This window comes from Sciurus carolinensis, chromosome X, assembly GCF_902686445.1.
Source record: "Sciurus carolinensis chromosome X, mSciCar1.2, whole genome shotgun sequence".
Taxonomy (NCBI): Eukaryota; Metazoa; Chordata; class Mammalia; order Rodentia; family Sciuridae; genus Sciurus; species Sciurus carolinensis.
The window spans coordinates 63,698,568-63,770,656 of NC_062232.1; positions in this window are offsets into that span (position 1 = coordinate 63,698,568).

Genomic DNA, 72,089 nt, shown 5'->3' on the forward strand with positions numbered 1-72,089 from the left:
TCACTTTTAGCTTTTAAAATTATTTGTTTGTTCTGGATTTTTGGAATCCTAGCTACAATAGCCATGAAAAAATTCTCTACTTTTCCTCCTTTTTTGGAGTTATAAATATCTCCAGTACCTATATGTATATATCCTTCTAAAAATTAGGAAATTTTCTATCGTTTCATTGAATACATTTTCTATGCTATTAATCTGTATCTCTCCTCATATCTCATATCAATGAGTCTTCTTTTTTTCTTTTCTAATGTTTTCGTAGATTTCTTTGTAATTTGTTCATAATTTATTTTTTTTTCTTTATTACTATGTGAGTGTTCTACTTCCTGTGCTTTGTCTTCCACCCCTGACAGTCCTTCTCTGCTTAATCCTGTCTTTAGTGGGACACACCAGATTTTTCATTTAATTGAGTTTTTCTTTCCAAGATTTCTATTTGGTCCTTTTGCAGAATCTCTGCCATTTTATTGAAATACTACTTCATATCCTGTATTTTTTACTTAATTTATTCCATATGTATTCTTTTAATGTAGTGGATATTTTAGCATTCAACTTTTTAAATTATTTGTCCAATATTTCTTCCACTTCAATTATATACAGGTTCATAATTGGAGGTTTCTGTACTTTTGGAGGTATATTATTACCTTGTTTTCTGTATTTCTGTGTTAAGATGTAGGCATATACTGAGATGTATACCACACCATATGGGAGTCTTTCTAGTAAGTTGCTTTCTATACTGTATATCACAGGCATGGGGGTTATCTCTTCTTTGAAACACCAAATCAACTCTTCCACAATGCTATAATAAATTCCTAGATCCACTTTGAAAGGAAATAATAATCATCAATAACTCACCATTTGAGAGCAAATCATGTATCAGCAAACTGAAAAAGTTCTCTACAATTCCACTTGTCAAAAAGTGGAAAAGGGGGATAGTACTGTATGACAGGTTGAAAAATTAGACAATAAAGGATATAAAAATAATATTTAACTTTGAATATTAGAAGAATTGAATGAAGAAATAAATGAATTAATACAATTTGAAAAATAAAGAGAGGAAGGGAGAGACAGAAGGAGAAAAACAAAATGAGATAAAGAAAATGATTAGGAGAGTGAAAAAAGAATAAAAGAGAGTAAATACAATTAATACATTAAAACATCAAAAAGTACACAAAGTTGGATGACAGTGTGTCATGTAAAAAATTCCAGGAAACCTATCAAAATAACATAAAGGTCACATTCAGTCAAATCCAAAACTTACCATAAGTATTCTAAAACTATTGTTGGCAAATTTGAGATAGAGACATTTCTTACTGGGACTTCCAGATTTTGATTCTGCCATATGTTGGGAAGCATAGTAAAGTCCAATCCTTGGCTTTGTGACCACTGAGTGTTTCATGGAATTGGGATAGCAATCACAGGTGCTATCTCTGCACTGGGTTCTGGAGCTATATGATTATTTCCACCATTTGACTCAGTATTCTTCTGCAAAAGACCACACAGAACACTGGATCTAGTTTTTCCCAACACAGTCCATGTCTCAATTACTTACTTTGTGAATCTAATTGACTCTAGCATTGCTGCTGTGTGTCTGGTCTCCTTAGAGCTCTCTGTACCATCCATGAAAATGACCCTGGATTATTTGTGGTCCCAAAATGTGATCTCTGTCCTTGAATCAGAAATAAATTTATTTGCTTGGTGTGAAACAGCAAGACCAGGACAAATAATGTATGTATGTCTCACTCTGCTCTTTTATGATGATTAAAAAAAATCAAAAAGTAGAATGGGTGGTTATAAAATATTTGTTGAATTAAAAACTCATAGGGAGAGATCCCACCACTGCACCCACCTGGCAGATTCCACCTATACACTGCAGATCCCCATCAACCAATGCATGTCAGCCTCCATCTTGGGACACTGAAGCTGCCTCCATACCTCCTCTCCACATGGTAGCCTCCACCTTGGAACACTGAGCAGGGCCTGGAAACAGCCACCAGTCACAGCACCACTGACCACAGAGCTGCATCTCTAAACAGACTGACCATTGACACTGCACGGCCCACAATCAAAGCTCCATCTATGAAAGTGGTCGCCTCATCTTGGGATGCCTCTGCTCCCATCTTGGGTTACCTCCACTGCTGCCACTGTCATCTTTTCTTTGGGAAGTATCCATCTGGGGACACTGGACAGAGACTAGAAATCCAATTTCAAGGTACCTACAGGTTAGCCACTGCTGCTACCACCAACTAAGGTTGTGGCTGCATCCATCTAACAGTCAAAGCCTGAATGAACATCACCAAGGTCCCTGCAGGCTTGGTTGCATCTGAGGTATCCCTAGTAGGTGTGCTTATAGCCACCATCTTGCTGCAGAGGCAGGAGAGAGACTTGCAAGGGATCGGAAGTTTGGAAGAGGGTGTGAGGGCATCTAGATCCTGGCTCCTCCAGTCAGCCAGCCAGCATAGCACCTACTGGGATGCCAGAGACAACTCAGGCAGCCCTTGCTGGGACCTGACATCAGCCTGCTCCATGATTTCCTCCTCAATATGGTATCCACCAATTACATGAATCAGACAATTTAGCAATCAACAGGGTCCTCTGGCTCCTCAATCCCATCTCCCAAAGAACCCCTAACCACCAACATGGCCAGAACTTGCAGCTACATGTTGGCCTATAGCTCTCAATGCCTGGTTGTGATCTGCCCAATACAGAATAATTCTTCTCTACAGGTTTACATGTCTCAGCACTCAGCCCCCAGGACCTCTGGGGAGAGAGGTTCCTGATTGGGAAGTTGAAAGGGCAAGAGCAGGAGAGGTACGATTTAGAAAGTAAATTAGAGAGCAGAAATGGTGGGGCCCACAATGAGGTAAAGGGCTAAGGACCTTCATCACATGACTGGACCCCCAAAGAACAGTACTGGGGTGCAGTAATCCAGTGGGGCTGACAATAGGTATCCCCAACCTCCAGTACATCCACCTCCAAATCTAAACCTCCCACCTTAGTAAATTTCACCATCCTGACAGTGGAGTTACCACAAACTCCAGATAACCCTACCTATCAGATGAGGTGGGAAGCAGAGAAGATATTCAACATCAACAGAAAAAAATTGTTCACTTTTCCTTCAAGTCTTTTTTTTTTCCTATTTTTTCTTTTTCTTTTTTTGTTACCTGCTCTCACATATCCAACACTTTTGAAAACAAGTACTTATCATTCATGAAGCTACTTAAGACTGGGAGATTTGAACAGTGTATCACACAGCTTGGTTGTAGATTCTTTTATTTTTTATATTTTTTCTTTTCTTTTTTTTACTTTTTTTACTCACTATTTTCTTTAACTGTTTCCTTAGAGTCTCTTTCATTCTTTTCTCATGCTAACAACTAACTTACTTTTATTCTTTCATTCTTCCTATGATCAAAAACCTCTGTATTCTCACATCCTAACTCATTAACATCACATCCTACACCCCTGCCCCTTTCTCTTTCTGTCCACCATTAGAAATTGTAGACCTTACTGCAAACCTAATGCTTAGGTAGTAGATAATAGAACAGGTCAATTCTGTTTATTGTGACAAAACTCTTAAAGTCTTAGTGGGCTATTTGGTTCAAGGTTGCATATTATTTGCATTGGGTGCTGTTAATATTGATGCCCCCCCTTAAATACCAGGTATTAGAAACCTGCTGGGACACTACAAATCTATAGAGTGGAAACTGTAATACCTTGGATTAGCACTGCTAGAGGGGAAGACACACGAACAACATGAAAAACACCCCAAGCAAACCAAGAATCTATAGTAATAGAATCTACTGACAAGACAGGAGAAGAAATGTCAGAAAAGGAGTTCAGATTGTACATAATTAAAATGATCTGTGAACTAAATAATGATATAAGAAAGCAAATGCAGGTAGCAAAAGATCACTTCAACAGAGACAGAGACTCTGGGAAAAAATCCTTGAAATTTAGGAAATAATAAACCAAATTAAAAACTCAATAGAAAGCATCAACAACAGACTAGATTACTTGGATGATAGAACCTCAGACAATGAAGACAAAATATTTAATCTTGAAAATACTTGGTCACAGAAAGAAAATGGTAAGAAATTATGAACAGAACCTCTAAGATGTATGGGATAATATGGAAAGACCAAATTCAAGAATTATTGGGATAGAGGAAGGCACAGAGATATAAACCAAAGGAATGAGCAATCTATTCAATGAAATAATATCAGAAAATTTCCCAAACTTGAAGGATGAAATGGAAAATCAAATACAAGTGACTTACAGTACACCAAGGGTACAGAATTACAACAGATCAACAGCAACACACATTAAAATAAAAATGCTCAGCATACAAAATAAATACAGAATTTTAAAAACTGCAAGAGAAAATATCAGATTACACATAGAGGAAAACCAATTTGGATATCAGTAGATTTCTCAACCTAGACCCTAAAAGCTAGAATTTCCTGGGACCACATATACCAAGCTCTGAAAGAAAGTGGATGCCAACCAAGAATCTTATATCCAATACAACTAAGTTTCAGATTTGATGATGAAATAAAAACCTTTCATGATAAACAAAAGTTAAAATTTACAACTAGGAAGCCTGCACTACAGGTCATTCTCAGCAAAATATTCCATGAGGAGGAAATGAAAAACAACAATGAAAGTCAGCAAAGGATTGAACTAAGCTAAAGGAAAAGCTAATCGAAGGAGAACCCAAGTCATGTTGAAAGCCAAAATTAAGTAGAAATGCCTGGGAATACAAATCATATCTCAATAATAACTCTGAATGTTAATGACCTAAACTTATTAATCAAAAGACAGACTGGTTGTTTGGATTAAAAAAAAAAAGACCAAACAATGTGCTGTCTTCAAGAGACATATTTCATGGGAAAAGACATAAACAGACTGAAGGTGAAAGGCTAGGAAGAAACATATCATAAAAAGCACAAAAAGCATGGATTTCTATCCTTATATCAGAAATACTGAACTTCATTCCAAAGTTAGTCAGAAGGGATAAGGATGAATATTTTATACTGCTTAAGGTAATCCCACATCAACAAAACATAAGAATCTTTAATATTCATGTCCCAATAAATGGAGCATCTATGTACATCAAACAAATCCTTCTCAATTTCAGGAATCAAATAGACAACACCACAATAATACTGTGTGATTTTAACACACCTCTCTCACCATTGAATAGATATTACAAACAAAAATTGAACAAGGAAACTATAGAACTCAATAATGCAATCATTAAGTTAGACTTAACACACATATATAGAATAGTTCATCCACTAATGAGTGAATACACTTTTTTCTCAGCAGCACATGGATCGTTCTCTAAAGTGGACCATATATTATGCCACAAAGCAACTCTTAGCAAATACAGAAAACTAGAGACACAACCCTGCATTCTATAAAATCATAATGGAATAAAATTAGAAATAAATGATTAAATAAAAAAATAGAAGCTACTCTAATACCTGGAGGCAATATAATATGCTATCGAATGAGGTATGGATAACCTAAAAGGTCAGGGAGGAGATAAATACATTCTTAGAGGTAAATGAGAACATGGATACAACATATCAAAATCTCTAGGATACTATGAAGTCAGTGCTAAGAGGAAAGTTCATTGCATTCAGTTCATTCATTAAAAGAATAAAAAGTCAAAAAATAAATGACCTAACATTACATCCAAAGGACCTACAAAAAGAAGAACAGGTCAACATCAAAAGTAGTAGAAGACAGGTCATCTTTAAAATCAGAGCTGAAGTGAAGTAAATTGAAACAAAAGAAACAATTGAAAAAATTGACAAATCAAAAAGTTTGTTATTTGAAAAAATAAACAAATTTTATAAACCCTTATCAACATTAAGGAAGAGAAGGAGAGAGAAAAAAAAAATTACTAAATTTTGTAATGAAAAAGGAAATATCACAACAAGCACTATTGTTATACAAAAGATAATTAGAAGCTATTTTGAAAAGATATACTCCAAAGAAATAGAAAATCTCAAAGACATGGACAAATTACTAGAGACATGTGATCCACCCATACAGAATTCAGAGGATATACACATTTTAAATACATCAGTTTCAAGCAATCAAATAGAAGATACCATCAAAAGTCCACCAACAACAACAACAAAAAAATCCCAAGACCAGATGGATTCTCAGTCATCTTCTGCAATACCATCAAAGAAGAACTAATACCAATCAATACTCCTCAAAGTATTTCAGGAAATAGAAAAGGAGAGAACCCTTCCAAACTCATTCTATGAACCTAGTATCACCCTGATACCAAAACCAGACAAAGACACATCAAGGAAAGAAAACTTAGACCAATATCCCTGATGAACATACATGCAAAAATTATTAACAAAACTCTGGCAAATCACATACAAAAACATATTAAAAGGACAGTGCATCATAATCAAGTGGGATTTATCCCAGGGATGCAAGGTTGGTTCAACATCAGGAAATCAATAAATGTAATTAATCACATCAGTAGACATAAAGTTAAGAAACATGTGATCATTTCAATAGATGCAGAGAAAGCATTTGATAAAATACAGCACTTCTTCATGTTCAAAACACTAGAAAAAATAGGGATACTAAGAACAGACCTCAACATTGTAAAGGCTATCTATGCTAAGCCCAAGGCCAACATCATTCTAAATGGAGAAAAAGTGAAAATATTCCCTATAAAAACTGAAACAAGAAAGGAACACCCTTTTTCACCACTTTTATTTAACATCGTTCTTGAAACTCAGACCACAGCAGTTAGACAGATGAAGAAATTAAAGGGATATGAATAGGAAAAGAAAAACTAAAACTATGATTCTTTGCTTGTGACATAATTCTATAATTATAGGATCAACAAATTCCACCAGGAAATGTCTAGTACTAACAAGTGTATTCAGCAAAGTAGCAGGATATAAAACCAATGCCCATAAATCTAATGCATTTCTGTACATCAGTGATGAATCCTCTGAAAGAGAAATTATTAAAACTACCCCATTCACAATAGCCTCAAAAAATACTTGGAGATCAATATAACAAAAATGATAAAAAACCTCTGCAATGAAAATGACAGAACACTAAAACAAAATTTAAGAAAACCTTAGAAGATGGAAAGATCTCCCATGTTCTTGGATAGGCAGGATTAATATGGTCAAAATGGCCATACTATCAAAACTGCTTTACAAATTCAGTGCAATTCCATTCAAAATCCCAATATATTTCTTTATAGAAGTAGGGAAAGCAATCATGAAATTCATTTGGAAAACTAAGAGAACCAGAAGAGCCAAAACAGTACTTAGCAAGTAGAGTGAAGCAAGAGGCATTGCAATATCAGACCTTAAACTATACTACAGAGCAATAGTAACAAAAACGGCATGGTATTGGCATGAATAAAGGTCAGGTGGACCAATAGTATAGAACAGAAGACACAGAGTCAAACCCACATAAATACAGTTATCTCACACTAGACAAAATTGCCAGAAACATATGATGGAGAAAAGATAGCCTCTTCAACAAATGGTGCTGGCAAAACTAGAAATCCATATGCAGCAAAATGAAGTTAAACCCCTATCTCTCACCCTGCACAGAACTTAACTCAAAATGAATCAAGGACCTAGGAATTAGACCAGAGACCCTGCACAAAATAGAAGAAAAAGTAGTCCCAAATCTTCATCATGTCATCTTAGGACCAGACTTCCTTAAAAGACTCCTAAAGTGCAAAATATAAAATCAAGACTCAATAAATGGGATGGACTCAAAGTAAAAAGGTTTTTTTCTAAGCAAAGCAAACAACCAATAATGTGAAGAAAGAGCCTACAGAGTGAGAGAAAATCTTTACCGCACACACTTCAGATAAACCACAAATCTCCAGTATTTAAAAAGAACTCAATAAAATCTACACCAAAAATACAAATAACCCAATCAATAAATGGGCTAAGGAAGTGAGCAGACAATTTACAGACCAGGATATACAATCAAGCAATAAATATATGAAAAAATGTTCAACATCTCTAGTAATTAGGGAAATGCAAATCAAAACTGCTCTAAAATTTCATCTCACTCCAATTAGAATGGCAATTATGAAGAATATAAGCAACAATAACTGTTGGCAAGGATGTGGGGAGAATGGTACACTCATACATTCCTGTTGGAAAATTCTTGAAACCATTCTGGAAAGCAGTATGGACATTCCTTAGAAACTTGGAATGGAACCACCATTTGACCCAGCTATCCCACTCCTTGGCCTATACCCAAAGGACTTAAAATCAGCATATTACAGAGATACAGCCACATCAATGTTCATAGCTGCTCAGTTCACAATAGCCAGATTGTGGAACCAACCTAGATACCCTTCAATTGATGAATGGATAAAGAAACTGTGGTATATATACCCAATGGATTATTACTCAGTCATAAAGAAGAATAAAATTATGGCATTTGTTGGTGAATGGATGGAGTTGGAGAATATCATGCTAAGTGAAATAAGCCAAGCCCCCCAAAACAAAGGCTGAATGTTTTCTCTGATAAGTGGATAATGATACATAAATTGGGGGGGAGCGTGTAAAGGAAGAATGGAGGGACTTTGGATTGGGTAGGAGGAAATAAGGGGAGGGGAGGTAGCAAGAGGGTATGAAAGATGGTGCAATGAGATGGACATCATTACCCTATGTATATGTATGATTGCAGAAATGGTGTGACTCTACATCATGTACAACCCAAGAAGTGAAAAGTTGTACTCTACTTGTGTACAATGAATCAAAATGCATTTTGCTGTCATGTATAACTAAACAGAACAAATTAAAAATAAAGAACAGTGAACAAGAGAACAATGCATTACAATCCATCACAGCCACATGGCTAGCAGTCTAGTCCTGCATGGAGAAAATGTTATTATTCAGGATCAAGGCTAAGAATTGACTGATCTTTTTAATGAGCTATTATTTATTTATTTGTCAACCACTTTCTTCCTCTATTATCTAGTCAAATAAAACACCCCACCTGAAAGCAAAAAAAAACTAAGATGGAGAATAATAGGTGTGGGTAAGGGCAGAAAAAAATGAAACCTCACATGTTACTGGTGGGAATGTAAAATGGTATAGTTGCTTTGGAAAACAGTCTGACAATTTCTCAAAGTTAAATATGGTGTCATTATATTAACAAGTAACTGACTCTGGGTATATACCCAAGATAAATAAAGAAAAATTTCAAAAACTTGTACATGTGTGGATACTGAAGTAATATAAATAACAGCCAAATGAGTGGAACATACCCAATGCCCATAAATTGATGAATAGATAAATAAACATGGTATATTTATATATTAGAATATTATTTATATATAAAATGCATAAAATACATCTATAAAATATTGATTAACACTATAACATAGATGAATGTTGAAAATATTACATATACCATGCAAAATAATACAAGTACAAATCGTCATATATAATTTCATATTTAAGGAATGCATAGAATAAGTACATAGATAGATAGATAGATAGATAGATAAATGATAGATTGGTATTAAGAAATTGTAGAGGACTTGACTGCCTGAATAAGCAGTAATCGATAATTAGTAAGAGGTTTCTTTTTGTCATGCTGCAATATGATGGAATTACTTGGTGATACTTCCATATCATGTGACTATAATGAAAATCAATAATTTTTACATTTCAAAATGATAACATGCTACATTCTAAATAATATGAATTTTATTTCAACCAAAGGAAATGTGTTATATATATATATATATATATATATATATATATATTATGCATATATACATATATTCATTTTACAATTAAATGCAACAAACTTAAATTTTAAAAAAAGAAGTAAGGAAGCAATGAACATTGGATTCAGGGTAAATGACACAGGGGAACAGAATTAGATGGGGGGGCATATGATTAAATATAAGATATTTTGAAAGGCCTAAGTTTAATTTTAAATTTTGAAATATGATTTGCTAAGTCTAAAACAAACTGAACAGTGTTCTTCCCACATTGTATGTGTGTGTGTGTGATTTTTAATTTGTAAAGGTCTCTTTCTGAGCTTAATTTATTTTCAGAAATCCCGCATTTCCTTTCTTTTTTGAAGAGTTTTTAAAATGTCTTTTACGATTGTTCTATACTTACTCATTTTTAGATGAAATTCTTAAAAATTTTGTAGTTTTTCTGTAGTCTGGTGTGAAAAACTCATGAAGACCCCAAAGTTCTGTAGAGAGAACACTTTGGTTCAAATGGGGGATTTTAAGTGGCTGGTGCATATGAATGGTATGTAAATTAAATGGTTGCCTTTCAACAAACACCTTCCCAACAGGAAAAAGGTGACTTGCTCATGCTCAATTTTGTCTTTTCTTTTGATTAACAGTTCTATTTCTCTTACACAGAAGTGGGTTTTAATGGCAGAGGAAGAAGGCTCCAATGACTAAAAGAGAAGTTGGTATATAGATGGTCTCTCTCTCTCTCTCTCTCTCTCTCTCTCTCTCTCTCTCTCTCTCTCTCTCTCTCTCTCTCTTTCTCTCTCTTCATCTCACTCTCTCATATTTTTATTTTTATACCAGATCTCATTAAGCAGTCCAGACTGGCCTCGAATTTTTAATTCGTTTTCCTAAACTGTCCAAGTCATTAAGATTACAGATGTATGCCACCATGCCTGGCAAGGGTCTTAAATTTATGCAAAGAAATAACACCAAAAAAATCTTCCTCTGTAAATATTTAGTCTTTTCGCCAGGACTGGATACAGCATATCAGCTCTTTCTAAGAAGTCAATGTGCATAACAAAAAAATAATATTTAATTTTTTGTGTGTCTCTCTTCTCTGAACTCGTTCACTTCATTAAGATCATCTCTTCCATGTTCATCTTATCTAAAATCTAAAACACATCTCTTTATAGCATTCCTTTTCATTCTACTTTAACAATATTTTCATTATAGCATCTATCATAATATCTACTCTTACTTCATATTTATTTGTTAATGTGTTTATTTGTTCTGACCTAGAATATAAACTCCATTTGAGCAAAGGCTTGTGTTTTTCATTACTATATCCTGATCACTTAGAACAGTGCCACCCATGCTGAATGACTAAGTGAATGAATGCCTTTCTGGGCTTCCTCTGGAAACTATGGGTAAAAAAACAGAGCTTGGATACCTCAATTCCAGACCCAAAATATGACCTATATAGTGATAATGCTGAGATGCTGCTGTTAGCTCTAGTTTTCAGTAAAAGAAACAAGATGTGAAGTTTCTTATTCCTTGTTTCATTTGTATACACATTACTCACTACATAGAGGGAGTACATCCTGAAAATTCTGAAAATCGACCTTTCAGATCTGACTTCTCGCTTTCTCTGTATATAAATTTCCAATTGTTGCTATAACAAATTACCACAAGTTCAGTGGTTTAAAACAACACATTTTTATTCTTTTATGTTTCTTTTTATTTTTATTATCTTATATTTCTGTTGAACTGATGCTTAAAATGTACTACACTGGGCTAGTACCAAATTATTAGCAAGGTGATTATTTTTGGAGGTTATAGAGAGTAATTCCTTTTTTTCCCAATTTCTTTTGGCTGCACAAATCCCTTATCTTGTGTTTGCTTCTTATCTCTTGAAAGCCAAAAATTGAGAGTTAAGTATTTCTTGATTTACCCTAGCATTACCCAATTTTCCTTCCACTTGCACATATATGGATTATTTTGATTATGTTGGATTCACTTTCATAATCCAGAATAATCTCCATATTTGAAGATCAAATGGTGAGTCTTAGTTCCATCTACCTTTTAATTTTCCTTTGCTATGTAACATCACATATCATCATATTTGTGGATTAAAACATGGATTTTTTTAAGCAAACAATTATTCTGCTTGTCACACTGTGTCACCAGTCATCCTATTGTATATGTTTAATTGCTAAGAATCAAGCCAAATGTCTTTCTGAATATAGACAGTTGTATTTTTTAAATATATTTATTACATGCAGCCATTATCTAATAAATTTCCATTTATTTATTCAACATCTACTGAGAGGTACTTTGTATCAGACAATAAATACACTTCCTGCTGTTAAGAAGGTTTTAGTTATCTCCACAGTGGATGAATTTTAAGGGCCAGATAATCCTAAATCTTCTGTTTTCTGCTTCTCTTTCCCCTAACTCAGTTTTACTGTGTTGTTAATGATCTGTAAATGCACATGTAAGTATATCTAGAGAATTTTATAATTAAATGAGCCCTGCAGTGAAACTTCAAATAATTATTTCATAATGCAACTTCCCACTGAAGTATTCATTACATAACATCTTCGAGTTCTGTACTTTTATTTTTTAGTTATTTTAATTAATTTTTTAGTTGTAGAGGGACACAATACCTTTATTTTATTTATTTATTTTTATGTGATGCTTTGAATCAAACCAATTGCCTCACCAGTGTTATACAAAATATGCAAGTGCTCTGCCACTGAACCAGAACCCTAGTCCAAGTTCCCTACTTTTAAATGACTGCCATATCCTATCCTTCTTCTCAATAAAGTCAGCCACAAATTGTCTGTGTCATTCCATACCTACTGGCATACAAAGTATCCAATCTTTTTAGCAGCTCAATTCACAATAGCAAATATATTGAACCAACCTAGTTGTCCTTCAACAGATGAATGGATAAAGAAAATGTGGTATATATACATAATGGAATATTATTCAGCCTTAAAGAAGAATGAAATAATGGCATTTGTTGGTAAATGGATGGAACTGAAGAAAATCATGCTAAGTGAAATCAGTCAGTGAGAAAAAACGAAAGGCAGAATGTTCTCTCTGATATCTGGATGCTAACCCACAACAAGGGAGGGTGAGGAGGAGGAAGAAGAGAAATCCATTGTATTATATAAAGGAGAATGAAGCGAAAGAAGAGGGGGCAGGAATAGGAAGGAGAGTAGAATTAATTGGACATAACTTCCCTAGCCTTGTATTTGATTGTACAAAAAGGGTTACTCCACAACATGTACAACCACACAAATATGATCTTAATTAGAATAAGTTATATTCCATGTATGTATAATATGCCAAAATACATTCTACTGACATGCATATCTAAAAAGAACAAATAAAATTTAAAAAAAATAAATAGAAAAAACCAAATTAAATAGGAATATTAGGGTATATTTCCAACTTCCTCTATATAACACACACATAGGCACAAAATGTATGTGTATGCTGTGTTGTATTTTCAGATGTGTTTCTTACATTTTATCAGGGACCAGGAAAACAGTTTGAAAGCCACTGGAGAATACACACTAATTCTTATTCTCTACAAGAATAGAAAACTAACTCTAATAATAAATTCTGTTAGGGGGATTAGAGAAAACAGAGGTACTTTAGATTAGGCAGAGTGAAGTGAATAGAGGGGAGAGAGTATGAGGATAGGAAGGATAGTAGAATGAATAGGACATTAATGCCCTTTGTACATACATGATAACACAACTGATGTAATTCTACAACATGTACAACCAGATCTAAAAGAAAGTTTTATTAAAAAAATTCAGACTGAATGCTCCAAGTTTAAGCAAAGGAAGTCATTCAAAATTCATTCAATGTATTTTATTTTGTGATTTTTGTTCATTCTTTCTGAAGTATTAGTTGGGATACAAAACTGATATCATATGTTATTTTAAAGATCCATTTCATTTATCTGACACTTTATGTCTATGTCTCAATATACTGTGAAATATTACATCACTGCATATTTCTAATAACTTAATGTGGTCAGCGTTCACAGGCTATTTAGTCTGTCTATGTAAAAACCTCAAATCCATTGGAATATGGGCTTCCAAAATAAATGCATTTTCCAATTATGGAATTGACTTCCACCTTCTCTTTTTAGAGTCCACTATGTCTTAGAAATTAAAACTGAACATATGATGTATAGCTTGCCACTCCAATCCAATACCCTTTTAAAAAATATTTTGTTCTTTTTAGTTATATATGATAGTGAAGCCAGAATTAAGGACAAGTAGTTAGTGTAGAAATAGGGGATCGGGTCAATTCGAGGAAATGAAGCCATGAAGCCATCTGCCTCTGGAAGTTGGAGACTGCTCCTGGAAGAATGGAATGTCAAGGATCTCCGGAGCCCATTGATTACCGAATTTACCTGCCTTTATCAAGGACTGCAAGCAAAGAGCTGCTAATTAATGCCCCCTGGGCCCTTATCTGCCTGAATCACCTTGACCCTCCCCCTGCCCATGGCTTTTCACTTAATGCAAAACCAGGCCTAGTCACATAGGCAGGAAGGAGAGATAAGCGGGGAGAGAACTGGAGAACAAAAAAGATTTTAACCTATAAAAGATGTAGGGTGCGCTCACTTCTGGGGACTTTAGAACATCAGCCATGGCCCCCTTCTTTCTGCCGGGAGAAGTCTGTATTATTACCTTTAAATAAAACCTGCTTAATATGCTTGCCTTGGCGTGTTTCTCTAGTGTTCAATCTTCAACATTAGAAGGAGCAGAACTCATCACCGGTAAACGGAGGTATCAATAGTAGATTATAATTGACCTAATTTATACAAATATGTAGTAGATCATATTCTAATTAGGATCCCAGTCTTGTAGTTGCACATGATATACAGATCCTGTGTTGTGTTCTCATATATAGACATAGGGAAATTATATCAGATTCATTCCACTGTCAATCTGGTACCGCTGTTTACTGGTGACGAGTTCTGCTTCCTCTAATGTTGAACTTTGAACACTAGAGAAGCACGTCAAGGCAAGCATAGTAAGCAGGTTTTATTTAAAGGTAGTAATAATACAGACTTCTCCCGAGAGGGAGAATGGGGCCATGGCTGATATTCTAGAATCCCAAGAACTGAGCACACCCTACATCTTTTATAGGTTAAAATCTTTTTTGTTCTCCAGTTCTCTCCCCCTTATCTCTCCTTCCTGCCTATGTGACTAGGCCGGGTTTTGCAGGTGAGATGGGCAGGGGGAGGGCCAAAGTGATTCAGCCAGACAAGGGCCCAGAGGGCATTAATTAGCAGCTTCCTGCCTGTAGTCCCTGACAAGCACAGGTAAATTTGGTTATCAATGGGCTCTGGAGATTCCTGACATTCCATTCTCCCAGGGGCAGTCTCCAACTTCCAGATCAGATGGTTTTCATGGCCTCCATTTCCTCGATTTGACCAGATCCCCTATTTCTACTCTAACTGCCTGTACCCAATTCTGGCTTCACTTTCTATTTCTATCCTGCCCTTCCTTCCCCTTTGTATAATCTACTGAACTTCTGTTCTTCCCTGTTCCCCCGCCGCACTTTACTGTGTATAAGCATCCACCTATCAGATAGAAAATTTGACCTTTTTTGGGGGGAGATTGCCTTATTTCGCTTAGCATAATAGTCTCCAGCTGCATTCATTTTCTGGCAAAAGTCATAAACTCATTTTTTATGACTGATTAATAACCCACTGTGTGTATATAACACATTTTCTTTACCCATTAATTTGTTGTGGGGCACCTAGGTTGGATCCATAGCTTAGCTATTATGAATTGAGTTGCTGTAAACACTGACCGGCTGCATCACTGTATTATGCTCTTTTAAAGTCATTTGGATATAAATTGAGGAGTGGGATATTTGGGTCAAATTATGGTTCCATTTCAAGTTTTCTGAGGCATCTCATAATGCTTTCCAGAGTGGTTTGCACCAATTTGCAGTCCCACCAGCAATGTATGAGTGTAGCCTATTCCCCACATCCTTAACAAAACTTATTGTTACTTGTATTCTTGATTGTTGCCATTCTCACTAGGGTGAGATGAAATCCGAGTGTAGTTTTAATTTACATTTCTCTAATTGTGGAACATTTTTAATATATTTGTTGACCATTCATATTTCTTTTCTTCTGTGAAGTGTCTGTTCAGTTCCTTTACCCATTTATCAATTGAGTTGCTTTTGGGCTTTAAGTTTTTGGATTATTTATATATTCTGGAGATTTATGCTCTTTCTGAGGTGTCAGTATCAAATATTTTCTCCCATTTTGTGTGTTCTCACTTCATAATATTGATTGTTTCCTTTCCTGCATAGAATATTTTTAGTTTGATACCATCCCATTTGTTGATTCTTGATTTTACTTCTTGTGCTTTAGGCATCTTGGTGAAGAAGACAGTTGCTAAGACTCAGATCCACTTTGAGTTTTACACAGGGTGAAAAATAGGGGTTAAGTTTTATTCTGCTACATAAGGATTTCCAATTTTCCCAGCACCTTTTGTTGAAGAATCTATCTTTTCTCCAATGTGTGTTTATGGCACCTTTATCCAGTATAAGATAACTGTATTTATGTGGGTTTGTCTCTATTGCTTCTATTCTGTTCCATTGGATTTCATGTCTATTTTGGTACCAATACCATACTGATTTTGTTACTATTGCTCTGCAATATAATTTAAGGTTTGGTATTGTGATGTGTCCTGCTTTGCTTTTCTCACTAAGGATTACTTTGTCTTTTCTGGGCCTCTTATTTTTCAAAATGAATCTCATGATTGTTCTTTCTATTTGTATGAGAAATGCCATTGGAATTGTAACAGAAATTGTATTAAATCTATATAGTGCTTTTAGGAGTACGGCTAGTTTGATGATATTTATTCTGCCTATCAAAGAACGTTGGAAATCCTTCCATCATCTGAGGTCTTCTTCAAATTCTTCCTTTAGTGTCCTGTAGTTTTCATTGGAGAGGTATTTCACATCTTTTGTTAGATTGATTCCTTCGTTATTTCTTTTTATATTTCTGAGGCTATTGTGAATGGGGTAATTTTTTCCAATTTCTCTTTTGTGTGTACAATGTTGCTAGATAGGAACATTATTGATTTTTTGGTGTTAATTTTATACCTGCTAATTTGCTGAATTTATTCATGAGTTCTAGAAGTTTTCTAGTAGAGGTTTTAGGGTCTTCAAATACAGAATCATGTCATCAACAAATAGGGACACTTTAAGCTCTTCTTTTCCTATTTGTATCCCTTTTATTTATTTTCCCTAATTGCTCTGGCTAGAGTTTCAAGGACTATGCTGAATAAGTGAGAGGGCATCCCTATCTTTTCCCAGTATTCAGAGGAAATGCTTTCAGGTCATTTTTGTTTTGTTTTGTTTATTTACTTATTTATTTTTTTTTCTTGTCACTTAGAATAATGTTGGTCTGGGGTTTAGCATGTATAGCTTTTACAATATGGAAATACGTTCCCACTATCCACAATTTTTCTAGTGTTTTGAACATGAAATGAATGCTGTATTTTCTCAAATGGTTTTTCTGCATCTATTAAAATGATCTTATGATTCTTAATTTTAAGTCTATTGATGTGGTGAATTACATTTATTTCTGTATGTTGAACCTATCTTGCATCCCTGGAATGAATCCTATTTGATCATGATGCACTATATTTTAATGTGTATTTGTATGTGATTTGCCAGTATTTTATTAAGAATTTTGAAGCTATGTTCTTCAGGGATATTCGCCTAAATTTTTTTCTTTAGTGTGTCTTTGTATGTTTTTGGAATCAGGATATGAGTTTCATAGAATGAGTTTGGAAAGGTTTCCTTCTTTTCTATTACATGGAATAATTTGTGGAGAATTGGTGTTAGTTCTTTGAAGGTCTGATAAAACTCATCTGAGAATCCAACCATTCTTGGACTTTTCCATGTTGGTATGTTTTTGATGGCATCTTCAATTTCATTGCTTGAAATTGATGTTTAAATTCTCTATGTCCTTCTGGTTCAATTTGAGTATGTCATATGTCTCTTGAAATGTGTTGCTTTCTTCAAGATTTTCTGTTTTATTGGACTATGAGTTTTCAAAGTAGTTTCTCATTGTCCTCTGTATTTCATTGATGTCCATTATTATATTTCCTTTTTCATCATCAATTTTAAAAATGTGAGTTTTTTTTTTCTCTTTTTACTTGGTTAGTCTGACTAAGGATTTATCAATTTTATTGATTTTTTTCTACAAACCTACTTTTCATTTCATTGATTTTTAAAAGCATTTTTGTTTGTTTCAATGTCATTGACTTTGGGTCTGATTTTAATTATTTCTTTTAATAATTTCTTAGTTTATATTTAATAATTTATTGCTTTTAGTGTTTACTGTTCTTCTTTATTTTTTCAAGGCCTTGAGATGCAATGTTAGGTTATTTATTTAGTGACTTTCTATTTTTTTTTTTTTTTTTTTTTTTATGAATGAGCACAGTGCTATGAACTTTCCTCTTAGAACCAACTTCATAGTGTCCCAGAGATTTGGCTATGTTGTGTCATTATTCTCCTTTACTTCTAAATAGTTTTGAATTTCATTTTTGATTTCTTCTATTATCCATTGGTCATTCAGTAGCATATTATTCTGTCTCCAGGTGTTAGCATAGCTTTATTTTTTATTATAACATTGATTTCTAATGTCATTCCATTATAATATGATAATATGCAAAATATTATCTCTATTTTTGAATCTGTGAAATGTTGCTTTGTGGCCTAACATGTGGTATATTTTATAAAATGTTTCATGTGCTGCTCAGAAGAAAGTATATTCAGTCATTGATGGAATGAAATATTATCTATGTTTGTCAAGTATAATTTATTAATTGTATTTTTTAGTTCTATAGCTTCTTTGTTTAATTTTTGTTGGGATGATCTATCCACTGATGAGAGAGGTGAGTTAAAGTCATCCAGTATTATTTTGTTGTGGCCTATTTCATTCTTGAAATTGAGAAGGGCTTGTTTGATGTAAAAAGATGCACCATTGTTTGGGGCAAAAATATTTATGATTGTTATATCTTCTTGGTGTATATTTCCAGTAAGAATTTTTTTCTTTTAAAACACTTAATATCACAGCCCTGCTTTTAAAAGAAGAATACAGAGAGTCTGCAAATTCTAAGCATTTAGCACTAGAAGAAAATAATCTTCTTGTCTCCTCAAAACACAGAATATTTTCTTTTTCTTTTAGTTTTTTTATTTTTTTCAGTCTGTATTTTGATTCATTGTACACAAATGGGGTACATAATTTCATTTTTATGGTCCAATAAGAACTTTGAAATGAGCTACTTGGTTCCTTCTTAAGTCCACTTTATATGATAGAAGTATGGAAACCCCTGCTTGTTTATGAAATCCATATGAATGATATATTTTTCCATCCTTTTATCTTCAGTCTTTGGATGTTTTTTCTTGTGAGGTGAGTCTCTTTGAGACAGCATATTGTTGGGACTCATTTTTAATCCATTCCACCAGTCTATGTTTTTGACTGATCATTTTGGCCGTTTATATTCAATTTTATCATCACAAAGTAATTTTTATTTCCTGACATTTTGATTAATTTCTGGTTTTTAATTTAAAATAGTTTCTCCTTTCATTGACTGTTATTCTAGTGTAGTTCCTACCTTTGCTTATTTTCATTTTTATTTTGATTTTTCATTTATTCTTCATGAAATATTTTATTGAGAATATTTTATAGCGCAGGTTTTCTAGTTGTGAATTCTTTTAAATTTTGTTTATCATTGGAGGTTTTATTTCATCATCAAACCTGAAGCTTTATCTTGCCAGATATATTATTTTTGGTTGGCATCAATTTTGTTCAGGGCTTGATATACATTATTCATGAACTCTTAGCTTTTATATTCTGGGTTGAGGAAACAACTGAGATCTGGATTGGTTTCACTTTAAATATAACCTGAAATTTTTCTTTAGCAGTCTTCAAAATTTGTAACTCTTCTGCATATTGGATATTTTCATACTGATGGATTTTGGTGTAGATGTTTTGTAAGTTTGATTTTTTGGTGTCCTGTATACCTCCTGCATTGATTTTACATTTCATACTTAATGTTTCAGAAATTTTCTGATATTATTTCATTGAAAATCTTTTGTGTTCCTTTGGTTTGTATTGCTGAGACTTTAGCTATTCCAATGAAACATAAATTTTGTGTTTTCATATTATTCCATATTTCTCAAAAGTTCTGTTTGTATTCTTTTAACATCTTTTCTCCAGGGTAAATGCTATTTTCCAGATTTTAAATTTTTTCTTTGCTACCTGAAACTCTTCCAAGTCTGCTGAAAATCTTCCAAGTCTACTGGTGATGCTGTCCATTGAGTTTTTAATTTGGTTTATTGATTCCTTAATTTTGAGAAATTATGATTGATTTTTCATCAGGATAACTATCTCCTTACTGAAATGGTCTTTCAATTATTGAATTTTCTCTCAGATTTCACACCTTACATTTTCTTTTACCTAGAAAATCATTTTAAGTATGAACCTTCTGAATTCCTTCTCTGGCATTTCCTCCATTGGATTCTATTGATGAGGTATTTTGATTTGTTTGGGATAGTTTATTCCCTTGTTTGTTTCATAGTGTTTGTATGTCTGTCCATTTTTCTGTAAGAATATGAGATGGCAGAACTTCTACCTTGTGGATTTATAGTGTTTCTAACAATTTCTAGTACCTCACATTATAGGGGGAGACACATAATAACAAAAATGAGTGCAGTCAATTTTCAGCATTAAGATAAACACTTAGTACCTATTTTGGCATCTGCAATCTTATATACAGAAAAGGTACATTAGGCAATTGCCAACAGTAGATACATTACATTTTCAGTAGGGTTTGCTATTTCAAAAATGTGAAGAGGGAAAATTCAGAGGAAATATAGGATGTAATAATTGTGAGGGAGGATGAGAGAGTAGTAGTAAACAGTAAAAGGAAGAATGAAAGAGAAAACAATAGAATTTGACTGTTCGCAAAGGAAAAGAGATAAAGACAATCAAAGGAAATAGGATAAGACAGCAATAATAAAAAAATTATAAAGTAAAATTAACTTGTACTAATTAAAAACCATAATCCTCAAAAGAAAGAGTCAAGAAATTAATTACCTTCAATAAATGCTAGAAATAAGTAGGAGAAAATATTTGTATGTATAAATTTCCATGGACCTTTCAGCACATAAAAGTTAATATAAAGATTCTTGATGGAGTATTAGGGAATAGTTTCCATTGCAATGGTCAAAAATTTTTTTATAATATTATATCAATTATCAGTTTCCAATTATCTTTCATTGCTTTTTTTTTTTTTTCTTGAGGTATGTATTGTGAGCCAGAGTAGTTGGGGGGACTATCAGTTTCTTCTTTTTGTGGAGCTAATGAGGTTGCACATTCTCAGCTTCCTTTCTCAGTAGTATAAGGAGAGGCAGGTTGGAGGGTGTTCACTACACTCACGGTGAGGGGTCACTGTAGAATTCTGTCAAACAAGTTCCCAGATGTGGATCTCCTACAGGTTGGGTTTGGGTCTAGCTAGATTCCTGGAGCTTTGTGGAATGGTGTGTGGAAGCACTTAAATCAGCACACCTCCAGTGTCCAGCAGTTCCTGGTCTATGCTGGGCATCTGTTTTACTTGAATCTCCCCTGAGTTCTGTTTATGTGGTTGAGGAACCAGTCTTAGGCTTCTCTCCACCTCTCATGTGTCCTGTATTTCAGTCATCTGTGCTCAGTCCAAAGTTTACATTAACTCCTCCTTCCTCTATCAAGTCCTTGGTCATCCCCTGCTGGTCCTATAAAGTATGAGGTTCAAAATATGAGAGACAGCCAGCATCTCTCTGGTCTTAGTGTTTTGAATTTCCCTGGGTGCAACACTTTCCACACCTAAATTTCACCTGGTTTTCTAATCACACTCTGGGTCACATAGCAGGCCTTTGCCAGGCCAGGTTTTTAGACTCAGTTGGAATTTCACAGGTCTGGTTGCCTGAGTTTGGACCCTCACTCACCTACTGCCATAGCACAGTGGGAAAAAGATGGCAGCTGCCTCTGCTCTCCATAAGTCACTGCAAAATGTGCAGCATCCCTCTCACATGAAAACCAAGTATAGCTCACCCACTCTTTCAGCTCAACAATGTGTGTGATCACTTGTTTACTTTGCTTCAAGACAAGCCTCAATGCCACCTGAAATGAGAGCTCACTCAGTCTCTCTCTCTGACCTACCATGGTCAATCTGCATCAGAACCTGCAGGTGCCAGAAGTGTTTTATTTCCACTTAAAAATTTGTATTTTATTAATCTTTCTGAGTCCCTAGGGTGTTCTGAGTGTTCAGTATTAAATCCCAGTAGGATTTTTCTTTCTTTTTTTTTTTTTTTAACCCACCTCAAAGAGAAGCTATTTATACATTTTCCTGGTCCCTTGCCATAGAGCATTTTGGAAAGTAACCTTCTCTATTCTGCCATATTGCACCCCTCCTAATATTCTTTTTTATAATGGACTTTTTTCTTCTTAAAAAATCTCATGGCTTTTTTCCAATGATAATTCAATTTGGACATATAGTGGCTGGCCATTCTATTAACAACTTGGAAGAAATTTTACCCTACTCCAACAATTTATTTAACTTAGAAACTGACCATTCTTTTAAACAATTTGACTTGGCAAATCAGAAATATATATATATCTGAGATGCACATAAGAGAGTTGTTTTCCACCTTTCACCTTTCATCTCCAGCTCTGATCCTGAAGCCTTATGGTAATGAGACATTTGGATTTTAAGGTTATCTTTCAGGAAACATTTTAATAAATAAATAAATATTCTGTAGTGTGTGCTTTCACTATGCACAATTGGCTTCTGCAGACATGATTTAAAGGATGTTATTATGAATATCATAGGTAGCTAATGTAAATGATGAAGTAACCATGTGTCAATCACATCATAATAAGTATAGCAAAATTTTCTCAAGGCTAGAAATAGCAGAAATTGGAATTGGGGTTTTACTATTAAGTTATAGATGTTTGGAAGCACAATGATGCCTGCAGGGATGTTCCCAAGAGGCTTTGTCAACATTTTCTAGGGAACACATTGTATCTTGCCAAAATCACAGACCTTTCCATAAAAATTTCTGTTAAAATTCTCTCATTCAATGACTCTCATATAAGGATTATTGCAATAACTTTTAAAATCTAGTTATAGAAAAAATTTCTCTCTCCCAGTGAACTGACCTGTTTTCTTTAATCCCACTACTCATTTTATTTATCTTTAAGTGTAGCTGGCATGACTCTCGGATCTAAAATTATAGCTCAAATGTTCTGTTAACTTAGTTATTTGGTATGTTTATGTTCCCTTATTTTAACTCTTTCCAAATTTCTCACCTTTAAGAAATTATTAGCCTGTTATACTTTACATGCCTCCTTTTGTCATTCATGAAACCAAAAGTAATTTGAGACAGAAATAGGTAAACTTTTCATTAATTATTCTGAAATGAGGATTGGGGATAGATTGAAGGACAATATAATGGGCAGTAGAGAGTATAGTATTCTTTCAAAGGTTACTGGAAACCATCATTCCACCTTTTACCTAACAAACCTCAGAGACTTAAATATTCAAAGATATTATTTTACTACTTTGTTTCCTTTGTGACAAAATTCATATCAATTCATCTGTTATCTTCTGTCACCTTTGCATTGTTGTTAATCTTGACACAGAAAAGATATCAAAATTCATGACTTATTTTATATTTTCTGGTATTTACTAAATACAATTTTACTATTGAACTTTCTTGTGTTTTTTTTTTATTTGTATATACCTTTTTTATCATTATTTCAATTTACCCAGTTTTAGAGAATAGGCGATCACAATATTTACAAAGAAGTACATTTTTCAGGATTATCCTTTCTTTTTAAATCTCTTCTTGTATCTACACATCTAAAAATAAGTAAAAATGTAGTGAAATATGTTACATACCTTGATTAATTCAACTAATATTTTTTAAGATTCTACTATGAGATGTTTGATACAGTGCTAAATCAAAATCAAACTCTTTACACTTATAGACTCTACATTCTAGTGAGATAAATATGAGGAAGTATACATACAGATAAGTCAGTATTTCCCAAAGAAATAAATAATGAACAGAAAAAGTGAATAAGATAGTGAAAATCATAGGGGAGTTAGTGGGGATGTTGAATGTATTTTATTAAGGTCATCCAAGAAAGCTTCTCAGAGGAGATATGTGATAGCTGAACTAAAATATACAATCATAAATACCTTTGTATAACCATATGCCTATGCATTTAACAAATAATTATTGAATTCCTTCAATGTTTGGCACTGTGGTTTAAAAAATCATGTGAACAATAGTCATGTCCTGTGGAAGTTTATGATTAGTGTAAGATACTGACAAAAATATGTTAATTTTAAAAATATAAAATCATATATCCTATCACATAAGGTGTGACAGTGCTAGGAAATTGTGCAATAAGGAGAACTGTACAATCTTACACAAAAACTGGATTTGAAATATGGAGGACAAGAAAGAATTATTTAAAAGAATAATGAAGAGAAGAATAATCCATACAGGGGGAACAGTATTCACAAAGGCCATAGATAAAATGAGGGCATGACTCTATTAAAACTAATAGAAAAATGTTGCTAAGAAAATGAAAAAAATATTTTTGAGAACCTATAACAAAGCCACACTCTTCTTTAAAAATTTGTTTTAATTAATTATACATGACAGTAGAATACACTTTCATATACATATATAAAGATACTACATCATGTATAACTAGGAAAATAATTTCTTTTTTTTTGACAAGCAAAGCATTTTATAAAATAATAAAAGCAAATAGCCAGAAAAACAATAACAATGTGTTCCAATTCTTACCTCAAAGAAATAAAAATCTCAACAATAAAATACTTTTAATACTTGAGATTTGAAAATAATGAAAAAAATCTTTAAAATGCTTTCCAGGGGTAGGAAAATAAACTTCTTTTTTATTATTGTTTTATTTTTTAATTTTTTACTGACTATATTTTGATTCATTGTACACAAATAGGGTACATAATTTCATTTCCATGGTTGTACATGATGTAGATTCATACCATTCGTGTAATCATACATGTACATAAGGTAATGATGTCTGTGTCATTCCACAATTTTTCATAACCCCCTACCTCTCATTTTCTTCTACATAATCCAAAGTTCCTCCATTCTTTTCTCACTCCCTACACCCCCAACCCCCATTACATATCATTGTCCACTTATCAGGGAAAATAAATGGGCCTTTGGATTTGGGGGATTGGCTTATTTCACTTAGCATGATATTCTCCAATTCCATCCATTTATTTGCAAATGCCATAATATTATTCTTCTTTATGACTGAATAATATTCCATTGTGTATATATACCACAGTTTCTTTATCCATTCATCTGTTGAAGGCATCTAGTTTGGTTCCACAATCTAGCTATTATGAACTGAGTTGCTATAAATATTGATGTGACTGTGTTACTGTAATATGCTGATTTTCAGTCCTTTGGGTATAAACTGAGGAGTGGGATAACTGGGTCAAAAGGTAGGTCCATTCCAAGTTTTCTGAGGATTCTCCACACTGCTTTCCAGAGTGGCTGTACCAATTTGCAACTCCACCAGCAGCGTAAGTGTGTCTTTTCCCCACCTTCATGCCAACGTCTATTTTTGTTTGTGTCCTTGATAATAACCATTCTAATTGGAATAAGATGAAATCTTAGAGTTGTTTCAATTTGCATTTTTCTAATTACTAGAGATGTTGAACACTTTTTCTTATGTTTATTAATTGTCTCTATGTCTTCTTCTGTAAATTGTCTGTTCAGTTCCTTGGTGCATTTATTGATTGGGTTTTTTGTATTTTTGGTGTAAAGTTTTGTAAGTTCTTTATAAATTTTGGAGATAAGTGCTCTCTCTGAAGTGGGCGTGGAAGAGATTTTTCTCCCACTCTGTGGACTCTCTCTTCACATTCTTGATTGTATCCTTTGCTGAGAAAGAGTTTTTTAGTTTGAGTTCATCCCATTTGTTGATCCTTGCTTTGATTTATTGTGCTTTGGGAGTCTTGTTGAGGAAGTCGGATCGTAAGCCAACATGATGAAGATTCGGGCCTACTTTTTCTTTTATTAGGTGCAGGGTCTCTGGTCTAGTTTTTAAGTCCTTGATCCATTATGAATTGAGTTTTGTGAAGGTGAGAGATAGAGGTTTAATTTTATTTTGCTGCATATTGATTTCCAGTTTTGCCAGCCCCAATTGTTGAATGGGCTATCTTTTCTCCATTGTATGTTTTTGGCTCCTTTGTTTAGTATGAGGTGACTATGTTTTTTTTTTTTTTTTTTTCTTTGTGTCTTCTATTCTGTACCATTAGTTTGCCTATCTATTTTGGTGACAATACCATACCCATTTTTGTTACTATTGCTCTGTAGTATAGTTTATGGTCTGGTATTGTGATACCTCTTGCTTCACTTTTTCTACTCAGGATTGTTTTGGCTATTCAAGCTCTCTTGTTCTTCCAGGTGAAGTTCATGATTGCTTTCTCGATGTAAGATGAGACTGAAGACTTGAGTTCAAATCATGTGGGGCATTGAAGGAAAACTCATTTTATTATTCTTAGCACAACTGAGAGCCACCAAAAAATTTAAAGCAGAAGACTGACCAACATGTATTTTTTTAAACAAAGCTCTGAATTCTGTAATAATAAATGATTGTTAGTGGGTAAAATTTAGCTGTGGGAGAATAGTCCTGAAGTATACTGTGACAATCATGGTCAAGTTGATTGTGCCCTTAGCTTTACTGGTGACATTGGTGATGAAAATATGGAGGAAAGAACTATTTCTATTATATTTAGAATGTAAAACCCACAAAATTATTCATGGAGTATGGGAATATTACTATTATCATTCTTTATCTTCATTTGAATATTGCTAGCCCTATTGATCAAGAAACAGAATGCCAGAAAGGACTATGAGTTCATTTTTGATATGTTTCGCTTCACATGAATACATTGTTTATTTATAGACTACTTTGTAAGAGCAAATATCACTACAGCATTCTTCAGTAAGATACTTCCCAGATAACTCATTCTAAGAAAGTGTTTATGGGGACTTATATCATCTAAAACTCCCCCTACCAAGATCCATCTAATTTCATATCCTTTTAAAGATCCTAGGCCCCAAATTTCCCCAAATTAGACTTGATGGGTCTTAAAGGCCCCAACACAATAGCCAATATTTATTTAGTACTTGCCATATACCAGATGATATTTTAAGAACTACATGGATTATTTTATACAGTTCTCTCACCAAGCCAATTAGAAAGCTATGACATTTTTCATCCTCATTTAAAACTGGTAGAACTGAGACATATAGAGGTGAAATAACCAGGAAAGGTAGCAGAGTCAGCATTATGCTTTAGATATGAGAGGTTCCCCCAAAAGCTCATGTGTGTGACAATGCAAAAATTTTCAGAGGCAAAATGATTTTGTATCTCATAACCTAATCAATGGGTTAATCTATTGATATGGATTAACTGTGTGGTAACTGTAGGCAAGTAGGATGTGGTGATTGGATGAAGTAGGTCACTGGGGTTGTGTCTTTGGGGTTTAAATTTTGTCCTTGGTGAGTGGAGCTTGATGTCTCTGCTTCCTGGTTGCTATGTTTTCTTCAGATGTTCCCTTCCATCATGATGTTATGCCTCACCTTGTGCCCAAAGTTATGAAGTGGTAGACCATAGAATTAATCTCTCAAGCTATGAGATATAATAAACTTTTCCTCTTTTGAAGTTGTTCTTTTTGGTTCTTCTGATCACAGGGATGCAAAAGCTGACTAAAACAGTTTGCATTACCATAGTGAAATATTTGAAATGACTAATTTATAAAGATAAAATGTTTATTTGCCACATACCATGGAGGTATAAAGCCCAGCTCCATTTGTTGCAGATCTCATAAGGATGGTGGATGACAACACTTAATTATAGGAGCATGTATAAGACTAAATGATTACATATTGAAACAGAACAGATAAAAAGAGATTGAGGCTAGGCTTTTTCTTCTTTTTTATAATGATCCTATTGTGACAACTCCAGAGCTCATGATAACTACCAAGAGATGACATGATGGATTAGTCATATTTTAGTTATTGTAACAGATACTGGAGATATGCCACTTATATTGAGAGAAGAGTTATTTTGATTCATGATTTTGTAGTTTCCAGTCCATGTTTGATTGGCTTTGTTGATAAGGGCACCTGTAGCAAGCAGCACATTATTGCAGTAGTGTGTGATAGAAAAATACCACTTATCTCCTGACTATAAAGTGTAAGTGTAGCAACGAAGGAGATTGGGATCCATCTTCCCCCTTTACTGGCATGTCTCCAATGACCAAATGACCTCTTATCTGGCCCCATCTTTTACATGTTCTATTACTGCCCAATAGTACCTCTCTTGGGACCAAATCTTAATGCATACACTTTTGGGGACACTCAGGATCCAAACCATTGCAGCTAGGATCATATATCTAGGGCTTATAGGCACTATGCCATTCTGTCTTTATATTTAAGTAAAATGAAGACCAAAGCTGTCTTTGTCTTCATTCAACAAATTGCTTTCTCAATGTACTTTTGCTTCACTGAAGAGTAAATATCTGCTTCCTTTGCTGCCAATTGCTTTTGTACACACTGAAATCTCAACACCTATAGACTGAAAGAACCACAGTATGTGGAGAATATCCTGGTTGACTACATCAAAAGCAAAAATTGTTTAAAAGAAAACTACACACTATATATTTTATCCCTTTTTGAATCAAGATCCAATGGTGCATACTTAGAGCTAAAACTTAATGGTGCTGCATCTATGAAATCATTTACAGAACCATATCAAGAAGGTTTTGGTTTCAGGTATTATGTTTAAGTATTTATTCATTCTCAATTTTTTGAATATGGTATAAGAAAAGATTTTAATTTCATTATATACATGTGAATATCTAATTTTCACAGTCCCATTCGTCAGAAACAGTCTTTTCCCCACCATGTATTTTTACTGTTGCTGTCAAAGATCAGTTGACCAGTATATGTATGAATTCGTTCCTGGGGTATTTTATTCTATTGATGTATATGACTTTATTCATGTCAATACCAAGCTTTTGTGATTATTATATATTTTAAATGCATTTTGAAGTAAAAATTTGATATTCTGCATTTCTATTATTTATTTATTTATTTATTTTTAATGTACCAGAGATTGAACCCATGGACACTAAACAATATCCCCAGCATTTTTAAAAAACTCTTTTTAGTTGCATATAGATACAAGGCATATATTTATTTGCTTTTATGTGGTGCTGAGCATTGAACCCAGTGCCTCACACATGCTGGGCAAGTACTCTACAACTGAGCTACAATTCTAGCCCTTTTGCTTTTTACTTTGACATAGGGTCAAACCAAGGTCACTTAGGGTCTCCTTTTTTGCCTTCTAAATCTTTTGAGATTTATGTAAATATTATATATTTCCTTTTGAAAGGTTTTGGGATTTTTATGTGGAGAGCATTAAATTTGTAGGTCTTTTTGCATAGTGTTGATATTTTAATATTATTAATTTTCCAATCCATTGACATGAACTTTAATTCCATTTCTTTGTGCTTTATTCAATTTCTTTCCTCAATGTTTTCTAGAATGCAGTGCACAATATTTCTCCACTTTAGTTAAAGCTTATTCTTGGGTATTTTATTATTTTTAATGTTCATGTGAAGAGATAGGACCCTTTATTATTTTACATTTTTAAAGTATTTATTTATTAACATCATCCAGGGCTTTGATATTAAGTATTTTTTCTGAAACTGCATAAAAAAGCAAATGGAAAGAAACTAACTCAGAATTAAAAAGTAAAACAACACTGTATAACTAAGCAAATAGAATAACAGGACTTATTTCAAAATCATAGTAAATTAAGAAAACAGTAATCTCAAAAAACACAAAACTGCCATATTTTTCCAAAAATTTCATGCAGATAAACATTTTTAATTTTTTTAAAATTTTTACTGACTGCATTTTGATTCATCGTACACAAATGGGGTACAACGTTTCATTTCTATGGTTGTACACAATGTAGAGTCACACCATTCATGTAATCATACATATACATAGGATAATACTCTCTGTTTCATTCTACTATCTTTCCATTCCCCACCCCATTTTCATCTACCACCCAAAGTTCCTTCATTCTTCTCTTCAAGTCCATGAACCCCCTTGTTATATATCCTCATCCACTTATCAGAGAAAACATTTGGCATTTGGTTTTTGGGGTTGGTCTATTTCACATAGCATGATATTTTCCAACTTCATCCATTTACCAGCAAATGCCATAATTTTATTCTTCTTTATGACTGAGTAATATTCTATTGTGTACATATACCACAGTTTCTTTATCCATTCATCAATTGAAGGGCATCTTGGTTCCACCGTCTAGGTATTGTGAATTGAGCTGCTATGAACACTGATGTTGATGTGTTACTGTAATATGCTGATTTTCAGTCCTTTGGGTATAAACAAAGAAGTCAGATAGCTGGGTCAAATGGTGAGTACATTCCAAGTTTTCTGAGGAATATCCATACTGCTTACCAAACTTACTGCACCTATTTACAACTCCACCAGCAATGTGTGAGTGAGCCTTTTCCCCACATCCATGCCAACGTCTATTATTGTTTGTGTTCTTGATAATATCCATTCAAATCAGAGTAAAATGGAATCTTAAAGTAGTTTTAATTTGCATTTCTCTAATTACTAGGAATGATGAGCACTTTTTCATATATTTGTTGATAACCTGTATTTCTTCTTCTGTGAAGTGTCTGCCCAGTTCCATAGGCCATTTATTGATTGGGTTCTTTGTAGTTTTGGTGTAAAGTTTTTTAAGTTCTCTATAAACTTTGGAGATTAGTGTTCTGTCTGAGGCATGTGTGGAAAGATTTTCTCCCATTCTGTAGGCTCTCTTTTCACATTATTGATTGTTTCCCTTTCTGAGAAAAAGCTTTTTAGTTTGAATTTATCCTATTTATTAATTATTGCTTTATTTCTTACACTATGGGGGTCTTGTTAAGGAAGTCTGATCCTAAGTCAATGTGATGGAGATTTGGGTCTATTTTTTCTTCTATTTGGTGAAGGGTCTCAGATCTAATTCCTAGATCCTTGATCCATTTTGAGTTAAGTTTTGTACAGGGTGAGAGATAGGGGTTTAATTTTATTTTACTGCATATGGATTTCCAGTTTTGCCAGCACCATTTGTTGAGGAAACTATATTTTCTCCATTGTAAGTTTCTGGCACCTTTTTCTTGTATGAGATAACTGTACCTATATAGGTATGTCTCTGTGTCTTCTATCCTGTACCATTGGTCTACCTGTCTATTTTGGTGCCAATATCATGCTGTTTTTGTTACTATTGCTCTATAGTAGAGTTTAAGGTCTGGTTTTGTGATACCTCCTGCATCATTCTTCCTGCCCAGGATTGCTTCATCTATTCTGGGTCTTTTGTTCTTCCAGATGAATTTCATGATTTCTTTCTCTATTTCTACAAGAAACGTCATTGGGATTTTAATTGGAATTGTGTTAAATCTGTATAGCACCTTTGGAAATATGGCCATTTTGATAACATTAATTCTGCCTATTCAAGAACATGGGGGATTATGATCGCCCACCGCCCGCAGGGACAATCACAACGCGTACGCTCTTCTTGATCACAGGAACCAAAAGGAGTTTATTCTGCAAGTCTCAGACTTATATCGAGAACATAAGCCTATCAGAGAGTAGACTACCAGGAATGTCAGCCTATCAAGGAACAGTCTCCAGGCAGATACCAGGATCACCTCATGTACAATAGCCAACCAGAGTTACTTCCTAAAACTTGTTTATGAGTGCAGCTATGTCTGGCAAGCTGCCAGGTGCCATCTTAGAGATCAGGCCAGGGTGCGGCTCTGGGACCCTCAGAGCCTGCCCCTGACATCTCCCCCTTATTCTTAAAATAAACAAAAGATGACATGGGACCATGCCTGTCTTAGGTTGTCCATGGCAAATTACATCCTTACCCGTCATTGGAATTCTGACCTCCAGGCGTCAGAACCCTGTCTTAGGTTGGTATGCATTTCCATGGATCTTACCCATCTTTGACTACTGGTCCAGCATGCTCAGCCATATTTGGGGGGATGTGCCTGTCTCAATGACTGTCAAAGTCTGTACTATAGCCCATCGATGACGTCGGGCATCTTGGTGAGCTCTGATTTGGCTGCGTATAACATAGTCCATCCCTAAGCAGATAATAATCAGAACAGCTACTGTTCCAGCCCACTGTTTTGTCAATCCCAGGGCTTTAGATAACAAAGAGAACATCTCAGATACCAATGCAACTTGAACCCTGGTGGCACTGACTCTGAGTATTTCAGCTCGTAGCTGACTGGTTAAATTATCAAACTGGTTAAATTGCCAGTAAGGTAGACAGAGAGATTTTTAGATAACATAACCGCAGAGCTAAGGTTATTATAAGCAATAGGGGTGACACACACTGCTCTTAAAGGATAAACACATCCCAGTCCCAAAAGTTTTTGCAAGATATCCACTTGTTCTTGTAGTAAGTCCACTCTTTGATTTACAAGGAGTATGCCTGCCTTTAAATGGTTGTTTAAAGCTTCTTGAGTCTGTAAGGTTGCAGCTGTATTTTCGGCCAAGTGATTGACTGTTGTTGCTGTCTGTATGGTCGTCCTTAATGCTGCTGCTGCGGTTGCGGCTGCCGCTGCAGAGACTGCTACTGTGGCGACCACGGCCGCTGTGATGCCAAAATCTCTCCTGTTTCTTGATAGTAACACTGGCAATTCAGCATCTGTAACAGAGACTGGGACTGGTAGGAAGGTAGGAACACGCATTAAGACTGCCAGCGGGAACCTAGAAGCATTCCAACATTGAGAGAGCACAAATCTGAAGTACAATTGAGAGAAGCAGTTGTTTCATTAGTAAGCAGAAACATAAAAGAGGGAAACACACAAACTGGCGTAGGTGGAAACGTATAATTTCTGGTACAGTGGGTGCTTGATGCAGCACCAGAGAAGCCAGAGCTGTTCTTCCATACAGAGGAATTCCAAGTACATAGCCTAAATGCTCCTCCTAAGAGAGCAAAAAAAGGTTGTAAGTTAGTATATCCTGAAGTCGAAGTGAAGAGTAGCCAGCTGTCAAAAGGGTTGACGCGTTTCATGCCTAACTTAACATTATTATTAGTAAAGTTATCATTAGCAGTGAAAGAAGTGAAATTGGGAGTGAGAAAGAAAAAGAAAAAAAAATCCATTTTGTACAGGAGTCGCTTGTCCTGCATGTTGACAACCTGTCCATAGAGGAGGTGTACTGTGTTTAGGATTACAAGGAGGGAAGATTCTAGGGGTTTTGAAAGTAGTTCCTGTAGCATTATGTCTGCGAGGTACCCATCCTGAAAGTAAAACAGCATCTCCTGTTAAGTTTTTTACGTATTCTTGAAATGTAGAACCATTTTTACCGAGGCGAAAAGAAAGCGTGGCTAAGGGGTGAAAGACTGTCAACAGCATGATTGTCAGGAGTGTCTTTGGCGTCTTCATTTTGTTGATCTGAATTACTTGTTGGTAGCATTGCCACTGGTCAAGTCAGCCGTTCAGGAACCCAGATAGGTGACGTTTTATCCTGTGGAAACACACAAACCGAGCCACGGCTCCAGTAAAGCACCAGGTCCGGGCCGTTCCATTGTCCAGTGAGAACATCCTTCCATTTTACCGTCACTCTATCATGTTGTTTATGATTGCCATGTCTCTCAGTGGCAGAGCGACCCTCATTATCGAGAGTTAAAAAATTTAAAATAAAGAGGCAAAGAGAAAGTTTATCTTTAGGGGACCTGAAGGTCTCCCCTATTCCCCCTTTTTGTTTATAAAGAGTATTTTTGAGGGTGAGATGTGCACGTTCAACAATACCTTGTCCTTGTGGGTTATAAGGTATACCTGTGGTTAGAGTTATTTCAAATTTAGTGAGAAATTGGTTAAAGGAGGTTGAAGTATAAGCAGGACCATTGTCCGTTTTAAGTTGTTTAGGAAGTCCCCAGGCTGCGAAAGACTGGAGACAGTGGGAAATGACATCTTTGACTTTTTCTCCACTGTGTAGCGACGCAAAGAGGATACCTGAACATGTGTCTACAGATACATGTACATAAATAAGGTTACCAAATTCAGGAATGTGAGTAACATCCATTTGCCATAGATAATTAGTTAACAGTCCTTTAGGATTAACTCCTATGGAAGGTGGATGATGGAGGACTGTAAACTGACCACAAGATTTAACAATAGCACGTGCAGTTTCTTTAGTAATGGGAAACTTCAGTTTTAACGTTGTAGAATTAACATGGAATTGTTGATGATAATTTTTTGCTGCCTCAAACGCAGAAAAAATGTGGGGATCCTTAGTTGCTATGTCTGCTACATTATTCCCTAGAGCTAAAGGTCCAGGTAAATTGGTATGAGCTCTGATATGTCCAATAAAGAAAGAATTATAATGATCCCAAATCATTTGTTGTAAAGTCCGTAAAGGATGAAAAATAGTAGCGTTTGAGGCAATAAGCCCTGCACATTCTAAGTTACTGAGAGCTTGAACTACATATAAACTATCTGAGTAAACATTGAATGGAATATTAGGGAACATTTTAAAAACTTCAAGAACTGTTAAGAGTTCTGTTTGTTGAGCAGAAGAGTTAGGGAAAAGGAATGTTTGGACTTTATCTTGATAACAAATAGCTCCAGTCCCTGTTTCGGATCCATCAGTGAAAATCACAGGAGCCTTAGGAATAGGTTGTTGTCTGGTAACTCTTGGGAATATTACAAAATTATTACTACAAAATTGTATATAAGGATGTTTAGGATAGTGAATATCAAAGTTAGCTTGAGTGGAGCATCTAACAACAGTCCAAGAATCCACAAAATTACATAACCAAGAAAGTTGATGCTTATCATAGGGAATAATGATAATAGGTGGGTGAATTCCAAACACTGTGATAGATGATTTAAGTGCCTTTAGGATTACTTGAGCTACTGCTTCAGGGTAGGGTAAGAGAGTTTTATTGGGTGAACAGGATAGATGGACCCAAAACAAGGGACCCTCTTGCCAAAAGACTCCAGTGGGTAGTTTCTTGTTAGGAATAACAATGAATTGTAATGGCTGAGAGAGATCAATATGATCTACTTGGGCCTCACCTAATCTTTTTTGTATAATATTCAAAACCAGATGTGCTTCAGGAGTGAGTTCTCTGGGAGATGTGGGACGGAGATCCCCTTGTAAGATATTAAAAAGAGGAAGTAGTTCTCCTGTGGAAAGTCTCAAATAGGGACGAATCCAATTTATATCCCCTAGTAGCTTTTGAAAATCATTTAATGTTTTTAGATTATCTACCCTGATGACAGTTTTTAGTGGCTTTACTACAGCCCTGTTTAATTGGGCTCCTAAGAATTCTTGTGTAGTACCAACTTGAACCTTTTCAGGGGTTATAGAGTCCCCATAATTTGAGTTGTCCTATTAATTCAAAGTAAATATCCTTTAAAATATCTTCCTCAGAGTGGCATAATAATATATCATCCATATAATGATAGATAATAAGTTTGGAGTATTTTTGTCAAATTGGCTTTAACGCCTGATCAACATAAATTTGACACATAGTGGGGCTATTGGCCATACCTTGTGGCAAAACAACCCATTCCTTTTGTTGATCAGGTTGTTGGTGATTTAGAGATGGGAGAGTGAAAGCGAATCTCTCACAATCCTGAGGATGTAATGGAATAGAGAAAAAACAGTCTTTTATGTCTATAATTATTGTAGGCCAATCTTTTGGTAAAGCAGTAAGGACTGGAAACCCTAACTGAGTTGGCCCCATAGATTGCATTGTAGTATTAATAGCTCTTAAGTCATGAAGGAGCCTCCATTTTCCTGATTTCTTTTTTTATGACAAAAATAGGGGTATTCCAAGGAGAAGTAGAAGGCCTAATATGTTTTGCAGCTAACTGTTGTTGTACCAGTTCTTGGGTCGCTTTAAGTTTTTCTAATGTCAGGGGCCACTGAGAGACCCACACTGGTGCATTGGATTTCCAAGTTATTTTTACATACTTTTGTTCAGTGGCCCCAAGGAAAAACCCAAGCCTTGGCGACCTTGATTGCCCTTAAAACTAATTGGCTGGGTATTTCCCTGGCCATAGCGGCCAAGCCCCTTTTCCCATTTATGACCTTGTTTTATCATTAGATTTTGAGCCTTTTGGCTATAATGGCCTTCTGTAGTGAGTACTAAATCCATTTGCATGTGAATATCTCTGCCCCATAAATTAACAGGTAAATATTCTAAGACATAAGGTTGAAATATTCCCTGTTGGCCCTCATCGTTTTTCCATGTCTATACAGAACTACTCCTTTGTGGGCTAGGAGCTACACCCAATCCCCTCAGGGTTTGTTCTGCTACTTGTAGAGGCCATTCTTTTGACCAATCTTTTAGGGTAATAATGCTAGTATCAGTTCCTGTATCTAGGAGTCCCGAAAATTCTCTATTTTTAATCTTTATTTTAAGCATTGGCCTATTTTTTAAGTCCATGGTAAGACAGGCAAAATCAATTCCAGAAAATCCCAAACCTGCAGTTCCCCTGGTTGTTGTGGTTGATGGAAAATTATCATGAAGGCTGGGAATAATCAAAAGCTGAGCTATGCGGTCCCCAGGTGATATGGAGATAATTCCTTGAGGAGAATGTGCAAGAACCTTAATTTCTCCTGTAAAATCAGAGTCAATAACTCCAGGGATAACTATAAGTCCCCTAAGTGCACTAGAGCTCTTACCTAATAAAATTCCAACAGTATAGTTTCAAGAGGAATTCCATTGGCCCGGAGCAAATCCTTTAAGGGACCTTCCATGCGCATTCATGACATTTTAGTGCCCATATTTCTCTATTAAACGAACAGAATGCAAAGCACTTTAACTAGCAAAACAAAAGCGAAAGCACTTACAAACACTCAATCTCTGTCGCTATCCGCAAACTTTAACTCCGTCGCTTATTTTGCGAACTTTAACCTGGCCAGACTGTACTTTACTTACCCTGTATTTACCTGATCAGTTCCTTCTTTGTAACTCGAGTTCCCAGGTTTCGGCACCACTTATGATCATCCACCGCCCACGGGGACAATCACAACGTGTACGCTCTTCTTGATCACAGGAACCAAAAGGAGTTTATTCCGCAAGTCTCAGACTTATATTGAGAACATAAGCCTATCAGAGAGTAGACTACCAGAAAAGTCAGCCTATCAAGGAACAGTCTCCAGGCAGATACCAGGATCGCCTCATGTACAACAGCCAACCAGAGTTACTTCCTTAAACTTGCTTATGAGTGCAGCTATGTCTGGCAAGCTGCCAGGCGCCATCTTAGAGATCAGGCCAGGGTGCGGCTCTGGGGCCCTCAGAGCCCTCCCCTGATAGAGGATCTTTCCATCTTCAAAGGTCTTCTTCAATTTCTTTCTTTAATGTTCTGTAGTTTTCATTGTAGAGTTCTTTCACCTCTTTGGTTAGATTGATTCCCGATTACTTTTTTTTTTTTTTTTTTTTTTGAGGCTATTGTGAACAGAGTTGTTTTCCTCATTTCCCTTTCAGATGTTTCATTGCTTATGAATAAAAATGCTTTAGATTTGTGCATGCTGATTTTATATCCTGTGAGTTTGCTGAATTCATTTATGAGTTCTAGAAATATTCTGGTGGAGTTTTTGGATTTTCTAAATATAGAATCATGTCATCTGCAAATAGTGATACCTTGAGTTCTTCTTTTCCTATTCATACCCCTTTAATTTCTTTGGCCTGTCTAATTGATCTGGCTATTATTTCAAGGATGATGTTGAATAGAAGTGGTGAAAGAGGGTATCCTTGTCTTGCCAGTTTTTAGGAGGAATGCTTTTCAGATTTTCTCCATTAAGAATGATGTTGGTCATGGGCATACCATAAATAGCCTTTACATGTTAAGATATGTTCCTACTATCCCTATATTTTCTAGTGTTTTGAGCACGAAGATGTGTTGTATTTTGTCCAACACTTTCTCTGCATCAATTGACATAATCATATGATTCTTAACCTTAAGTCTATTGATGTGTTGAATTACATTTATTGATTTTCAGATATGGAACCAACCTTGCATTCCTGGGATGAACCAAACTTGATTGTGGTACACTATCTTCTTTATATGTTTTTGTATGCAATTTGCCAGAATTTTGTTAAGGATTTTTGTGTCTATATTCATCAGAGATACCTGTCTAAAATTTTCTTTCCTTCATGCATCTTTGTTGTTTTGGGTATTAGGGTGATACTAGCTTCATCAAATGAGTTTGGAAGGGTTCCGTCATTTTCTATTTTCTGGAAAACTTTGAGGTGTATTGGAATGAGTTCTTCTTTGAAGGTCTTGTAGAACTTGACTGAGAATCCATCTGGTCCTAGGCTTTTCTTGGTTGGTAGATTTTTTATGGCTTCTTCTATTTCATTGCTTGATCTATTTAAATTGTGTATATCCTCTTGGTTCAGTTTGAGAGGATCATATGTCTCTAGAAATTTGTCAACGTCTTCAATATTTTCTATTTTGTTGGAATATAGATTTTCAAAGTAACTTCTCATTATGTTATGTATTTCAGTGGTATCTGTCATGATCTTTCCTTTTCATCATGAATTTTAGTAATTTGAGTTTTCTCTCTCCTCTTCATTAGTGTGGATAAAAGTTTATCTGGTTTGTTTACTTTTTCAAAGAACCAACTTTTTGTTTTGTCAATTTTTTGAATTGTTTCTTTTGTTTCAATTTCATTGATTTTATCTCTGATTTTAATTATTTACTGTATTCTACTACTTTTGGTGTTGTTCTGTTCTTCTTTCTCTAGGATTTGAGATGTAATATTAGGTCATTTAGTTGTCGACTTTTCATTCTTTTCTGGAATATGCTCCATGCAATGAATTTTCCTCTTAGTATTTCTTTCATAGTGTCCCAGAGATTTTGATATGTTGTATCATCATTCTCATTTACCTCTAAGAATTTGTTTTTCTCCTCCCTGATGTTTTCTGTTATCCATGCTTCATTCAATAGCATATTATTTAGTTTCCAGGTGTTGGAGTAATTTCTGTTTTTTTATTTCATCATTTATTTCTAATTTGATTCCAGTATGATCTGATAGAACACAAGGTAGTATCCCCATTTTTTGCATTTACTAAGGACTGCTTTGTGGCATAACATATGGTCTATTTTATAGAAGGTCCATGTGCTGCTGAGAAGAAAGCATATTTGCTCATTGATGGATGGAATATTCTATATTGTCTGTAAAGTCTAAGTTATTGATTGTGTTATTGAATTCTATGGTTTCTTTGTTTAGTTTTTGTTTGGAAGATCTATTGAGTGGTGACAGCAATGTGTTAAAGTCACCCAGAATTTTGTGTTATGGTCTATTTGATTTCTGGAATTGAGAAGGATTTGTTCGATGTACATGAATGCACCATTGTTTGGGGAATAAATATTTACAATAATTAGGTCTTCCTGATTTATGGTTCCCTTAAGCAGTATGAAATGTCCTTCTTTATCCCTTCTGATTAACTTTGGCTTGAAGTCCACTTTATCTAATATGAGGATGGAAACCCCTCATTTTTTTTTTACTGAGTCCATGTGTGTGGTAGGTCTTTTCCCATCCTTTCACCTTTAGTCTGTGGATTTATTGAAGTGTTATTTTGCTTCCTGTTAAAGTTGCTCTTTCAACTGCTTATTGCAGTGGTCATTCATTGCCTGCATTTGCTCTCTTATCCTCTCCTTTACTTCATGAATCATTTTAATTACTTATCTTCTGAACTCATTTCCTGACATTTCTTCTACCATGCTGTCACTGGATTCTATTAATATAGAAGCTAGGTTTTTTTGGATCATCTTCTTCCCTTGATTTTTCATGTTGTTCATGTATCTTCCCCTCTAGCAGTTCAGATCTGGGGTATTGCAGTTTTCTCTTTATAGGGTTATAGTGACCCTATAGGTTTCCAAAACCTCTTCTTTAAGGGGGAGATCAATATTAGCAGCACCCAGTACAGTCAATATGCATCCCTAAACCAAATATCCCCCATGAAGACATTAACAATATTGTCATAATAAACAGAGAATGAGTTCAATTATTATCTACAGTATAACAAATAGATTTGCAATAAGGTCTTAAGTTTCTAATGGAGGACAAAGAGGATGGAGAGCAGTGTATGATGTAACTGTTAATAGGATAAGAAAAGAGTATATAGAAGCTATAGATCATAGAAAGAGTGAAAGTGTAATCAAAAGAAGTTGGTTGTTAGCATGCAAAAAGGGATAAAAAGACTCTGAGGAAACAGGTAAACAAAAGGAAAATAGAGAAAGCAAGAAAAGTAAAGAAATAAAAACAAAATTTTTCAAAAGGGAGAAAAATATATACACTATAACAATTATATAGTATTCAAACCTCCCAGTCTTCAGTAGCCTGATGCATGAATGGTACCTGACAATGAGCTTCCAGTCTCCAGCATGCCTCTCAGGATGGGATTTGTCCCAGTTAAAGACGGGAGCTACTGCTCCCAGGATAATCCAAGATGGCTGCTGTGGCTTCCAAATGTGTTGGCAAATGGGGAGCTGCAGCTTGGGGTGTGGGTGTGGTCATTTGGGGGTCCTGGAAGGCAGGGTGCAATTGGTTGGGCAGGGGTCCTGGAGACAGGTCTCAATCAGTCCAGCCAGGGGTCCTACAGATCCTGGCTATTGTCTCAAAATGATGGCAGCCATGTGTAACCAAACCTGAAAGTACTGTGACAGTGGACTTCCAGGCAACAGCAGGCAGCTGACGATCCACTGGCCATCTGTGGTTGGTCTGCTGGCTATCAGCGGATAATCAGCAGGTGGACTTCAGGCTATAGGTTATGGGTAAGTGAAAGGCAGGCGATGGGCAGGCAAGAGACAGGCAAATGGCTGGCGGGTGATAGGAACCAGTCAGTGAGTAATCTGCATTCAAAAGTAGTCAATGTGTGCTGGCAGACTGCAAGTGATCAAAGTGGATAAATGGGGTAAACAGCAGGGGATCGATAAGCAGCAAAGCCTGCCTCACTGAGAAACACATATTGTCTGCTTGAAATCTGAGTTATGAAGTGACAAGGAATGCAGCCTCCCTCTAGTCTTGGATCCTCCAAAACATATCTTTTTGATTAAAGATTTTGTTAAAACAACTCAGTTTAAATTAATTGTATAATTTGAAAAATAAAGATGTAAAGTTTACTTCCTTTTCTCATGCTTATTTGACTTATAAAGGAGAAAACTACAGTATTGACAAATGTCTTAAAAACGTGGCATCATGATATTAAAAACTTACTCAATTGAATAAATGTATTCTTGATAGAGAGTATCAAGACTTATGAGCAGTATATGTTTAAATAAATTTGAAAATACATTTACAGTCTTCACTTCCATAAGGTTTTTACTGGGATTAGTGTCATAGAAACCTTAATATGTCTGTCCTATATGTTAAGTTCTCTTGTTAGAGGATATGTCTTCAGGTCATCAATGTGAGAATTGAAAATGGAAACAATATAGATTATCCAAGTGAAAATAATAAATATTTTAAGCTAACTCTTCAAGGACAGACCTTCATATTTTGATTCTAATAATTCTTTTCAGTGAATAGATTTTTAACTATTTTAGTGAACTCAGCTAAAACAAAACACTATAAATTAAGTAACTTATAAATAGCAGAAATCTATCTCTCAGTTGTGTAGGCAGATAAGTCCAAGATCAAGGACAAGCAAATTTCATGATTCATGTTTTAGTCAGCTTTTTCTCTGTTGTAACTAAAAGAACTTACTAAAAAAGTTGTAGAGGAGAAAAAGTTTATTTTGGGACACATGATTTCAGAGATCATGGTTTTAGCAATCTATAAAAGGCTGATTTCATTCCCTGGGGCTCTTGGGGAGGCAGAAACTGGCTTTCTCCTCATGTCTCCACACTGTCCTCTCAGAGGCTGCCTGCAGGAACTCAACCCTGTGGCACTTTGCCTGACCTCACATGCCTTCATTTGAGTCTTGGCGAAAGTTTCCATGCCCCCCTAACTCCAGCATCCTGCATTCCTGCAGAACCATCACTAGGTTGTTGATGCCAAGGTCATCCACCATTTTGGGCAGTAGATAAACCTCTAGGCAACCTGGATGCAGGAGCCACTGAGTGTCTGAGTGGCTGAGCATGTTGACAAATCTTCCTAGGCCCCTTTTATCCAGAAACACTCTCCACTGATCTCTTTTCAAGAGAATTTTTACTTTCATTCTCTTCAGCCTGAGATATGTGTGGTCTTGAACTCCTGAAATGCCCTCGAGCCATGTTTCTTTTCCTCTAGGGTCAGTTTTTAGTATTTATTTAGTGGCACTAAAGACTTTTAAAATTGCATTTTTGTTGCCCCAGTTTTACTCCCACTTTTCAAGTCCAAGTTTTTCAAATCTTTTTGCTCTGCTTTCTGCTCCTGAATATAACAATAATTTGGCTAAAAGTCAAATTTGGCTAAAAGCAGTATTCATGCCACTATCTCAATGCTCTGCTGCCTAGACATTTCTTCTCCAGATTAAGAAATCCATCACTTTTAAAGTCAGCCTCACAGAAAGTCTCAGGACTTGGGTAAAATGCAGACAACTTATCAGTCAGAACATAACACTAATAGCTTCTCCTCCAAATTCCCATACAGTCCTTCTCTGAACCCTCTTGAGTCCTGTCTTCACTGTCTACCATCCTATTGACATTCTGGTCTTCTGAGTTCCCAGAAGACTGGATCATTAAGCTCCACTTGCAACAAACTAAAGCATTTCCAGCTTGCTCTGCTACACATCTCAAAATTCCTCCAATCGGTTCCAAAATGCTCCAAAAGATGTTGAACCACATGGTCAGGTTAATCACAGCAATGACCTCTCTTCTTGTTACCAATTTCTGTTTCAGTCACCTCTTTTGATGCTGTGACTAAAAGGCCCAACAAGAAAAACTAGAAGATGGAAAGTTAATTTTGTGGCTCATAGTTTCAGTGGCCTCAAAAGGCTGTTTTCATTCCTCAGGTCTTAAGGTGAGGCAGAACAACATGGTGGGAGGGTGGGATCTAGGCAAGCAACTCACATGGTGATCAGGAAACAGAGAGATTCCACTTGCCAGATACCAAATATATGCCATAAATGCATGCCTTCAATGACCCACCTTCTCTAGCCACATCCTACCTGCATTCAGTTACCACTCAGTTAATCCCATGAGGGATTTATTCACTGACTGGGTTAAGGCTGTCACAACCCAATCATTTCTCCTCTAAACCTTTTGAATTCTCTCACACATAATCTCTTGGGGGACATTTCACATCTAACCATAGTATCTCATGTGGAATTATTTTCTATTCCATAGTCAATGCCTTATTACTGTATCTTCACATGGAATTTGGGGGAAATAAATTCTCAGGGGTCTCTTCTTAAGGACATTTATTCCATTCTTAAGGAATATACCCTTATGGCTTAATTACCTTCCAAAGGCTTTACTGCATAATATTCTCAATTTGGGAGAACTGAATTTTAACATATAGGTTTTGGGTAAAACACACATGTTCAGTTCATTGTAATTACTCTTCACTTCATAAATAGTTTATATAAAATTCAGTATAAACTCATTGAGAATTTTGAGTTCCAGTTGTGTATTAAATCTGTCCAAATTCAACTTTTATTACTCCCATGTAGATCCCGTGTGTGGAATAATATTTTAATCATACAGCAAAATAAAAGATAAATACCATAATAATTTATGTGATCACAAATGTAAAAAAGCAAAGAATAGCTTTTTCTCAAGAAAAAAAAAATATTAGGACTAGGAAAAGACCTACAATGCTACTTTAGAAATTGTATTTTCTTAGGAACATTCAGAATATAATAAAATACTTGCAGTTTTAATCTATATGTGTATGTTTTCCGTTTATAGAGTGGTATTTAGTTCATGGAACAATGGCATTCCATATGAACTGAATCAGAGACAACTGAAGAGTAAATACTACCATCCACACACATAACTAATTTTTGTCAGGCACCAAGATCCTGCTTTAAATTTTCATGCCTATTTATAATTCCTATATTGTACCAAGGTTAGAAGCTATTGAAATTACCACCAAGACAGTGCTATTTAAAGAACATTTGGTAGCGTGTTAAGTATACATAAAAGATTTGGTACGATTATAAACCAAATCTTTACAGCCATATAGTTCATTTTGTTTCTTTAAAAGGAGTGAGTTATATGAAAAGGGTTAAAATGCTTTATAGAATAGAGAAAACCTGCACTAGAACCAACTCCTTTATCATCATCTTCACATTTCTTTCACATATAATTTTCTTTGCCTTTCTCATCTTCCTCCTATTCCTTGCTTTCTTCAACTTTGACAACTCAATTGTATACACATTAGGTTTTCTTTTCTCATGTTCTGCAGCGATACTCATTTTGTACTTTTCCTTCAGCTTAACATCCTTCTTTTCCTAAGACTGCTTGTCATCTAGAGCATTGATATTCCACATCCCTCTTTCTTTGCAACATAAGCAATGGACAGATATTCTCCTTTGGGCTTTGGACAATATTCAGAACAAACAAAGAAAAAGGTCAAAAGATGTCTCTTAAGTATATGGGAATTCTTGAACATTTTTGCTTTCCATTTAGGATGAATATATGTTTTTATCCTTTATACAATTTTTCTTGTCTGCCTTTGCTGTGTCTTTAAATTTTCCCTTTTTGTTAGGAGACATGGGTTTTCCACATTTGCGAACAAAGCTTAGAGCATTCTGAGAAATAGAGTGAATTATCTGGGTTCTTCTTTTCCTACTGGCAAGTATATATTTAGAATACATGGAAATATAGTTTTCCTCTAAACATCTTAGAATTTCCATTAGAATTTCCATTCCCCAAGTTCAGTAAATTTGCCTCAGTGAGACTCAGAGTGACTAAGTGCTAGTATCAGTTTTACTGGCTCTGGTGCTGTCTCCTTGGAACTCAATGTTGTACAATGGCTATGAGATTGTTTTCTTATTTTTTTCACAAAGAATTCATTGTTAATATATCAAAAAGGAATTAATTTTTGTTTGTGGACTTTGTATCTTGAAACCTTACTGAATTTGCTTTTTTTATTTTTATTTTTTTGATTTTTTAGTTTTAACAGTGTTTTATGGAATCTTTAGGACTGTTTGAAATATACCATTTTCAAATAGAGAAAAGTATACTTCTTTCTTTACAAATTGTTTTTTTTTTTTCTTTTTATCCTCTAATTACTCTTTTTTTTCCTTCCGGTACTAGGCTGAGTACAGGAATGGTGAAAATACTTTTAACATGATCACAGAAAAAAAACCTTTGTTTTTATTATTTACTATGATATTAGCCACTGGTATAGCTCATATACAGCCTTTATTAGACTGAGATAATTTGTTTCAATAATAATTTGTACAATATTCTATCATGAAAGATTATTGAACTTATTCAAAAACTTTTGTGTATTATGAGATGAACATATGCTTTTATTATCCATGCTATTATTGTGGTATAATGAATTGATTGATTTGGGCATGTTTAACAATTCTTCAATACCAGAGGTAAATTCTCACAACTATTTATAGGGTTTTTACACCCATGTTTGTCAGGATTATCGAATTTTAATTTTCTCTTATAATATCCTTATTCAATTTTGGTAAAAATGTAATACCATGTTCATACAATTATTTGAAAGTGTTCACCATCTTCAATTTTTGGAAAAACTTAAGAAAGACTGCTTTTAACACCTCTTAAAATGCTTGGTAAAATTTACTAGTGGAAGGTCTTTTTTCAAGATGGCAGAATAAAGACACTCAGCATTAGTTTGTTCCTCCATGTGATTTAAATAAAGCAACAGGAATATAACTTCTTGTGGAGGTGCACATCTGTGAGTAATTACTGGAAATTTGCAGCACAGAAAATAAAATCTGCCAAATTCTATAGTCTAGGGAATAAACTGAAGCCGAAGAAGCAGAATGTGCTAGCCTCTGGTGCCAGCCATCTCAGTCTGGGGAAGGGAACACTCTCCTCTGAGGTAGTAAAGTTAAAAAATAAAGAGTCAACAGCATGGCATAGAAGGCCACTCCCTAAGAACAGTTTAAATAAATAGGTGAGCTAGATTCTTCATAGAAAGTTAGAATTAGAAAAGAAATTAACCACACATCTCAAAAAACATTTATAGTGCTATAGCCAGGAGCCATCTTGAGAAAATATTATTGCAAGAGAATAAACTCCTTTGGGGGTTAGATAAACCAACATAATCACATCTAAGGATTCCTGTAGATGCTCAGAAACATGGACTGGGCAGGTGGTAGCCACATAAGATAATCATGACTTGGGGGAGTGTCTCTGATACTAATCTACTCAGAGATTTATGCTATGGGGAGCATGGACTGTAGTGGGGGTGGGAAATGAGGGACAGAGCAGTTCAGCTATCCTACCCTCTGTCACATGGAATTTCACAAGTCATTTTGTGTACGGGCAAAGTTTGAAGGTTTCAGGATTGAGGTTGCCGATGACTGGGTCCCCACAGTTCCCTTACAACAGAGAACTCAGCGGTTCAATTTCTTTCCAGACCCACAGAGATATTCTGGCAAACTGCTGCAGCTTGACATTCTCCATGACTCCGAGCACAAAGACTTAAATCTTCCAGAATGAATATGTACCTGGCATGATTCACTTTCCACCTTAACTTTTTTCACCAAGAAACACAGGCTAAAACCCATATACCATATCAACACTTTGGCGAGAGCTAAAGGGAATAACAAGAAGCTACTGTCCAGAAACACTATACCCATATACATGTTGTATTCTAATTTTAGAAGACTCAGAAAGAAGCACTTCTAAGGACTTGGGTTTGGAGTAAGTTCTCTCTCATTTTTATATTTATTCTATCTTTTATTATTGTTATTTTTACTTTTTATTTTTTACTTTTATTTTGTGTTTTTTTCTTCTTTTTACTTTTTCTTTTAATTCTGGAGCTGGATATCAAGCCCAGGGTCTCAGACATATTGGGCAGGTGTTTTGCCTCTAAGCTCTCCTTCCCAGTTTATCTTAGAGAAATTAAGAACAGCACTATCCAAAACCCAGTTGTGTTCATACGCTGGTGAACAATTACACATAGGAAAAACGGGATAAATAAGCTTCAGCTGTCAATTTGTTCCCAGGTGAGCACAGATAGGAGGAAACATAGGTCCTGGTCCTTGGTAGATACCCCCTTGGTATAAGCAGAGAAGAACAATACAATGATTGATGACATCATATCTATATAATTCCTACACATCATTTGCAACTGTACTTAGTCAGATTATGTAGGGCTGCAAAGTCTGAAGATGAGTCTCACAGAAGGACAGCTGTGATTATAGCTCCCAACCCTCCCTGTGAATCAGCTAGGTATAACTCAGTCAATAATCAGAAAACAAGGTTTCAAGCGGTTCAACACAACTAGAGAAACCAGCATCAGAATCATGTTCAAGTAACATAGTTACCATCAACATTGCCTTTGGAAGTCCCCAAATCCTGATATAGGATACAAATCTCATAATGGAGTAACCACAGAGGATGCATCTCACATACACTACTGCCTATACCACATGTCCCTAAAGTATCAGAGTGGCCCCATTCTTACAAATCTTGAGAGACAGTGAATCTCTCTAACCCCATTATGGTATAATCTATGCCCAAATCCAAGAATAACAACCCAGGAAGTCATCAGTATCTTACACATATAGTCCAGTTGGAAATAAACTCAACTCACCAAAAGCTCATATCCCATGTTACTATGGCAGAATAAAGGCATGTATTGTAAAAACAATCACAAAATTAGAAGCTATATCCCTCCCAGCAGATGTGCAAGTTTTGAAACAAAAATGAAATGAAAAATCTAGGTAATATATCTCATCCTAAACTACATAGTAATAAATTCCAAAGTTATCAAAATGAAGTAAATGCCAGTTGAGTTCAAACGAATGGTTTTACAAAGCTTGATAAAATCCAATAGGACACAAATAGAAAATTCACAGAATTAAGGAATAGAAGAGTGGATATGAAGAAGCAATTTGATAGAGACAGAGATTTTGAAACAGAAGCAAATAAATAATTTGGAAATAAAATCTCAATAAATTGGATAAAAACTCAGTGAAAAGTATTGAAAACAGACTAAATGAAGTATAAAATCTGAGCCTAAATATGACTTGTCAAATATCTCTCAAATATAAATAAAGAAATAAAGAATGAATTAAGAGGAATTCCAAGATCTCTGGGACATTACTAAAATATCATATATCAATTTAATCAGAACACCAGAAGGAAAAGATCTATAAGCTGAAGCCATGAAAACATAGTAACATGATAGCAAAATATTTCCTAAATCTAGCAAAAGTCATGGACATTTTAGTACTGGAAAAATTTAGAACCACAAATAGACATGATGAGAAAGAGCCTGTCCATGACATACTACAGTTAAAATTTTAGAAGTCCAGCACCATGAAAAATATTAAAAGCTGTAAAGAGAACTGCCAAACCAAATTTAAAGGCAAACTAACAGCAGGTTTCTCAGCAGAATCTTTAGAGTTCAGGAGGGCATGAAATATTTTATTTCAAGTACAAGAAGGAAATAACTACCAACCAAGATTCCTATACAAAGCAGTGTTATCCAACAAAATAGAAGAAGAAATTAGTAGAAGACTTTCCATGACAAACCCAGACTAAGGACATTTATGATCACTATACTGGAATTATAGAAGATATTTAAGGGATTTCTACATTCAGAAAAAAGACAAACACAATCATGAGAGCACTTGAAAGAAAAAAATTCTACTAAAATAGGAGATATGCACAGGAGATATAAGAAAAAAAATCTAACATTATCAGTATAGTAAACCATAAAAATTCCAAAATCAAAATTATAAGCAGAAATGGATATAGAATATGCAAAACCATCCAAGGACATTTTTGAAAAAAAAACAGACTTTTGAATAATATCCTTGAGTATAAACAGTATTACTTGTTCAATTAAATGATGCAAACTGGCTGACTATATTAAAAAATTTCCTACTATGTGCTGCCTACCAGAATCTCACCTCACCTGCAAATACATGCAATCTGATATTGAAAGGATGGCAAATTATTACAAGAGAATGGATTCTGAAAGCAAGCTGGAATAGCTATATTTTTTATTAAAAAACATTTTAAGACAAAAAAATCAATTACACGAGGCAAAGTAAGACTACAAATCAATAGAACACTACATCAAATATATAATTTTATATATATGAATTATAGACATAAAGAATGAGATAGGCCCAATGCAATAAATTTGATAAATTCAATACACCACTCTCACCAATAGGTAGTTCATTCAGATTAAAATAACCAAAAATGAAATATCAGTGTTAAGTTACACTCAAAAACAAATGGATTCAGTATTTATAGATCATTTCATACAGCATCTGCAGAGTAAACATAATTTTTATTAACACAAGAAGCTTTCTCCCAAATAGATCATAATATAACATAGCCATGAAGAAATCCTGACAAATCAAAAAACTCGAAATAATTTCTTACATCTTATTTAATCACAAAGGAATGAAACTAGAAAAAAAGAGCAAGAGAAACTGCAGAAATTATATAAGCCCATGCAGATTAGGCATCTACTTATTGCAAAAAGTGTGCCATTAAAGAAATCACTGCAGAGATTAAAAATACCTTTACTCAAATGAAAATTTAAATGAAATAACTCAAAATTGGTGGGGTAGAGCAAAAGAGGTACTAAGAAAAAATATAGAAATTAGTGCTGTCATGTAAAAAATTTGACAAAACCCACGTAAACAACCTAATGATATGGTATAATTTCTTAGAAAAATAAGAATAAAATGAACCCAAATTCAGTAGAGGAAAAGAAATAAAGATCCAAGCAGAAATAAACAGACACTAAATGTACAAAAGAAAAAAATCAATGACACTAAGATTTTTTTTCTTAGAAAAGATAAACCAAATTGACAAACTTTAGCTAAAATAACAGAAAGAAGGAGATAAATGACTAAACAAATTAAATTTAAGGTGAAATAGGAGATATTATAATACCTACTGAAATTCAAAGGATCATTAGGGAATTTTTAAATTTTTTTTTTATTTTTAACAGACTGCATGTTGATTGATTGTACACAAATGGGGTACACCATTTTGTTTCTATATTTGTGCACCATGTAGATAAAAACTATATACCAACAAAGAGAAAAATCTGTAAGAAGTGAACAAATTCTATACCTATATGACCAATGAAAATTAAAATAAAAGGATACAAAATAATTAGAATCTAAAGAGTAATAGGCAAGTATCAAAGAAGATAGGACCAAAGAAGAATCAAACTCTAGTAGGGCAAACATGAAATCTTGTTTGGCATCTGGTGCATGCTGTAGCATGATATGAGCTTCAAACAGAGAGGGAAGTCCTATAACTTTGTTGTCAGGAACCCATATGTCCTATCTTAATCTGTCTACTCTTTCTGTTTTCAGCTTTGGTCAGCAGATATTCCACATTACTGATATCTCCCACTACCTGGTGCCTTACACTGAAATCTCAAATTATACTTTAGGGTTACAGTAACATATTCAACATGGTACTGGCACCAAAACAGACAAGAAGATCAATAAAATGGAATAAGAGACAGAGAAAAATTTACACAAATATAGCTATCTGGCACTAGACAAACATGCCAAAAACATACTTTGGAGAAAAGATAGCCTTTTAACAAATAGTTCTGGAAAAACTGGATTTCCATATGTAGAAGAATGAAGTTAGATCTCTCTCACCCTGCACAAAAGTAAACTCAAAGTTAATCAAGGTTTAGGAATTTCAACTATAATTTCTGCAATTACTAGAAGAAAATGTAGCCCAATACTCCAGTATGTCAACATAGAAACCAACTTCCTTAGGATGACCCCTAGAACTCAAGAAATATACCTCAAATTTAGCAAGTGGAATTACATCGAATTGCAAAGCTCACAGACAACAAATCAATCAATTAAGAACATGACAAGAGAGCTGCAGAATGGGAGAAGATCTTTAACACTTTCTCCACATATAGTATCTTAGTATCCAGAATATATAAAGAACTCAAAAACTTAACATCAAAAAATAAAAGTCTAATTAATAAATGTGCAAAAGAACTAAATAGATCCTTCTCAAAGAAAGAAATACAACTTATCAGCAAATATATGATGTTTAATATCTCTAGCAATTAAGGAAATGCAAATCAAAAACACATTAAGGTTTCACCTCACTACAGTCAGAATGGCAATCTTAAAAAATAAAAATAATAAGTTTTTGCAAGAATGTGAGGATAGGTATACCGGACAAGGTTGTTGTAACTGCAGATTAGTGCAACCATTCTGAAAAGCAGTGTGGAAATTACTCATAAAACTAGAAATGAAACCACCATATGACCCAGCTATCCCACTCTTCAGTATATATCTAAAATTTGTAAAACTAGTATGGTGTATGTGAAGCCAGAATTGGGGACAAGCAGTTAGTGTAGAAATAGGGGATCAAATCAAATCGAGGAAATGGAGACCATAAAAGCCATCTGCATCTGGAAGTTGAAGCCTGCCCTGGGAGAATGGAATGTCAAGGATCTCTGGAGCCCATTGATTACCAAATTACCTTGTCAAGGACTATAGGCAGGGAGTTGGTAATTAATGCCCCCTGGGACCTTACCTGCCTGGGATCACTTTGGCCCTCCCCTACCATCTGCTGCTCACCTTTTTTGCTATGTCACCAGCAACTCCTAGGCCTAGTCATGTAGGCAGGAAGGGGAGAGATAAGCAGGGAGAGAACTGGAGAAAAAAAGAGACTCTAACCTGTAAAAGATGTAGGGCATGGTCACTTCTTGGGACTCTAGAACATTAGCCATGGCCCCTTTCTCTCTCCCAGGAGAAGTCTGTACAATTACCTTTAAATAAAACCTGCTTAATATGCTTGCCTTGGTGTGCTTCTCTAATGTTCAAACTGACATTTGAGGAAGCACCGGTAAACGGAGGTATCATAGGAATGCAGCCCTATCAGTGCTGAGGAATAAAATTTACCATAGCCAAGACATGGAACCAACTTAGGTACACTTTAAGAAATGAAAGAAAGATCATATGTTTTCTCTACTATGTGGAAAACCAGTCCAAAGTGAGAGAGAGAGAGAGAGAGAGAGAGAGAGAGAGAATGAATATAAAGGGGGGATTCCAGAAAGACCATTGGAGTATAGGAAGTATCATTGGAGTATAGGAAGTGGATTGATGGATTGATGGCAAGGGAGAAGGGATGGGATAAGGAAAAAACCAGTGGAATTAATCTGACCCAGCTTTCCTATGTACATAAATGCATATACAATGGCTAATTTCACCATTATGTGTATACACAAGACACTATTTTTTAAAAAGTTAAGGAACTAGCAGTAAGATCAGTGGTTAGAGGGAAGGGAACAGGGGAAAGGGGGAGAAAAAGAGGAAGTACTGTGGACTGAGTTAGAGCAAAGTACCTTCCATGATTTTATAACTGTTAAACTTAAATGTAACGTTATATATAACTAAAATAAAAATAAAGCAGGCTATATTTTCTTCAACAAATATTTTTTGGCAATTGTCCAGTATCACATGGGTATAAGCGTGTGGGTCTTACTCTGCATTGTATTCTATTTCATAGGTCTTCATGTCTATTTTAATGCCAATTCCATGATTTTTGCCATTAAAACTATAGTATAATTTGAGATTGGGTATTGTGAAGTCTCCTGCATCCCTCTTCTTTCTCAGAATTGTATTGTTTTAATTTGATTCATTGGGTCTTTAATTTCCAGGAGTTCTAAATGGTTTCTTTTTAGTATTTTTATTTTTTTATTGAAATGATCATTCATCTCCTATATTTGCTCTCTAAATTCATTCCTTAGATTCTCTTTTAGTTAATTGGATATTTTAATAATTATTGGTCTATATCTTGAATTTCTTTCACTTCCATTTCTGTGGAATCCTTTTTGGGGGGATTATAAATTTTGGGTGGAAATTTGTTTGCCTCATGGTATTGGATGTCTTGTACTTATGCCTCAATTGAGATGCCTTTACTTTCATCTTATATACACATATCTTTCTTGTGTAGTTATTTTTTTCTAGGATTTCTCTTTGTTTTTGATATATGAATAGATGATGAGGGGTGGGACCTGATATTTACCTCTGGTTGTTTCTCCTTGGTGCCTGGTTGTTTGTTTGTTTGTCCCCACTTATATGAGTTCAAGTAATGCTAAGACTTGGAAAGGGCTAGAGCATTTGCAGGGTGATATTCACTGTTTCTTAGCTGAATTGTTAGTATTTCTTGGCAGATTAATCTCCATTCTGTGATCTTGAAATGTTCTAATCACTTTCTAATTCTTAGAGGGAGAGGGGAACCAGTAATAGCACTAATGCTGGCAACACATGTACTGCATAATTAAATGTCAGGTGTCTACTTTGACATTAATATCACTAATTGCCACCTATATAGGAATGGTGTGTTTAATAGTTAACATAAGTACCAACAATAAAATGCTGTGAGCTACAGTCAGCAATCAATAGCTGGTGTTTAATATCTTGTCCACTGTATTAAAGCTCACAACAACATGAATGGAGCGGAAATTACATTAACTCTAAAATTCTATTATTTAGTGAAATTAAAGTTGAGTAAAGAAAAAATAGGGTGGGAGAGTGAGGGAATGTTTGAAATATTTTAAGAAGTGATCAGAGGAGAGACAGGGGGTATAGAGTACATGTCGGCTACAAAGAAGGATAAAAAATTAACTGAAAATATTAAAAAAGAGAGAACGATGGATCATTAAAATTTGGTTGTTCATTCTAAAAAGTGAAGTAGAGGAGATAAAAGAGATAAGAACCAAAGTGTGAACAATCCAGCAAATATAAAATCAAAATAAGTTGTGCCCTCATAAAATTGTACCCAACTTAAATCAAATCAAGGCTAAATAATAAATCAGTGCAGAAGAAAGCAATTAATGTGAGAGTAAAATTATGTAAATATATGCATATTTTTAAACCTAAACACACACACACACACACACACACTTTGAAAACATTCATAAAGAATAAAAGTAAAATGTAGTACAATATGATAAAATGATGTTTGAAAACATTTTTTAACTTTCCATTGATTCCCTGCCACAGTACTCTCAAAGTCATACAATCATATTTCTTTTTGTATTTCTGGCTATTTTTTATTTGTTCTTTTTAAATATACATGAGAGTAGAGTGTATTATTTTTTTCAGGGTCAAGGACTGAATTCAGGACCTTGCGTGTGCTAGGCAACTGCTCTGCCACTGAGCCAAATTCCCAATCCCAGTAGAGTATATTTTGACATATACATACATGGAGTATATCTTATTCTAAATAGGATCACATTCTTGGGGTTGTATATGATGTGGAGTTTCACTGGTCATGAAAACACTTTTATAAAGTTAAAATTTAGGGCTGGTGTTACAGCTCAGTGGAAGAGTGCTTGCCTGGCATGTGCCACCCACTGGACTCAATTCTCAGCACCACATATAAATAAGTGAAATAAAGGTCCATTGACAACAAAATTATTTTTAAAAAAGTTAAAATTTAAAAGGAGAAGAAGAAAAATAGATTAAAATGAGAATATGTTGAAAAAAAGAACTAAGGAAAAAAAATAGAAAATAAAGGTGAGAAAATCTTACTGAGAAGTAGAGAACTTACTTCCATTGAGGTGATCACAACTGTTGAAAAGGATAAAGTTTCATTCTTTGTATTTATTTTTGGCTTTGTAACCCTTTGATCCTAAGCTGGGGGTGGTTATATCCAATGCCTTTGTGTTCCTCACTTAGCTGCCAGCCATTTTGTCTAGGAGGAAAAGTTGGTTGTAGAACTCAACTGCCATTCTCCCAGTTTAGGAGGAAGAGCACAGTTTGAATGCTAACAAATTGTATATTTCTATTCTGGGGTGGTATGAAGTGCTAAACTAGAAGTTCAAGTAGCTAGGGTTTAGACTTGATTGAACTATGGAATTCTGTAGGTGGGTGTTTGAGATTTGATCCACACCCCATGTATTGCTGGGAAGATGCTGGTCCTTGCAGAATGTCTGGACCTCTATCGCTTCTGGTAAAATTAACTTTTAGGTTGTAGAGAATAAACCATCATAGATTTCACCTTCAACACTATGAATATAAAATAGTGGGTACCTGTCCTGGAGTGCAGACACTCCTGTGTGGCCACTAAAGGCATCTTCCCATTAGCTTTTATGTGGCACCAACAACAAAGGGAGATTTCTCCTCTAGTATTGGGAGCCTTATGTTCCAGGTATAATTTTCTTTGTGACCATTTCAGTCTCTTTGGGTCAGGCACCTTCTGGGAATTGTTTCAGTCAGATGTTAGCAATTTACTTTATGAGTTCCCTATCACCTGTCCATGATTACAGCTGTGTAGCACATGTGGTGGGTGCTTTCTGTGCCCAGGAGCGTTTTCCCCACTGGTAGAATGCTTTTCACTTCTGGAGCAAACTATTTTAGGTTTCCCTTCACTGAGCTGCTTCTGCTACTGACAATGTGTCCATTAAAATCAACATTTCTCTCTAATTTCCATATTTCCCCAAGCCAATTTTTCTTTATTGTCTTAATTTCTTTTTCTACCATCCTTGCTGTGTTTTGTGTGTGTCTGCATTCCCCCTCCTCTCCACTGCTGCCACTACTGCCACTGGCAGACAAGCTGGCATATCTCCAACATATTATTTCTTATATTTTGTTCAAGTTTCTTACTTTTCTGTGTCTTATGGTTTCTTTTACTCTCCAGTATTAAGTTTCAGTGAGTTCCCTTAGTTACCCACTTTACTGAGAAGCAGTTTCCCTACTTTTTCCGTGTGGTGCTGAGGAACTGCTGGGAAGTACATGCTTCCTCTAATCCACCATCTTCTCTCTTCCCTTTTTTGGTATAATGAAGGTGTGGAGAAGACTTGATTAATTTATTCTTTGTAAGCTGGTTAGCTGTGGATTTTTATAAAGTGGTTGTCATGTTCACCTCAGCTTTTAGTCCACAAATTTGGTTAAACTGCTTTATCTCCTTCAGCTAATTTGAAGACCCCGTCTGCTTTTTTAACATGGTTTGTTTTTATTTTCAGCTGTTGCTAAAGAAGTAAGGTTATGTGTTTTTCCTCTCCCTCTTTTCTTCTTTGTAATTGTCCCACTGATTCCCACCAGTCTGTGTTCAGATTTTAAAAGTTTCTGACCTTATTTTTGTTTGCAAATTTTTCTGTAATCAAACTTCATGTTCCCCCACGTCTCAAACTGTCCAATACTGAGCTTTAGAGTGTTTACTCTGTTGCCTCAACTCTCCAATCAACTGTCCTTTTGCTATTTCCTTTCTGAGCTGTGGAGGGTTTGAAGAATGTTGCCTATATCTTCTCTGCCACCTTAAGAATAGCATTTCAGTTGAAAAGGAAAAGAAAACAAGATTGTAAGTTATCTAATTATTTTAATATTGATCATATATCAAAATATTTATATTTCAGATATACAGATTAAATACCTTATTAAGAATTTTAAAAGTAAATAGAAGGAGAGGGAATTTCATTAGAATAGGGGAAAGATAATTAGAGGAGATGAAGGAGATTGAGGAGGAGAAAGAAAGAACCAGAAAAGGGAAGAACAGTGGAAGGAATCTGACCAGTCTTTCATATGTGCATGCATGGATGAGGCATGATAGGTCCTTAGAACAGGTGTATCCCTAGGACACTATTAAAAAAAAAAAAAAACTAAACTCTAAATGGATTGAAGAGGAATTGGTGGAATGGAGGGAGAGGATTGGGGTCTGAAGTGGTGTAGAGCTGGGGACTGAAATATTTTGTGTTTTTTTGATAATGTCTACTGGTATATGTAACTATAAAGAATAAATAATTTTAAATATAAATGGCATAATGCATTTTAAGTGCTTATCTTCTCTCTCTATATATATATACATATATATACATATATATATGTATAACCATATCATCATTTTGTCAACATGACACAAGTAAAATTTCAAAGTGTAGAAACAATGGTAGAGCAGTGTTGAGTTAGAAAACTTCAACTTTTCATCTTTGTCCTGTGACCAAAATAACAGCACAACAGACATACTTTGCTTATATAGTATAGGGTGGTCAATTACTTTAATAGCAATCATTCAATTAAATTTCTGATATACTTGCATTGTGTAGCATACAAAAAGAAATGAGTTTAATAAAGGCAGCATTCTATATGACTTGTTATTCATCAAGTTTTAGGCTTTCTACACATCAAATTCTTGACTACAATAATTGTAATATATTTCTTGAGTGGGTACTTTATTTAGTTGGCAAAAATTTTGCTGAATATGACTAACCCCACATTCATGTAATTCATTGCATATGTGTATATAATGTAAAATCTACAAAATAAACAAGGTTTTAATACTAGTCACAAATACTTCTTATTTAATTATTTTTTATTTTTACAGACTGCATTTTGATTCATTGTACACAAATGGGGTACATCATTACATTTCTATGGTTGTACATGATGTCAATTCACACCATTCGTGTAATCATACATGTACATAGGGTAATGATGTCTGTCTCATTCCACCATTTTTCATACCCCCTTCCTCTCATTTCCCTCTACATAATCTAAAGTCTTCCATTCTTCTCTCAATCCCCCACCCCTCTACCCCCATTATATATCATCATTCACTTATCAGGGACTTCTTGAACAAGATATTAGCAAGACCTCTTTAACCAGTGACTTTATGAGACTATTTAGTGTTAGAAATCCCATGTTGCACTTTTCCTACTCCACATCTAAGGTTATTTCAGGACTCTTGTGATTTATCATAGATTGTTATTAGTCATCATTTGTTAACACTGGGGACATATGCAAAGGTTTTATAATATCAAATATGTGTGCAATGTATTTGATGTATCTTTATTTAGGTAAGCTTCTTATTGCTCAGACAATTGGGGTATCTCAGCCCTGAATATGTAGAAAATGAGGCAGGGATCTATACTCTTTTCCTGGTAAAATCAAATTGCTTTTTGATGTCAGAATTGAAAATTCATCTAGTGCCTTGGACATGTTACATAATAATGGTCTTAATTTCTCATAATTTTAAAATCACTCCTTTGAGATTCATAGCACAAACTGCTTTCCACTCCTTCCCTGTCATTTCCACATCAGTCACTCTTTTTTTAAACATATGATACCAGAATGACTAGTATCACCCTTATAACAAACTCTTTTTTTTTTTTTTTTTTGTGGTGCTGGGGATTGAACCCAGAGCCTTGTGCTTGCAAGACAAGCACTCTACCAACTGAGCTATCTCCCCAGCCCCTATAACAAACTCTTTGATTACAACTAAGAACAAAGAATCTAGAGCTAATCGTTTTTAGGTTTCAACTCTGGATCCAAAAATTACTAATTCTATATGACTGGGCTGATCACCAAATCCTTTTGAGCCTCTGCTTCCACATCTATAAGCTATGGATTATTAGAGAACCAAGCTCATAGAAATATAAAGAGATTTATTTGAAATAATACATGTAAAGCTAAACCAGCTGTAATTCCCTTCTATACATAACACAATGGTTAAAGATCTGGATCTACAAGAAGCCTGTCTGGTTTAAGATCTGGATCTATCATCCATTAATCCTTTGGTCCAGGAAGCCAGTTGTATAATTTCCCATACTTCCATTTCATTATCTTCAAAATATGAATGTGATATCATCTACTTCATACATACTTTTGAAAATTAAATGTGTACAACATGTAAAATAATTTAGATCGCAAACAGATCTAGTCACTTTGGTAGGTGTGTATGAAAATATCTGGCACTTGTGTTTGCAACATGATAAATGTGTTCCACTCCATTTTACCCTCGGCTGGTTCTAACTCCAATAAGAGAGTTTGGATTGTTCTTTGGTGGTTTCACAATGTGTACTTCAAGGAAACTTTTCAAAAATTGAGCATCACTAATACATTTAATTTATATATTGCTAGATAAACTTAACTTCAATGACTCCAAATGAAATATGAGCATTTATAACTAGAGTTTAGTTCTTTTATTACTAAATATTGACTATAATTTAAAGTGTTAAGCATTTTGAAATACTCTTGAAATGCAATAGTCACTAAGATAAAATTTGTAAACTTGTTATTCAAAGTAAAAGGGTAATATTGGAAAAGATAAGAACTATAATTTATTAACTACTTATCATGTACTTGGCTTAGAGATGAAGATACTTGTACAGTCAGGATCTTAAAACTAATATTAATATTTAGAAGAAATGATAAATTTTTATTTGAATATAAATTGTGTGGCCCAAAGTTTATACACTTAAGAACCACTACTATCTTGCCTCCACATACATAGAATTTTAATACAATGTCATTAACTTATATAAAATTTTTTGATGGCTTTAACAACAACACTTCACACCTATTTCTTCTAAGAATACTGTCAATTTCCACTCTTACATTTTGTATGACTTTTCTTTAGTTTTGACTGAAATATTATTTCCTCAGAAAGTTTTTCTCTATTCATGCTTTTTAAAATAATACCATGTACTTATTCTGTATAAAATCATGGCATTATTTTTCTTCTTAGTTACTGTAATGATTTATAATCATTTTATGTGGTTATTTACTGTCACATTTTTTAAAGCCCTTGAGAGTTTTAGGAGGGCAGGGATTTTGTCTATTTTGTTCACCATTGTTTTCACAATGTCTCTACAAGTGTCTGGGACATAATAGATGTTCAAAACATGTTCAAAACATGAGTAAATGCTCAATAAAAAGAGATTCAAATGTAGTAGACCTGGAAACATTATTGTTCTTCTAATCTAAACCTTCATATTCACTGAACCCCAGAGGAAGATATAATTCTCACACCTGGTACTGTATGATGAGAAAATGTCTTATTTGTGTCAGTTGTTCCCTTATAATAATAATTTTCAATCTTGTCATAATTTTACCAAGAAAGTCCTCAGCCCAGGTGATATATAATTTTCAAACATGCAAAAGTCAATACTTTCCAACTGCTCACAAATGGCCAATCTTCAGTTCTTTACAGTTAAGTTTTAAAAAAAAATCACAGAAGCATCATCTTTTAATAATTTAAATGACACTTGACCTCAATTACATTAAGATAAATCAGTAATGAAGTTTCATATCAGAATAAGTAAAAATTTCATATCATTTTCCATGTGTCACATAATAAGGAAAATTGTTCAATGAATATAATATCCAAATTATTCCCTTCCCAGTTTAAATTGCCAATAGAACTTTAGACCTTTGAGCCTTAGGGAGATATGGTATTCCCACTGTTGGAGTTATGGGTGGCCACACAAAGAGAAATGCTGCCTCACACGAATTGCCACGCTCAAGCCCACTGTGATGAAAATTACAAAAAACTAAAGAAAGAAATTGAAGAAGATCTTAGACAATGGAAATATCTCCCATGCTCTTGGATAGGCAGAATTAACATTGTCATAATGACCATACTGCCAAAAGTGCTATACAGATTTAGTTCAATTCCTATTAAAATCCCAATGACATTCTTCATTGAAATATAAAAAGCAGTTATAAAATTCATTTGGAAAAATGAGAAAACCAGAAGACCCAAAGCAATATTTAGGAAGAAATGTCAAGCAGGAGGTATCACAATACCAAAACTTAAACTAGCTACAGTAACAAAAATGGCATGGTATTGGCAACAAAATAGACCAGGTAGATCAATGGTACAGAATAGAATACACAGAGACAAACCCAAATAAATACAGTTTTCTCATACTAGACAAAGGTGCCAAAAATATGCAGTGGAGAAAAGATTGCCTCTTCAACAAATTGTTCTGGGAAAACAGGAAATCCATATGAAGCAAAATGAAACTAAATCCCTATCTCTTATCCTGCACAAAACTCAACTCAAAGTGGATCAAGGACTTAGCCATTACAACAGAGACTCTAAGCCTAACAGAAAAAAACGTAGGCCCAAATTGACATCATGTTGACTTAGGACCTGATTTCCATAACAAGACTCCTGAAGTACAAGAAGTAAAATCAAGAATCAATAAATGGGATGATATCAAACTAAAAAACGTTGTCACAGAAAAGGAAACAATCAAGAAAATGAACAGGGAGTCTACAAAATGGGAGAAAATCATTGCCACCTGCACCTCAGATAGAGTATTAATCTCCAGGATTTATAAACAACTCAAAAACCTTAATACCAGAAAATGCAAATAACCCAATCATTAAATGGGCAAAGGAACTGAAAAGACATTTCACAGAAGAGGAAATACATTTGGTCCAGAAATATATGAAAAATTGCTCAATATCACCAGCAATTGCAGAAGTGCAAATGAAAATCGCACTGAGATTTCATCTCACTCCAGTCAGAATGGCAACTATCAAGCATAAAACTATCAATAAATATTGTTGAGATTGTTTGTAAAAAGTTTCACTTCTACATTGCTGGTGGGACTGAAAATTGGTGCATCCACTCTGAAAAGTAGTATGGAGATTTCTCAGAAAACTTGGAATGGAACCACCATTTCACACAGGTTTCCCACTCCTCAGTATATACCCAGGAGAATCAAAATCATCATACTCTAGTGACACAACTACATCAATATTTATAGCCACTCAATCCACAATAGCTAAGCCAAGGAACCAGTCGAGGTGCACCTTCAACAGATGAATGGATAAAGAATATGTGGTACATATACACAATGGAATATTACTCAGCCACAAAGAAAAATGAAATTACAGCTTTTTTTTTTTTTTTTTTGGTGGTGGTGGTGGGGATTGAACCCAGGGCCTAGTGCATGCTAGGCAAGCACTCCACTATCTGAGCTCTATCCCCAGCCCAAAGTTATGGCATTTTCAGGTAAATGGATGGAACTAGAGATTCCCATGCTACGTGTAATAATCCAGTCTCCCAAAACCAAAGGTTGAATGTTCTCTGTGATATAGAGCTGCTGACTCACAATAGGTGGGGGTAGAGGGGAGGAGAAGTTCACCAGATTAGACAGGGTGTAGTGAGAGAAAGGGAGAGGGAATGGGAATGGGGAAAACAGTAGAATGAATCAGACATAACTTTCCAATGTTCATATATGAATACATGACCAGTGTAACTCCATATCATGTACAACCTCAAAAATGGAAGTTATACTCCATTTATATGTGGTATGTCAAAATACATTCCTTCATGTATAAATAAAAAGAACAAATTAATAAAAGAGGTAAATAAAAAACTGGGGCTAAGAAAGTTGTTGTTGTTAAAGACATTACTGCCACTAAAGAAATGCTGAAGACCTTACCATGAAACATTAAGAAAATGGCTTGAAAGCATCTCAGGAATTGGCAAGATCATATTCATATTAGACTCAAGGAGTTAAAGTAAAAATTCTCCTGAGAAAAGACCACTTAGGGTATCCTTCTTGCACAAGGGGACCTATGAAGTTTTCAACATGCTCAGCCATCTAGGCACTCAGAAGCTGCTGCATCCAGGGTCCCTGGAGGCTTGGCTACTGCCCAAGATGGTGGATGACCTTGGCATCAACCACTTAGTGCTGGTTCTGCAGGAACGCAGGTTGTCAGAGTTAGGGTATCATAGAGATTACCATCAAGATGTCAAGTGTAATCCTGGGAGGCCAGAGTCAGAGTCTCTTCTGGCAGCCACTGAGAGGGAAAAGCATGGAGATGTGTGGAAGAATATGGAGCTGCAGTGGAGTACTACAAGGTTAAGAAATGGCAGTACATGGGATGTGATCCTAAGAAAGTTGCAGGAATTGAGCAGAGACAAGCCAGTAGAAAGGCCATTTGGTATGCAACCAACAAGCCACAAGGGTGGAGCTACTCAAGTCCTTTGAACAGAATGTCACCATGCTGTGTGCCTCCCCCACCACCGATGTGGGACTTAGAGCTACAGGAATTGTTTGCCCGGCTGGATTTCAGTCTTCCTTAGGTTCCGTCACTTCATTATGTGCCCCTATTTTTGTGAATGGAAATGTTTATTTTGTACATTTTATATTTGATACTTGTAAATTGAATTTGATTTATACAGGAGCTCATGAGGCATGTTTGCTCTGAGTCTCAGAGGAGATTTTGGACTTGAACTTTTGGTTAATCTTGGAACTTTTGAGACTGTGGGGACTCTTGGAAATGGACAAACTGTATTTTGTATTGTGAGATAGTCACACACTTCTGGGGCCCAAGGGTGGAATATTATGATTTGGATATGAAATGTCCTCCAAAAGCTCATGTGTAAGAAAATGCAAGAAGGTTTAGAGGAGAAACGATTGGGTTATGACAGGATTAACCTAATCATTGAATTGATCCTTGATGGAATTAACTGTGTGGTAACTGAAGACAGGAAAGTGTGACTGGAGGAGGTGGGTCCCTGTGGGCATGACTTTGGGATATATATTTTGTATCTGGATAGTGGAGTCTCTCTGTATGCTTCCTGATCATCATGTGACCAACTTGCCTCTGCCCCCTCTCTTCCAAAATGATGTTCTGCCTCATGTTGAGCCCCAAGGAATGGAGTCAGCCTTCCATAGACTTAGACCTCTGAAAACATGAGCCTCTAAATACACTTCTCATCCTGTACAATTATTCTGTTCGGGTCTTTTTGTCATAGCATTGAAAAAGGTGACTAATACAGCTAATTTTAAAAAGTTATGAAGAAGTAGAATAAATTTTCAATACAGAAAAGGCAACAGAAGGAAGGGAGGAGGAGAGTGGATGGAGAAATACTGGGGACTGAATTGGATCAAATTTTATTCCATGTATGTATAATTACATAAAAATTAATTCTAATGTTATATATAACTAAAATTATAGCACTCTAAGAAGAAATTACAGGGATGAATCTACATTACATTGACTGACAATCTTTTGTTTAAGATAAAAAGCATAAGCAATAAAATAAACATAAGTTTGGCTTCATTTAAAAATTGTGCAACTAAGGCCATTATCAAGAGAGTAAAAATACAATCCACCATGTGGCAGGTAATATTTGCAAATTATATATCTGATAAGGAATTAATATTTAGAATATACATAGACAAAATCAACAACCACAACTCAACAACAAAATGATAAACCATTCAAACAAAAAATAAACAAATTATGTGGATATTTATCTCTTCAAAAAAGATAGACAAATGGCAAACAAGCACTTGAGACAATTTCCTATCATCATCAGACATTAGAGAAATGTAATTCAAAACCTTTAAGAAATACCACTTTGCATCAACAAGAATGATTATAAATTAAAATTTGAAAATAAATGGTGAAAATATGGAGAAATTGGTGTCCTTGTGCACTTATGGTGGGAAGGTGAAGTGGTGCAGCTGCCAAGGAAAACAGGGTGGTAATTACTCAAAAATATACTCATGAAATTAACATTAACCCAGCAGTTCTCCTTCTAGATATAAAACAATAGCATGAAAATAGGACCTCAAAAATATACTTGTATAACAATAGTATTTAGAGCTGCATTATTCACAATATGCAAAAGGTACTAAAAATTGAAGTGTCCATAAATAAATTAATGCATAAACAAAATATGGTATATGCTTGCAACATAATGTTATTCAGATATAAAATGGAATGAAATTCTGATATATGCTAAAACATGGATGAACCTTGAAAATATTAAGAACAAATATTAAGAAAAGTACTGAGAAATAAACCCATACATCCATGCTTAACAAATTCACAACAAAATTCTAAAACAATAAGTTGGAGAAAGGACTTTTTCATCAAATCATGCCAGGAAATCTGCAACTGGACCTCCAGCACCTGCTTTTTTGTATTTTATTTAGAGATACAGTCTCGCCCAGTTGCTTAGGACCTCACTAAATTACTGAGGCTGGATTTGAAGTCTCAATCCTCCTATCTCAGCCTCCCAAGCCTCTGGGATTACAGGTGTGCGCTACCACACCTGACTTCATCAAGTAATTTTGGAACCACTTGAGAATACGTAGTGTCTAAAGGAGTATTTGTGAATTAGATAAGGAAAGAAAACTAGTTTTAAAGTGGAATAATATATAATTTTTCTAATTTGACTTGCTTTTCTCATGGTGGAAATCCATGCAGCCCCTAAGCCAGAGCATAAAAATTCAATTGTAAGTATAAAGGATAAGAAACTTTGAACTCAAACATTTTAAGGTATCTGTCATTTCTAGCTGTATTGCATGTGTAAATGATTTTAGCTTTTTGAGCTTCAGTTTCTTTATCTGTAATATAGTAATAATAAAAATTTCCCATTGAAGTGTTTATTAACTTAGAAATGATGTAAATTATCTAGTAAATAGCATCTAATAATATCTAACACAATAGTACAATCATTAATCATTTCCTTAGATGGTATATTAGTCATTTTCTGTGTAACATCGTCAAATAGACTTTTGTTATTACCAGTCAGGAGAAGAATTGGATATGACTCTACCATTAATTGTTGGGTTAATCTTGGCATTTAGGAATGAATAATCAAAGACATTCTGCTCTCTAGTTTAAAGTGACAAAAGTTCTATTGAAAATTCAATTAAGAGATTGTCAGGAAAATAAATAAAATGTCAGGATTGTCAGAATTAAAAGTAAAATGAATGGATTATTTAAAATTTTAGAGGTACAAGAGGAATAACTTTCAGATGTATCACACAGCAGAGTAACTATAATCAACAATAATATACTGTTCATTTCAAAATAACAGTAAAGTTCAAGTGCTCACCATAGAAAATGATAAAGGAATGAAGTGAGGGATGTGTTAATTAACTTGATTTATTCATCCCAAATATTATATTCATATGTCAAAACTTCCCACTTACCCCATACATATTTATAATTATGAATTATTAATGTAAATATTTATGATAATAATCTTAAAATATAAAAGAACATATTTCTTGTTTTAATACCACAAATTTTAATTTGTTATTTGTGAAGCCAAATTGAGAAATTGTGCTTGTACCTTGTTTTTTTCTTAATGGTGTCCTAAAACTGCATGCCTATTTTCAAGATTCTCCATGTAATTGCGATTTTTCTCTTACACATACTAAAAAATAGAAAAGATAAGGAAATAAAGTACATTTCTCTTGCACCTCTTAGTGTAAACTTCCTCAGACATTTTTGTGTTTGTGTCTGTTTCTCCACTAGATAAATTGTCTCTTAAGAGAGAAGGGTTGCTTGCATCCTGGATATTACCTAAACTAATTCTTGGGATATATTTGGAAATTAGTAAATATTTGTTTAATTGTCTCTGTTGTTTGGTTAGGAATATAACTCATATTTATATTATAAATTTTCTACATACTCTTGTCTAAATTTTTCAGTTCTTGAAATCTATGAAGAAATAGTGTTAGAACAGCTTATTCAGCAAAATCTGCACCAATTTTGTGCCCTTTACAATTATCACTGGAACATATATTAGTAGAAGACAGTATTTAGTTTCATTAATTCCTGTATAAACTACTTCACAAATTTACACCTTATTTATCCACATGTACAAGAATGTGGAAATTCAACTTATCTCCTTCTGTGCTTTAAGACTCACTGCTACTGGTTACAGGATAAGGGTTTGAGGACTTTCTTATTGTACAATTTTCTTATCCAGGCATAAGTAATGAATATAGCAACATACAGTGAAATTTGTGCTTCTCATTGACTTCAGTTCACTGCCTTAAACAAACTGAGTCAATGCCATGTTTTCATGCCGTAGACATGCTATTCAAACACCAGTGTGACCACATTTGAAAAGCCATCTTGTACCACTTCATTGCTGCAGATGTCTTTTACATCTGGCAAGGGCTATTTCTCCACATGTGAACCGTAATTCAGTTTAACAGCTGTCTCTTTTGACAAGCTTGGCATCAGACTACAAAATGACAGGGTGATAGTTTTCTTTTATTTGAATAGAACATAGTGCAAATTAACTACTTAAATACTTTGCATACTGAATGTGTTTAGAGCACTTTTTTTTTTTTGGTAAACCTTGGGGTCTTGGGAACTTGTCTGTATGATTACATAACACAGAGTGTCATTGAAACTGATAATTCAAGGCATTTTTCAAGGCGCTTTGATCTGTACCTGAAATCTAACATAAAACTAAAATTAAGTTAAGGTAAAAGTTATAGCAAAACAATGAAGTAATGAAAAACTTATGAAGTAAACCCTCAAATTGCATTGCCTAGATTCCCTGGATTTCTCTGTAAATTCATTCAATAGAATTTAGCAATTGCTAATATTACAGCTGAGTGTGTCATGAGCTTTTTTTTTTTTTTCAGTTTTACACACTGTGCATCCCATCTTCTTTAAATAAAACCACTTACAAGAACTGGACATTGGCAAAATCATGAGCATAAAGAGAACAATGGCCTGACTATCTTGCTTTCTTTATTCCCATTTTTATCTTTCTCCTTCTAATGGCTACATGCTTCTAAATAATACCAAGGAACTTTATTTATTTCATTTGATTTTCTTTAGTTTAAAGGATCTTGATTTAGTAACTACTTTATGCCAGACCCTGAGATATAAAATGGTGTTACTCTGGGGAAAAAGATGAACATAATTCTTTCTTTCATAAAGATTTCAGCCAACTGGTATTTATTTGATTAGTACTCCTGACATAATGAATTATTACATGATGAGTAGTAAAAGCAGCAAGTTAGTTATACTACATTTTTGTACGTCAGAAAAGTCTCAGTAAAAGGTGGCTCAACTAGACCCTCTGCATATAGTCTTACAATGCTAAAATCCAGAAATTGGCAGGGTTGTGTTCCCTTCTGTAATTTGTAGAAGAGAATATGTTTACTTGCTTATTCAGGTTACTGGAAGTATTGAACAACTTATGGTTCTAGGATTGAGTTTCTCGTTTCTCTGCTATCATTGGAGAGGCATTTCCAGCTTCTAGAGACATTGGAATTCCTTAGCTCATGGTTCCCTTTCTCCATCTTCAAAAGAAGTATTGGCAGTTAAAATTGCTCCCATTATTTGACTCACTTTTTTCTGCCAAAAACACTTTGATTTCTGTAGGGAAAGAATCATTGCTATTTAAGGATTTATGTGATTTTATTGGGCCCAACTAGATAATTCAGGATAGTCTCCCTTCCTCAAATTTCATAAACTTATTAACATTTCCAATACACAATTTTCCATGCAATGTAAAATATTTATGGGTTCTTGGTAAAAACACGGACGTATTTATTATGCATAATGAAAGAATAGAATATGCTGAACCTGTTACAAGAGGTGGGACCTAGAGGTTCAGGAAATTTCTTCCTATAGAAATGATTTCTAAGTGGAGTCCTAAGTAGTGATCAGGAGTTAACCAGGAGAAAATGTACATGGAAAGAAAGTTCCAGGAAAAAGATAAAGCAGGAATAAAAATCTTATATTGAAAGAAGATGCCATTCAGTACTTTCATAGCTTCAAAGGAAAATCAAAGCCTAAATTCCAAGCTTCAAAGGACAAGTTGCCTCTGTTAATACAGTTGATGACTTTATGTTGAATCCAGTGCTCATTTACTATTCTAAAATCACTAGCATCTTTATTAACTGTATGACATTACTTCTATGTATGCCCTCTAATGGAACAACAAAGACTAAATCACAGTCTGCCTTTTCGCAACAGGTTTCACTAAATATTCAAATCTCACTGCTGAGTCTTATTGTCCAGGAAAAATATTCAAAATTATTATTATTCATTAATGACCTATTTGGTGCCCAAGAATTATGATGAAGATGTACAATGATATTAACAAATTTTTCATACCTGTTGCCCAACAACAATACTGTAGTCCACTGATTAAGGAATGATATTAAAATTCAAATATTATTATTTTAATAAAATCATTTCTTAATGCTATAGCTACTACAGATAGTAATTACTCTGATGCATGTGGGAAAAAGAAAATTTAAAAATTTCTGAAAAATAATGACTAATCTAGGTGCCATTAATAACATCATGTAAAAAGGTTGCAATACATAGCACATTAAACAACCTTAGTAGATATTTAGAAGTAGATGATTACAAATCTCATGGGTAACTTGAAGGTGTTCAAGTCTTCAGTGGAACAAAAGTAACTGCAAATGTGACAAAAACAGGAAAAAAATGAAATCATAAGTGAAATATGAAGATGTACCTGAGTTTCGGTAATCTCATAATAAAACTTGAATAGATAAGGAGTTGATTTTTTATTAGAACATTATAATTGTACATATTAGATGGGGTTGTTTTTTTTTTTTTTTTTGTCCAAATCACACATGCAAAGCATTTGATTTCAATCCCCATTCACTGCACTTTCCTCATCTCTTCCCTCACTATTCTCTCTCCCTCTACTTTAATGATTTTCCTTTTGCTCCTTTATGTATTTATTTATTTTATTGATACTTTCTACATATATATAAAGGGGAAATTCCCTTGGTACATTTATATATGCACATAACATTATTATGTTAAAATTATTTCATATTTCCTCTGCTTTTCCTTCCTCCTCTCTCCCTCCCTCCCATTCTCCTTAATTATTCCACTGATCATCCACATATGTTTAAGATATCTGATCCCCTCTGCACTACCTACTTTCCCTTGTTCTGACATGGCTTCCATATATGAAAGAAAATATTTGACCATTGATTTTTGAGTCTGCCTTATTTCACCTAGTTAGATGTTCTCCATTCCATCTATTTACCAGTCAGTATTTCATCTTCTTTATAGCTGAGTAATAATCCTTTGTGTATATATGCCACATTTTCTTAATCCTTTCATCTATTGATGTGCATCTGGACTGATTTCATAATTTTGTTATTGTGAATTGTGCTGCTATAAACATTGAAGTGGCTGTGTCAATATAGTATGCTGATTTTAGTTCTTTTGGATAAACACTGAGGAGTGAGATAGCTGGGTAATATGGTGGTTCCATTCCCAGGTTTTTAAGGAATCTCCACACTGCTTTCCAGAGGTGATGTACTAATTTGCAGTACCACCAAAATGTATCAGTTTATGATTTTACCCACATCCTCAATAGCATTTATTATTTTTTGTTCTTAATAATTGCCATTATGATTGGACTTAAATGAAATCTTAGTTTAGTTTTGCAGTGCATTTTGCTGACTGCTATAAATGATTAACTTTTTTTATATTTATTGGCTATTTGTTTTTGCTCTTTGAAAAATTTCTGTTTATATTTTTAGTCCATTTATTGATTGGATTATTTGTTTTTATGGTGATGTTTATTGAATTATTTAGATATTATGGATAACAATCCCCCTATCAGAGCAGTAGCAGGCAAAGATTTTCTCCCATTCTGTAGGTTCTCCCTTCATGTGATAAAACATTTCCTTTGCTGTGTAGAAGCATTAAAATTTGATGGTACCTCATTTGCTGATACTCGGTTTTATTTCTTGAGCTTTAGGGTCCTTCCTTAGGAAGTTTGTGACCGCGCCTATGTGATGGATGACTGATCCTGTATTTTCTTCTAGAAGTTGCAATATTTTTGTTCTAATTCTTCAATCTTTGACACATTTTGACTTGGAATTTGTGCAGGGTTAGAGATAGGGATCTTAATTTATTCTTCTAAATACTGAGATGGAATATCCCCAGTATCATTTGTTAAAAAGGCTATTTTTTTATACATCGTATGTTTTTTGGCTCCTTTGTCAAGTATCAGATGGGTGAAAGTATGTGGACTTGTCTCTATGTTTTCTATTGTATTCCATTGGTCTTCATGTATATTTTGATGTAAATAACATACTGAATTTGCTACTACAGTTCTGTTGCATAATGCAAGATTCCAAGTATTGTGATGCCTCCTCCATCACTTTTCTTGTTCAGAATTGCTTTAGGTATTCTGGTTCTCTTATTCTTCCAAATAAATTTAGGGACTATTTTTTCTAGTTCTGTGAAGAGCATCATTGGTAATTTGATGTGGATTTCCTTGTATCTGTATAACCCTTTGATACAATGGCATTTTTGACAATATTAATCAATATTAATTCTGCTCATCCAAAAACATGGGGGAACTTTCCATTTTCTGGGGTCTCCTTCAATTTATTTCTTCAGTGTTGTATAGTTTTTACTGTATATATCTTTCACCTCATTGGTTAGATTAATTGAAAGTTTTTTTTTAGGTATTGTGAAAGAGATGGTTTTACTGATATCTTTCTTAGTTGAATGTGAGAGTATAAGAAAGTTATTAAATTACGAGTGTTAATCTTTTTCCTGGTACTTTAATGAATTACTTTATAAGCTGTAGAAGTTTTCTGGTGGCGTTTTTAGGTCTTCTATTTATAGAATCATGTAATATGCAAACAGAAATAGTTTGATTTCCTTTCCTATTTGTGCACATTTAATTTCCTTCCCTTGTCTGGTCGCTCTGGCTAGAGTTTCAAGAACTATATTGAAGAGAAGTGGTAAGTGTGGATATACCTGTCTTGTTTCTTACTTTAGAGGAAAAACTCAGTTTTTTCCTATCCCTAATTACTCTAGAGTTTTTAACATAAAAGTCTGCTGTAGTTTATCAAAGGCCTTTTCTGCATCTGTTAACATGATCATATATTTGTGTTCTTCATTCTATTTAAGTAGTTTATTGTATTTATGAATTTGCATATGTTAAAGCAACTTTGCATCCCTGGGGTGAATCTCACTTGATCATGGCGTATAATCTTTCTAATATTTTTTAAAAATTTTATTTGTTCTAATTAGTTATACATGACAGTAGAATGCATTTATGCATTTTTGATATGTCATACATAAATGGAGAATAATTTCTCATTTTTCTGACTGTACATACTATAGAATCATATCAGTCATGCAGTGATATATGTATATGAGGTATTAATGCCTGTTTCACTCTACTATCCTTCCTAACCCCAACAACCCTTCTGCTATCTTCACTCCCTTCTACCTAAAATAATGTAACTTTATTCTTCCCTAGTGCCCCTGCCTTATTGTGAATTAGCATCCAAATATCAGAGAAAACATTCAACCTTTGGTTTTGTGGGTTTGGCTTATTTCACTAAGCATGATATTCTCCAACTCCATCCATTTACCTGCAAATGCTATAATTTCATTTTTCTTTAAAACTGAGTAATATTCCATCATATATATATATATATACATATATATATATATATATATATATCACATTTTCTTTATCCATTCATC